Genomic DNA, 72,089 nt, shown 5'->3' with positions numbered 1-72,089 from the left:
GAATTTGTATTGCAGAGTGACATTGTAATTTGCTCAAAAACTGCATGCAGTCATGTAGAACTCTGAGCTCAAAAACTGCATGAATTTATGTATCACTCTGTTCTCTCACATTTTAGATTAGAATCAATCTAAACATCATGGCATAGACAGAGAACACAGGGGCTAACACCTTCACCATATCGTCTAGCTATCGCCATTGTTAACAGCTAACCCGTGAATGCATCTTGTAAAAATAGGGTTTTGTGATTTACACATGAAAGAAGTGAAACTATCACTGTATTCTAACAGATGAAAGGCTTAACAGACAATCAATTCTTCAATGTATAATTTCAGTTACATCACACTGCAAATTTTTGCTATAAATTCTGTGTTACGATTGAACCCTCCACCATCACCTGATGAAGGAGCATCGTTCCGAAAGCTAGTGTGCTTCCAATTAAACCTGTTGTACTTTCACCTGGTGTTGTGTGATTTTTAACTTTGTACACCCCAGTCCAATGCCGGCATCTCCAAATCATACTCACCCATTGACAGTGTCACACTGTCTCAATACTGACCCTTTGACAGTGCAGTGCTCCCTCAGCACTGACCCATTGACAGTGTCGTGTTCTCAGTACTGACCCTCCCTCAGTCCTAAACTCCTGACAGTGCGGCCCTCCCCCAATACTGAACACCTGACAGTGCGGCCCTCCCTCAGAACTAAATTCCTGACAGTACGGCCCTCCCTCAGTACTAAATTCCTGACAGTGCGGCCCTCCCTCAGAACTAAACTGCTGACAGTGCGGCGCTCCCTCAGTACTAAACTCCTGACAGTGCGCCCTCCCTCATTCCTAAACTCCTGACAGTGCAGCCCTCCCTTAGTACTAAACTCCTGAAAGTGCAGCCTAACCTCAGAACTAAATTCCTGACAGGGCGGCCCTCCCTCAGTACTAAACTCCGGACAGTGCGGCCCTCCCTCAGTACTAAACTCCTGACCGTGCGGCCCTCCCTCACTACTAAACTCCTGACAATGCGGCCCTCCCTCAGATCTAAACTCGTAAAAGTGTTGCCCTCCCTCAGTACTAAACTGCTGACAGTGCGGCCCTCCCTCAGATCTGCACTTCTGACAGGGCAGCCTTCCCTCAGAACTAATGTCCTGACAGTGCGTCCCTCCCTCAGTACTGAACACCTTGCATTTCGGCCCTCCCTCAGAACTAAACTCCTGACTGTGCAGCCCTCCCTCAGTACCAAACTCCTAACAGTGCGGCCCTCCCTCAGAACTAAACTCCTGACAGTGCAGCCCTCCCTCAGAACTAAACTCCTGACAGTGCGGCCCTCCCTTATTACTAAACACCTGACAGTGTGACCCTCCCTCAGTACTAAACTCCTGAAAGTGCGGCCCTCCCTCAGAACTAAACTCCTGTCAGTGCGGCCTACCCTCAGTACTAAACTCCTGACAGGGCTGCCCTCCCTCAGTATTAAACTCCTGACAGGATGGCCCTCCCACAGTATTAGACGCCTGACAGTGCAGCCCTCCCTCAGTACTAAACCCCTGACAGTGTGGCCTTCCCTCAGAACTAAACTCCTGACAGTGCGGACCTTGCTCAGAACTAAATTCCTCACAGTGCAGCCCTCCCTCAGCACTGAATCCTGACAGTTTGGCCCTCCCTCAGAACAAAACTCCTGACAGTGCGGCCCTCCCTGAGTACGAAACACTTGACAGTGCGGCCCTCCCTTATTACTAAACTCCTGACAATGTGACCCTCCCTCAGTGCTAAATTCCTGACAGTGTGGACCTCCCTTATTACTAAACTCCTGACAGTGTGACCCTCCCTCAGTACTAAACTCCTGAAAGTGCGGCCCTCCCTCAGAACTAAACTCCTGTCAGTGCGGCACTCCCTCAGTACTAAACTCCTGACAGGGCTGCCCTCCCTCAGTATTAAACTCCTGACAGGATGGCCCTCCCACAGTATTAAACGCCTGACAGTGCAGCCCACCCTCAGTACTAAACCCCTGACAGTGTGGCCTTCCCTCAGAACTAAACTCCTGACAGTTGGACCTTGCTCAGAACTAAATTTGTGGGCGGCACGGTGGCACAGTGGTTAGCACTGCTGCCTCACAGCGTCAGAGACCCGGGTTCAATTCTCGACTCAGGCGACTGATTGTGTGGAGTTTGCACATTCTCCCCGTGTCTGCGTGGGTTTCCTCTGGGTGCTCCGGTTTCCTCCCACAGTCACAAAGATGTGCGGGTTAGGTGAATTGGCCATGCTAAATTGCCCGTAGTGTTACGTTAATAAGGGGTAAATGTACGGGCATGGGTGGGTTGCGCTTCGGCGGGTCGGTGTGGACTTGTTGGGCCAAAGGGCCTGTTTCCACACTGTAAGTAATCTAATCTAATCTAATCTAATCTAAATTCATGCAGCCCTCCCTCAGCACTGAATCCTGACAGTGTGGCCCTCCCTCAGAATTAAACACTTGACAGTTTGGCCCTCCCTCAGAACAAAACTCCTGACAGTGCGGCCCTCCCTGAGTACGAAACACTTGACAGTGCGGCCCTCCCTCAGTACTACACTCCTTATAATGTGGCCCTCGCTCAATACTAAACTCCTGACAGTGAGGCTCTACCTCAGTACAAACCTCTGACAGTGTGGCCCTCCCTCAGAACTGACCACCTGACGGTGTGGCCCTCCCTCAGTACTAAACTCCTGACAATGTGGCCCTCCTTCAGAATTAAACTCCTGATAGTATAGCCCTCCCTCAGACCTAAAATCTTGACTGTGCGGCCCTCCCTCAGAACTAAACTCCTGACAGTGCGGCCCTCCCTCAGTACTAAACTCCTGACAGTGCGGCTCTCGCTCAGTACTAAACTCCTGACAGTGCGGCCCTCCCTCAGCACTAAACACCTGACAGTGGGGCCCTTCCCTAATACTGATCACCTGACAGTGCGGCCCTCCCTCAGCACTAAACACCTGACAGTGGGGCCCTTCCCTAATACTGATCACCTGACAGTGCGGCTCTCCCTCAGAACTGAACTCCTGACATTGCGGCCCTCCCTCAGAACTAAACTCCTGACAGTGCGGCTCTCGCTCAGTACTAAACTCCTGACAGTGCGGCCCTCCCTCAGCACTAAACCCCTGACAGTGGGGCCCACCCTCAGAACTAAACTCCTGACAGTTGGACCTTTCTCAGAACTAAATTTGTGGGCGGCACGGTGGCACAGTGGTTAGCACTGCTGTCTCACAGCGTCAGAGACCCAGGTTCAATTCTCGACTCAGGCGACTGATTGTGTGGAGTTTGCACATTCTCCCCGTGTCTGCGTGGGTTTCCTCTGGGTGCTCCGGTTTCCTCCCACAGTCACAAAGATGTGCGGGTTAGGTGAATTGGCCATGCTAAATTGCCCGTAGTGTTACGTTAATAAGGGATAAATGTACGGGCATGGGTGGGTTGCGCTTCGGCGGGTCGGTGTGGACTTGTTGGGCCAAAGGGCCTGTTTCCACACTGTAAGTAATCTAATCTAATCTAATCTAATCTAAATTCAGTGCAGCCCTCCCTCAGCACTGAATCCTGACAGTGCGGCCCTCCCTCAGAATTAAACACTTGACAGTTTGGCCCTCCCTCAGAACAAAACTCCTGACAGTGCGGCCCTCCCTGAGTACGAAACACTTGACAGTGCGGCCCTCCCTCAGTACTACACTCCTTATAATGTGGCCCTCGCTCAATACTAAACTCCTGACAGTGAGGCTCTACCTCAGTACAAACCTCTGACAGTGTGGCCCTCCCTCAGAACTGACCACCTGACGGTGTGGCCCTCCCTCAGTACTAAACTCCTGACAATGTGGCCCTCCTTCAGAATTAAACTCCTGATAGTATAGCCCTCCCTCAGACCTAAAATCCTGACTGTGCGGCCCTCCCTCAGAACTAAACTCCTGACAGTGCGGCCCTCCCACAGTACTAAACTCCTGACAGTGCGGCTCTCGCTCAGTACTAAACTCCTGACAGTGCGGCCCTCCCTCAGCACTAAACCCCTGACAGTGGGGCCCACCCTCATAACTAAACTCCTGACAGTGCGGCCCTCCCTCAGTACTAAACTCCTGACAGTGCGGCTCTCGCTGAGTACTAAACTCCTGACAGTGCGGCCCTCCCTCAGCACTAAACACCTGACAGTGGGGCCCTTCCCTAATACTGATTACCTGACAGTGCGGCCCTCCCTCAGCACTAAACACCTGACAGTGGGGCCCTTCCCTAATACTGATCACCTGACAGTGCGGCTCTCCCTCAGAACTGAACTCCTGACATTGCGGCCCTCCCTCAGAACTAAACTCCTGACAGTGCGGCCCTCTCTCAGAACTAAACTCCTGACAGTGCGGCCCTCCCTCAGAACTAAAATCCTGACAGTGCGGCCCTCCCTCAGTACTAAACTCCTGAAAGTGCAGCCCTCCCTCAGAACTAAACTCCTGACAGTGCGGCGCTCCCACAGTACTAAACACCTGACAGTGCGGTCCACCCTCAGAACTAAACTCCTGACAGGGCGGCCGTCCCTCAGTTTCAATCTCCTGACAGTGCAGCCCTCCCTCACTACTAAAGTCCCGATCGTGCTGTCCTCTCTCAGTACTTAACTCCTGACAGTGCGACCCTCCCTCAGTACTAAACTTCTCACAGGGCGGCCCTTACTTAGTACTAAACTCCTGACCGCCCTCCCTCAAAACTAACAACCTGAGAGTGCAACCCTTCCTCAGATCTAAACTCCTGACAATGCGGCCCTCTCTCAGAACTAAACACCTGACATTGCGGCCCTCCCTCAGTACTAAAGTCCTGACAGTGCGGCCCTCCCTCAGAAATAAACTCCTGATTGGCCGTCCGTTCCTCAGAACTAAACACCTGTCAGTGCGGCCCTCCCTCAGAACTAAACTCCTGACAGTTTGGCCCTCCCTCAGTACAAAACTCCTGACAGTGCGGCCCTCCCTCAGTACAAAACTCCTGACAGTGCGGCTCTCGCTCAGTACTAAACTCCTGACAGTGCGGCCCTCCCTCAGCACTAAACACCTGACAGTGGGGCCCTCCCCCAATACTGAAAACCTGATAGTGCGCCTCTCCCTCAGAACTGAACTCCTGACATTGCGGCCCTCCCTCAGAACTAAACTCCTGAGAGTGCGGCGCTCCCGTAGAACTAAACACTTGACAGTGCGGCCCTCCCTCAGAACTAAACTCCTAACAGTGTAGCCCTCCCTCAGAACTAAACTCCTAACAGTGTAGCCCTCCCTCAGAACTAAACTCCTGACAGTGTGGCACTCCCACAGTAATGTGGGCGGCACGGTGGCAGTGGGCGGCACGGTGGCACAGTGGTTAGCACTGCTGCCTCGCAGCGCCAGAGACCCGGGTTCAATTCCCGACTCAGGCGACTGACTGTGTGGAGTTTGCACGTTCTCCCCGTGTCTGCGTGGGTTTCCTCCGGGTGCTCCGATTTCCTCCCACAGTCCAAAGATGTGCAGGTCAGGTGAATTGGCCATGCTAAATTGCCCATAGTGTTAGGTATAGGGGTAAATGTAGGGGTATGGGGGGTTGCGCTATGGCGGGTCGGTGTGGACTTGTTGGGCCTGTTTCCATACTGTAATGTAATCTAATCTAATCTTAGTACTAAACACCTGACAGTGCGGTCCACCCTCAGTACTAAACTCTTGAAAGTGCGCCTTCCCTCATTCCTAAACCCGTGACAGTGCTGCCCTCCCTCACTACTAAAGTCCCGAACGTGCCGCCCTCCCTCAGTACTTAACTCCTGACAGTGAGACCCTCCCTCAGTACTAAACTTCTCACAGGGCGGCCCTTAGTACTAAACTCCTGACAATGTGGCGCTCCCTCAGTACTAAACTCCTGACAGTGCCGCCCTCCCTCAGTACTAAAGTCTGTATGGGCCTGTTTCCATACTGTAATGTAATCTAATCTAATCTTAGTACTAAACACCTGAGAGTGCAACTCTCCCTCAGAACTAAACTCCTGACAATGCGGCCCTCCCTCAGTACTAAAGTCCTGACAGTGCGGCCCTCCCTCAGAAGTAAACTCCTGACAGTGCGGCCCTCCCTCAGAAGTAAACTCCTGACAGTGCGGCCCTCCCTCAGAACTAAACTCCTGACAGTGCGGCCTCCCTCAGAACTAAACACCTGACAATGCAGGCCCTCCCTCAGTACTAAAGTCCTGACAGTGCGGCCCTCCCTCAGAAGTAAACTCCTGACAGTGCGGCCCTCCCTCAGAACTAAACTCCTGATAGTGCGGCCCTCCCTCAGAACTAATCTCCTGACCGGGCGGCCCTTCCTCAGTAATAAACTGCTGATAGTGTGGCCCTCAATCAGATATAAAATCCTGACAGTGCGGCCCTCCCACAGAACTAAAATCCTGACATTGCACCCTCCCTCAGTACAAACCTCCTGAAATTGCGGCCCTCCTTCAGTACTAAACTCCTGATCGTGCGGCCGTCCCTCAGAACTAAACCCCTGATCGTGCAGCCGTCCCTTAGTACTAAACTCCTGACAGTGCAGGCATCCCTCAGAACTAAACTCCTTACAGGGCAGCCCTCCCTCAATACTAAACTCCGGACAGTGCGGCCCTCCCTCAGTACTAAACACCTGACAGTGCGGTCCAGCCTCAGTACTAAACTCCTGACAATGCGCCCTCCCTCATTCCTAAACCCGTGACAGTGCGTCCCTCGCTCAGAACTAAACACCTGACATTGCGGCCCTCCCTCAGTACTAAAGTCCTGACAGTGCGGCCCTCCCTCAGAAATAAACTCCTGACAGGGCGGCCGTTCCTCAGAGTTGAAACTTTATTGCTGGAACAGCACAGCAGGTCAGGCAGCATCCAGGGAACAGGAGATTCGACGTTTCGGGCACAGGCCCTTCTTCAGGAATGAGCAGAGAGTGTTCAGCAGGAGAAGATAAAAGGTACGGAGGAGGGACTTGGAGGAGGGGAGTTGGAAATGTGATAGGTGGAAAGAGGTCAAGGTGAGGGTGATAGGTCGGAGTAGGGTGGAGGCGGAGAGGTCAAGAAGAAGACTGCAGGTCAGGAAGGCGGTGCCGGGCTGGAAGGATCCGGCTGAGACAAGGTGGGGGGAGGGGGGATGAAGAAACTGGTGAAGTCCAAGTTCATCCCCTGCGGTTGGAGGGTTCCCAGTCGGAAGATAAGATGCTCCTCCTCCGACCGTCGGGTTGTTGTGGTTTGGCGGTGGATGAGTCCAATGACCTGCATATCCTCGGTGGAGTGGGAGGGGGAGTTGAAATGCTGTGCCACAGGTTGGTTGGGTTGGTTCGTCCGGGTGGCCCAGAGGTGCTCTCTGAATCGCTCCGCAAGTAGGCGGCCTGTCTCCCCAATATAGAGGAGGCCACACCGGCTGCAGCGGATGCAGTAGATGATGTGGGTGGAGGTGCAGGTGAATCTGTGGCGGATATGGAAGTTTCCTTTGAGGTCTTGGAGAGAAGTGAGGGGGGAGGTGTGGGCGCAAGTGTTGCACCTCCTGCGGTTGCAAGGGAAGGTGCCGGGAGTGGTGGTTGGGTCGGTGGGGGGTGTGGATCTGACAAGGGAATCGCGGAGGGAGTGGTCTCTACGGAAAGCTGATAGGGGAGGGGAGGGAAATATATCCTTGGTGCTGGGGTCTGTTTGGAGGTGGCGGAAGTGACGGCGGATGATGGCCGTTCCTCAGAACTAAACACCTGTCAGTGAGGCCCTCCCTCAGAACTAAACTCCTGACTGTTGGGCCCTCCCTCAGTACAAAACTCCTGACAGTGCGGCCCTCCCTCAGAACTAAACTCCTGACAGTGCGGCCCTCCCTCAGAACTAAACTCCTGACAGTGCGGCCCTCTCTCAGTACTAAACTCCTGTCAGTGCGGCCCTCCCTCAGTACTCAACTCCTGACCATGCGGCACTCCCTCATTACTGCTCCTCTGTCAATGCAGAACTCCCTCAGCACTGACTCTCTGATAGTTCAGCGCTCCCGCAGTACTGACCATCTGACAGTGCAACACTCCCTCATTCTGCCCCATTTACCCATAGAGAGGGCCTCAACAGGGACCTTGGGTTCATGTCACATTACCGGTGACCACCCTTCCACTACACACACACAGATACTCCTACACACACACTCTCACATACGCACGGACACAGGTACACATAGATGCGCACACAGACACCCACACACACCCTTACAGACACACACACTCCCACACTCACATACATGCAGCCCCTCACAGACTTAAGACACTCTGCACTACACTACACACACACACACGCACACACTTTCTCACACTCACAACCTCCAACTCAGACATACACACACACACACACACACACACACACACACACACACACACACACACAGACAAAGACCCACATATACTCATATATTTTGTGGTGTGAATTTGTATTGCAGAGTGACATTGTAATTTGCTCAAAAACTGCATGCAGTCATGTAGAACTCTGAGCTCAAAAACTGCATGAATTTATGTATCACTCTGTTCTCTCACATTTTAGATTAGAATCAATCTAAACATCATGGCATAGACAGAGAACACAGGGGCTAACACCTTCACCATATCGTCTAGCTATCGCCATTGTTAACAGCTAACCCGTGAATGCATCTTGTAAAAATAGGGTTTTGTGATTTACATATGAAAGAAGTGAAACTATCACTGTATTCTAACAGATGAAAGGCTTAACAGACAATCAATTCTTCAATGTATAATTTCAGTTCCATCACACTGCAAATTTTTGCTATAAATTCTGTGTTAGGATTGAACCCTCCACCATCACCTGATGAAGGAGCATCGTTCCGAAAGCTAGTGTGCTTCCAATTAAACCTGTTGGACTTTCACCTGGTGTTGTGTGATTTTTAACTTTGTAAAAAAATGGATTTTGTGATTTACACACGAAAGAAGTGAAAATATCACTGTATTCTAACAAGTGTGCTTCCAATTAAACCTGTTGTACTTTCACCTGGTGTTGTGTGATTTTTAACTTTGTTCACCCTAGTCCAATGCCGGCATCTCCAAATCATACTCACCCATTGACAGTGTCACACTGTCTCAATACTGACCCTTTGACAGTGCAGTGCTCCCTCAGCACTGACCCATTGACAGTGTCGTGTTCTCAGTACTGACCCTCCCTCAGTCCTAAACTCCTGACAGTGCGGCCCTCCCCCAATACTGAACACCTGACAATGCGGCCCTCCCTCAGTACTAAATTCCTGACAGTGCGGCCCTCCCTCAGAACTAAATTCCTGACAGTGCGGCCCTCCCTCAGTACTAAATTCCTGACAGTGCGGCCCTCCCTCAGAACTAAATTCCTGACAGTGCGGCCCTCCCTCAGAACTAAACTGCTGACAGTGCGGCGCTCCCTCAGTACTAAACACCTGACAGTGCGGTCCACCCTCAGTACTAAACTCCTGACAGTGCGCCCTCCCTCATTCCTAAACTCCTGACAGTGCAGCCCTCCCTTAGTACTAAACTCCTGACAGTGCAGCCTAACCTCAGAACTAAATTCCTGACAGGGCGGCCCTCCCTCAGTACTAAACTCCGGACAGTGCGGCCCTCCCTCAGTACTAAACTCCTGACCGTGCGGCCCTCCCTCACTACTAAACTCCTGACAATGCGGCCCTCCCTCAGATCTAAACTCGTAAAAGTGTTGCCCTCCCTCAGTACTAAACTGCTGACAGTGCGGCCCTCCCTCAGATCTGCACTTCTGACAGGGCAGCCTTCCCTCAGAACTAATGTCCTGACAGTGCGTCCCTCCCTCAGTACTGAACACCTGACATTTCGGCCCTCCCTCAGAACTAAAGTCCTGACTGTGCAGCCCTCCCTCAGTACCAAACTCCTAACAGTGCGGCCCTCCCTCAGAACTAAACTCCTGACAGTGCAGCCCTCCCTCAGAACTAAACTCTTGACAGTGCGGCCCTCCCTTATTACTAAACACCTGACAGTGTGACCCTCCCTCAGTACTAAACTCCTGAAAGTGCGGCCCTCCCTCAGAACTAAACTCCTGTCAGTGCGGCACTCCCTCAGTACTAAACTCCTGACAGGGCTGCCCTCTCTCAGTATTAAACTCCTGACAGGATGGCCCTCCCACAGTATTAGACGCCTGACAGTGCAGCCCTCCCTCAGTACTAAACCCCTGACAGTGTGGCCTTCCCTCAGAACTAAACTCCTGACAGTGCGGACCTTGCTCAGAACTAAATTCCTCACAGTGCAGCCCTCCCTCAGCACTGAATCCTGACAGTTTGGCCCTCCATCAGAACAAAACTCCTGACAGTGCGGCCCTCCCTGAGTACGAAACACTTGACAGTGCGGCCCTCCCTTATTACTAAACTCCTGACAATGTGACCCTCCCTCAGTGCTAAATTCCTGACAGTGTGGACCTCCCTTATTACTAAACTCCTGACAGTGTGACCCTCCCTCAGTACTAAACTCCTGAAAGTGCGGCCCTCCCTCAGAAATAAACTCCTGTCAGTGCGGCACTCCCTCAGTACTAAACTCCTGACAGGGCTGCCCTCCCTCAGTATTAAACTCCTGACAGGATGGCCCTCCCACAGTATTAAACGCCTGACAGTGCAGCCCTCCCTCAGTACTAAACCCCTGACAGTGTGGCCTTCCCTCAGAACTAAACTCCTGACAGTTGGACCTTGCTCAGAACTAAATTTGTGGGCGGCACGGTGGCACAGTGGTTAGCACTGCTGCCTCACAGCGTCAGAGACCCAGGTTCAATTCTCGACTCAGGCGATTGTGTGGAGTTTGCACATTCTCCCCGTGTCTGCGTGGGTTTCCTCTGGGTGCTCCGGTTTCCTCCCACAGTCACAAAGATGTGCGGGTTAGGTGAATTGGCCATGCTAAATTGCCCGTAGTGTTACGTTAATAAGGGGTAAATGTACGGGCATGGGTGGGTTGCGCTTCGGCGGGTCGGTGTGGACTTGTTGGGCCAAAGGGCCTGTTTCCACACTGTAAGTAATCTAATCTAATCTAATCTAATCTAAATTCAGTGCAGCCCTCCCTCAGCACTGAATCCTGACAGTGTGGCCCTCCCTCAGAATTAAACACTTGACAGTTTGGCCCTCCCTCAGTACTAAACTCCTGACAATGTGGCCCTCCTTCAGAATTAAACTCCTGATAGTATAGCCCTCCCTCAGACCTAAAATCCTGACTGTGCGGCCCTCCCTCAGAACTAAACTCCTGACAGTGCGGCCCTCCCACAGTACTAAACTCCTGACAGTGCGGCTCTCGCTCAGTACTAAACTCCTGACAGTGCGGCCCTCCCTCAGCACTAAACCCCTGACAGTGGGGCCCACCCTCATAACTAAACTCCTGACAGTGCGGCCCTCCCTCAGTACTAAACTCCTGACAGTGCGGCTCTCGCTGAGTACTAAACTCCTGACAGTGCGGCCCTCCCTCAGCACTAAACACCTGACAGTGGGGCCCTTCCCTAATACTGATTACCTGACAGTGCGGCCCTCCCTCAGCACTAAACACCTGACAGTGGGGCCCTTCCCTAATACTGATCACCTGACAGTGCGGCTCTCCCTCAGAACTGAACTCCTGACATTGCGGCCCTCCCTCAGAACTAAACTCCTGACAGTGCGGCCCTCTCTCAGAACTAAACTCCTGACAGTGCGGCCCTCCCTCAGAACTAAAATCCTGACAGTGCGGCCCTCCCTCAGTACTAAACTCCTGAAAGTGCAGCCCTCCCTCAGAACTAAACTCCTGACAGTGCGGCGCTCCCACAGTACTAAACACCTGACAGTGCGGTCCACCCTCAGAACTAAACTCCTGACAGGGCGGCCGTCCCTCAGTTTCAATCTCCTGACAGTGCAGCCCTCCCTCACTACTAAAGTCCCGATCGTGCTGTCCTCTCTCAGTACTTAACTCCTGACAGTGCGACCCTCCCTCAGTACTAAACTTCTCACAGGGCGGCCCTTACTTAGTACTAAACTCCTGACCGCCCTCCCTCAAAACTAACAACCTGAGAGTGCAACCCTTCCTCAGATCTAAACTCCTGACAATGCGGCCCTCTCTCAGAACTAAACACCTGACATTGCGGCCCTCCCTCAGTACTAAAGTCCTGACAGTGCGGCCCTCCCTCAGAAATAAACTCCTGATTGGCCGTCCGTTCCTCAGAACTAAACACCTGTCAGTGCGGCCCTCCCTCAGAACTGAACTCCTGACAGTTTGGCCCTCCCTCAGTACAAAACTCCTGACAGTGCGGCCCTCCCTCAGTACAAAACTCCTGACAGTGCGGCTCTCGCTCAGTACTAAACTCCTGACAGTGCGGCCCTCCCTCAGCACTAAACACCTGACAGTGGGGCCCTCCCCCAATACTGAAAACCTGATAGTGCGCCTCTCCCTCAGAACTGAACTCCTGACATTGCGGCCCTCCCTCAGAACTAAACTCCTGAGAGTGCGGCGCTCCCGTAGAACTAAACACTTGACAGTGCGGCCCTCCCTCAGAACTAAACTCCTAACAGTGTAGCCCTCCCTCAGAACTAAACTCCTAACAGTGTAGCCCTCCCTCAGAACTAAACTCCTGACAGTGTGGCACTCCCACAGTAATGTGGGCGGCACGGTGGCAGTGGGCGGCACGGTGGCACAGTGGTTAGCACTGCTGCCTCGCAGCGCCAGAGACCCGGGTTCAATTCCCGACTCAGGCGACTGACTGTGTGGAGTTTGCACGTTCTCCCCGTGTCTGCGTGGGTTTCCTCCGGGTGCTCCGATTTCCTCCCACAGTCCAAAGATGTGCAGGTCAGGTGAATTGGCCATGCTAAATTGCCCATAGTGTTAGGTATAGGGGTAAATGTAGGGGTATGGGGGGTTGCGCTATGGCGGGTCGGTGTGGACTTGTTGGGCCTGTTTCCATACTGTAATGTAATCTAATCTAATCTTAGTACTAAACACCTGACAGTGCGGTCCACCCTCAGTACTAAACTCTTGAAAGTGCGCCTTCCCTCATTCCTAAACCCGTGACAGTGCTGCCCTCCCTCACTACTAAAGTCCCGAACGTGCCGTCCTCCCTCAGTACTTAACTCCTGACAGTGAGACCCTCCCTCAGTACTAAACTTCTCACAGGGCGGCCCTTAGTACTAAACTCCTGACAATGTGGCGCTCCCTCAGTACTAAACTCCTGACAGTGCCGCCCTCCCTCAGTACTAAAGTCTGTATGGGCCTGTTTCCATACTATAATGTAATCTAATCTAATCTTAGTACTAAACACCTGAGAGTGCAACTCTCCCTCAGAACTAAACTTCTGACAATGCGGCCCTCCCTCAGAACTAAACACCTGACATTGCGGCCCTCCCTCAGTACTAAAGTCCTGACAGTGCGGCCCTCCCTCAGAAGTAAACTCCTGACAGTGCGGCCCTCCCTCAGAACTAAACTCCTGATAGTGCGGCCCTCCCTCAGAACTAATCTCCTGACCGGGCGGCCCTTCCTCAGTAATAAACTGCTGATAGTGTGGCCCTCAATCAGATATAAAATCCTGACAGTGCGGCCCTCCCACAGAACTAAAATCCTGACATTGCACCCTCCCTCAGTACAAACCTCCTGAAATTGCGGCCCTCCTTCAGTACTAAACTCCTGATCGTGCGGCCGTCCCTCAGAACTAAACCCCTGATCGTGCAGCCGTCCCTTAGTACTAAACTCCTGACAGTGCAGGCATCCCTCAGAACTAAACTCCTTACAGGGCAGCCCTCCCTCAATACTAAACTCCGGACAGTGCGGCCCTCCCTCAGTACTAAACACCTGACAGTGCGGTCCAGCCTCAGTACTAAACTCCTGACAATGCGCCCTCCCTCATTCCTAAACCCGTGACAGTGCGTCCCTCGCTCAGAACTAAACACCTGACATTGCGGCCCTCCCTCAGTACTAAAGTCCTGACAGTGCGGCCCTCCCTCAGAAATAAACTCCTGACAGGGCGGCCGTTCCTCAGAGTTGAAACTTTATTGCTGGAACAGCACAGCAGGTCAGGCAGCATCCAGGGAACAGGAGATTCGACGTTTCGGGCACAGGCCCTTCTTCAGGAATGAGCAGAGAGTGTTCAGCAGGAGAAGATAAAAGGTACGGAGGAGGGACTTGGAGGAGGGGCGTTGGAAATGTGATAGGTGGAAAGAGGTCAAGGTGAGGGTGATAGGTCGGAGTAGGGTGGAGGCGGAGAGGTCAAGAAGAAGACTGCAGGTCAGGAAGGCGGTGCCGGGCTGGAAGGATCCGACTGAGACAAGGTGGGGGGAGGGGGGATGAAGAAACTGGTGAAGTCCAAGTTCATCCCCTGCGGTTGGAGGGTTCCCAGTCGGAAGATAAGATGCTCCTCCTCCGACCGTCGGGTTGTTGTGGTTTGGCGGTGGATGAGTCCAATGACCTGCATATCCTCGGTGGAGTGGGAGGGGGAGTTGAAATGCTGTGCCACAGGTTGGTTGGGTTGGTTCGTCCGGGTGGCCCAGAGGTGCTCTCTGAATCGCTCCGCAAGTAGGCGGCCTGTCTCCCCAATATAGAGGAGGCCACACCGGCTGCAGCGGATGCAGTAGATGATGTGGGTGGAGGTGCAGGTGAATCTGTGGCGGATATGGAAGTTTCCTTTGAGGTCTTGGAGAGAAGTGAGGGGGGAGGTGTGGGCGCAAGTGTTGCACCTCCTGCGGTTGCAAGGGAAGGTGCCGGGAGTGGTGGTTGGGTCGGTGGGGGGTGTGGATCTGACAAGGGAATCGCGGAGGGAGTGGTCTCTACGGAAAGCTGATAGGGGAGGGGAGGGAAATATATCCTTGGTGCTGGGGTCTGTTTGGAGGTGGCGGAAGTGACGGCGGATGATGGCCGTTCCTCAGAACTAAACACCTGTCAGTGAGGCCCTCCCTCAGAACTAAACTCCTGACTGTTGGGCCCTCCCTCAGTACAAAACTCCTGACAGTGCGGCCCTCCCTCAGAACTAAACTCCTGACAGTGCGGCCCTCCCTCAGAACTAAACTCCTGACAGTGCGGCCCTCTCTCAGTACTAAACTCCTGTCAGTGCGGCCCTCCCTCAGTACTCAACTCCTGACCATGCGGCACTCCCTCATTACTGCTCCTCTGTCAATGCAGAACTCCCTCAGCACTGACTCTCTGATAGTTCAGCGCTCCCGCAGTACTGACCATCTGACAGTGCAACACTCCCTCATTCTGCCCCATTTACCCATAGAGAGGGCCTCAACAGGGACCTTGGGTTCATGTCACATTACCGGTGACCACCCTTCCACTACACACACACAGATACTCCTACACACACACTCTCACATACGCACGGACACAGGTACACATAGATGCGCACACAGACACCCACACACACCCTTACAGACACACACACTCCCACACTCACATACATGCAGCCCCTCACAGACTTAAGACACTCTGCACTACACTACACACACACACACACGCACACACTTTCTCACACTCACAACCTCCAACTCAGACATACACACACACACACACACACACACACACACACACACACAGACAAAGACCCACATATACTCATATATTTTGTGGTGTGAATTTGTATTGCAGAGTGACATTGTAATTTGCTCAAAAACTGCATGCAGTCATGTAGAACTCTGAGCTCAAAAACTGCATGAATTTATGTATCACTCTGTTCTCTCACATTTTAGATTAGAATCAATCTAAACATCATGGCATAGACAGAGAACACAGGGGCTAACACCTTCACCATATCGTCTAGCTATCGCCATTGTTAACAGCTAACCCGTGAATGCATCTTGTAAAAATAGGGTTTTGTGATTTACATATGAAAGAAGTGAAACTATCACTGTATTCTAACAGATGAAAGGCTTAACAGACAATCAATTCTTCAATGTATAATTTCAGTTCCATCACACTGCAAATTTTTGCTATAAATTCTGTGTTAGGATTGAACCCTCCACCATCACCTGATGAAGGAGCATCGTTCCGAAAGCTAGTGTGCTTCCAATTAAACCTGTTGGACTTTCACCTGGTGTTGTGTGATTTTTAACTTTGTAAAAAAATGGATTTTGTGATTTACACACGAAAGAAGTGAAAATATCACTGTATTCTAACAAGTGTGCTTCCAATTAAACCTGTTGTACTTTCACCTGGTGTTGTGTGATTTTTAACTTTGTTCACCCTAGTCCAATGCCGGCATCTCCAAATCATACTCACCCATTGACAGTGTCACACTGTCTCAATACTGACCCTTTGACAGTGCAGTGCTCCCTCAGCACTGACCCATTGACAGTGTCGTGTTCTCAGTACTGACCCTCCCTCAGTCCTAAACTCCTGACAGTGCGGCCCTCCCCCAATACTGAACACCTGACAATGCGGCCCTCCCTCAGTACTAAATTCCTGACAGTGCGGCCCTCCCTCAGAACTAAATTCCTGACAGTGCGGCCCTCCCTCAGTACTAAATTCCTGACAGTGCGGCCCTCCCTCAGAACTAAATTCCTGACAGTGCGGCCCTCCCTCAGAACTAAACTGCTGACAGTGCGGCGCTCCCTCAGTACTAAACACCTGACAGTGCGGTCCACCCTCAGTACTAAACTCCTGACAGTGCGCCCTCCCTCATTCCTAAACTCCTGACAGTGCAGCCCTCCCTTAGTACTAAACTCCTGACAGTGCAGCCTAACCTCAGAACTAAATTCCTGACAGGGCGGCCCTCCCTCAGTACTAAACTCCGGACAGTGCGGCCCTCCCTCAGTACTAAACTCCTGACCGTGCGGCCCTCCCTCACTACTAAACTCCTGACAATGCGGCCCTCCCTCAGATCTAAACTCGTAAAAGTGTTGCCCTCCCTCAGTACTAAACTGCTGACAGTGCGGCCCTCCCTCAGATCTGCACTTCTGACAGGGCAGCCTTCCCTCAGAACTAATGTCCTGACAGTGCGTCCCTCCCTCAGTACTGAACACCTGACATTTCGGCCCTCCCTCAGAACTAAAGTCCTGACTGTGCAGCCCTCCCTCAGTACCAAACTCCTAACAGTGCGGCCCTCCCTCAGAACTAAACTCCTGACAGTGCAGCCCTCCCTCAGAACTAAACTCTTGACAGTGCGGCCCTCCCTTATTACTAAACACCTGACAGTGTGACCCTCCCTCAGTACTAAACTCCTGAAAGTGCGGCCCTCCCTCAGAACTAAACTCCTGTCAGTGCGGCACTCCCTCAGTACTAAACTCCTGACAGGGCTGCCCTCTCTCAGTATTAAACTCCTGACAGGATGGCCCTCCCACAGTATTAGACGCCTGACAGTGCAGCCCTCCCTCAGTACTAAACCCCTGACAGTGTGGCCTTCCCTCAGAACTAAACTCCTGACAGTGCGGACCTTGCTCAGAACTAAATTCCTCACAGTGCAGCCCTCCCTCAGCACTGAATCCTGACAGTTTGGCCCTCCATCAGAACAAAACTCCTGACAGTGCGGCCCTCCCTGAGTACGAAACACTTGACAGTGCGGCCCTCCCTTATTACTAAACTCCTGACAATGTGACCCTCCCTCAGTGCTAAATTCCTGACAGTGTGGACCTCCCTTATTACTAAACTCCTGACAGTGTGACCCTCCCTCAGTACTAAACTCCTGAAAGTGCGGCCCTCCCTCAGAACTAAACTCCTGTCAGTGCGGCACTCCCTCAGTACTAAACTCCTGACAGGGCTGCCCTCCCTCAGAAATAAACTCCTGTCAGTGCGGCACTCCCTCAGTACTAAACTCCTGACAGGGCTGCCCTCCCTCAGTATTAAACCCCTGACAGGATGGCCCTCCCACAGTATTAAACGCCTGACAGTGCAGCCCTCCCTCAGTACTAAACCCCTGACAGTGTGGCCTTCCCTCAGAACTAAACTCCTGACAGTTGGACCTTGCTCAGAACTAAATTTGTGGGCGGCACGGTGGCACAGTGGTTAGCACTGCTGCCTCACAGCGTCAGAGACCCAGGTTCAATTCTCGACTCAGGCGATTGTGTGGAGTTTGCACATTCTCCCCGTGTCTGCGTGGGTTTCCTCTGGGTGCTCCGGTTTCCTCCCACAGTCACAAAGATGTGCGGGTTAGGTGAATTGGCCATGCTAAATTGCCCGTAGTGTTACGTTAATAAGGGGTAAATGTACGGGCATGGGTGGGTTGCGCTTCGGCGGGTCGGTGTGGACTTGTTGGGCCAAAGGGCCTGTTTCCACACTGTAAGTAATCTAATCTAATCTAATCTAATCTAAATTCAGTGCAGCCCTCCCTCAGCACTGAATCCTGACAGTGTGGCCCTCCCTCAGAATTAAACACTTGACAGTTTGGCCCTCCCTCAGAACAAAACTCCTGACAGTGCGGCCCTCCCTGAGTACGAAACACTTGACAGTGCGGCCCTCCCTCAGTACTACACTCCTTATAATGTGGCCCTCGCTCAATACTAAACTCCTGACAGTGAGGCTCTACCTCAGTACAAACCTCTGACAGTGTGGCCCTCCCTCAGAACTGACCACCTGACGGTGTGGCCCTCCCTCAGTACTAAACTCCTGACAATGTGGCCCTCCTTCAGAATTAAACTCCTGATAGTATAGCCCTCCCTCAGACCTAAAATCCTGACTGTGCGGCCCTCCCTCAGAACTAAACTCCTGACAGTGCGGCCCTCCCACAGTACTAAACTCCTGACAGTGCGGCTCTCGCTCAGTACTAAACTCCTGACAGTGCGGCCCTCCCTCAGCACTAAACCCCTGACAGTGGGGCCCACCCTCATAACTAAACTCCTGACAGTGCGGCCCTCCCTCAGTACTAAACTCCTGACAGTGCGGCTCTCGCTGAGTACTAAACTCCTGACAGTGCGGCCCTCCCTCAGCACTAAACACCTGACAGTGGGGCCCTTCCCTAATACTGATTACCTGACAGTGCGGCCCTCCCTCAGCACTAAACACCTGACAGTGGGGCCCTTCCCTAATACTGATCACCTGACAGTGCGGCTCTCCCTCAGAACTGAACTCCTGACATTGCGGCCCTCCCTCAGAACTAAACTCCTGACAGTGCGGCCCTCTCTCAGAACTAAACTCCTGACAGTGCGGCCCTCCCTCAGAACTAAAATCCTGACAGTGCGGCCCTCCCTCAGTACTAAACTCCTGAAAGTGCAGCCCTCCCTCAGAACTAAACTCCTGACAGTGCGGCGCTCCCACAGTACTAAACACCTGACAGTGCGGTCCACCCTCAGAACTAAACTCCTGACAGGGCGGCCGTCCCTCAGTTTCAATCTCCTGACAGTGCAGCCCTCCCTCACTACTAAAGTCCCGATCGTGCTGTCCTCTCTCAGTACTTAACTCCTGACAGTGCGACCCTCCCTCAGTACTAAACTTCTCACAGGGCGGCCCTTACTTAGTACTAAACTCCTGACCGCCCTCCCTCAAAACTAACAACCTGAGAGTGCAACCCTTCCTCAGATCTAAACTCCTGACAATGCGGCCCTCTCTCAGAACTAAACACCTGACATTGCGGCCCTCCCTCAGTACTAAAGTCCTGACAGTGCGGCCCTCCCTCAGAAATAAACTCCTGATTGGCCGTCCGTTCCTCAGAACTAAACACCTGTCAGTGCGGCCCTCCCTCAGAACTAAACTCCTGACAGTTTGGCCCTCCCTCAGTACAAAACTCCTGACAGTGCGGCCCTCCCTCAGTACAAAACTCCTGACAGTGCGGCTCTCGCTCAGTACTAAACTCCTGACAGTGCGGCCCTCCCTCAGCACTAAACACCTGACAGTGGGGCCCTCCCCCAATACTGAAAACCTGATAGTGCGCCTCTCCCTCAGAACTGAACTCCTGACATTGCGGCCCTCCCTCAGAACTAAACTCCTGAGAGTGCGGCGCTCCCGTAGAACTAAACACTTGACAGTGCGGCCCTCCCTCAGAACTAAACTCCTAACAGTGTAGCCCTCCCTCAGAACTAAACTCCTAACAGTGTAGCCCTCCCTCAGAACTAAACTCCTGACAGTGTGGCACTCCCACAGTAATGTGGGCGGCACGGTGGCAGTGGGCGGCACGGTGGCACAGTGGTTAGCACTGCTGCCTCGCAGCGCCAGAGACCCGGGTTCAATTCCCGACTCAGGCGACTGACTGTGTGGAGTTTGCACGTTCTCCCCGTGTCTGCGTGGGTTTCCTCCGGGTGCTCCGATTTCCTCCCACAGTCCAAAGATGTGCAGGTCAGGTGAATTGGCCATGCTAAATTGCCCATAGTGTTAGGTATAGGGGTAAATGTAGGGGTATGGGGGGTTGCGCTATGGCGGGTCGGTGTGGACTTGTTGGGCCTGTTTCCATACTGTAATGTAATCTAATCTAATCTTAGTACTAAACACCTGACAGTGCGGTCCACCCTCAGTACTAAACTCTTGAAAGTGCGCCTTCCCTCATTCCTAAACCCGTGACAGTGCTGCCCTCCCTCACTACTAAAGTCCCGAACGTGCCGCCCTCCCTCAGTACTTAACTCCTGACAGTGAGACCCTCCCTCAGTACTAAACTTCTCACAGGGCGGCCCTTAGTACTAAACTCCTGACAATGTGGCGCTCCCTCAGTACTAAACTCCTGACAGTGCCGCCCTCCCTCAGTACTAAAGTCTGTATGGGCCTGTTTCCATACTGTAATGTAATCTAATCTAATCTTAGTACTAAACACCTGAGAGTGCAACTCTCCCTCAGAACTAAACTCCTGACAATGCGGCCCTCCCTCAGAACTAAACACCTGACATTGCGGCCCTCCCTCAGTACTAAAGTCCTGACAGTGCGGCCCTCCCTCAGAAATAAACTCCTGACAGTGCCGCCCTCCCTCAGAACTAAACTCCTGATAGTGCGGCCCTCCCTCAGAACTAATCTCCTGACCGGGCGGCCCTTCCTCAGTAATAAACTGCTGATAGTGTGGCCCTCAATCAGATATAAAATCCTGACAGTGCGGCCCTCCCACAGAACTAAAATCCTGACATTGCACCCTCCCTCAGTACAAACCTCCTGAAATTGCGGCCCTCCTTCAGTACTAAACTCCTGATCGTGCGGCCGTCCCTCAGAACTAAACCCCTGATCGTGCAGCCGTCCCTTAGTACTAAACTCCTGACAGTGCAGGCATCCCTCAGAACTAAACTCCTTACAGGGCAGCCCTCCCTCAGTACTAAACTCCGGACAGTGCGGCCCTCCCTCAGTACTAAACTCCTGACAATGCGCCCTCCCTCATTCCTAAACCCGTGACAGTGCGTCCCTCGCTCAGAACTAAACACCTGACATTGCGGCCCTCCCTCAGTACTAAAGTCCTGACAGTGCGGCCCTCCCTCAGAAATAAACTCCTGACAGGGCGGCCGTTCCTCAGAGTTGAAACTTTATTGCTGGAACAGCACAGCAGGTCAGGCAGCATCCAGGGAACAGGAGATTCGACGTTTCGGGCACAGGCCCTTCTTCAGGAATGAGCAGAGAGTGTTCAGCAGGAGAAGATAAAAGGTACGGAGGAGGGACTTGGAGGAGGGGAGTTGGAAATGTGATAGGTGGAAAGAGGTCAAGGTGAGGGTGATAGGTCGGAGTAGGGTGGAGGCGGAGAGGTCAAGAAGAAGACTGCAGGTCAGGAAGGCGGTGCCGGGCTGGAAGGATCCGGCTGAGACAAGGTGGGGGGAGGGAGGATGAAGAAACTGGTGAAGTCCAAGTTCATCCCCTGCGGTTGGAGGGTTCCCAGTCGGAAGATAAGATGCTCCTCCTCCGACCGTCGGGTTGTTGTGGTTTGGCGGTGGATGAGTCCAATGACCTGCATATCCTCGGTGGAGTGGGAGGGGGAGTTGAAATGCTGTGCCACAGGTTGGTTGGGTTGGTTCGTCCGGGTGGCCCAGAGGTGCTCTCTGAATCGCTCCGCAAGTAGGCGGCCTGTCTCCCCAATATAGAGGAGGCCACACCGGCTGCAGCGGATGCAGTAGATGATGTGGGTGGAGGTGCAGGTGAATCTGTGGCGGATATGGAAGTTTCCTTTGAGGCCTTGGAGAGAAGTGAGGGGGGAGGTGTGGGCGCAAGTGTTGCACCTCCTGCGGTTGCAAGGGAAGGTGCCGGGAGTGGTGGTTGGGTCGGTGGGGGGTGTGGATCTGACAAGGGAATCGCGGAGGGAGTGGTCTCTACGGAAAGCTGATAGGGGAGGGGAGGGAAATATATCCTTGGTGCTGGGGTCTGTTTGGAGGTGGCGGAAGTGACGGCGGATGATGGCCGTTCCTCAGAACTAAACATCTGTCAGTGAGGCCCTCCCTCAGAACTAAACTCCTGACTGTTGGGCCCTCCCTCAGTACAAAACTCCTGACAGTGCGGCCCTCCCTCAGAACTAAACTCCTGACAGTGGTGTTGTGTGATTTTCACCTGGTGTTGTGTGATTTTCACCTGACAGTGCGGCCCTCCCTCAGAACTAAACTCCTGACAGTGCGGCCCTCCCTCAGAACTAAACTCCTGTCAGTGCGGCCCTCCCTCAGTACTCAACTCCTGACCATGCGGCACTCCCTCATTACTGCTCCTCTGTCAATGCAGAACTCCCTCAGCACTGACTCTCTGATAGTTCAGCGCTCCCGCAGTACTGACCATCTGACAGTGCAACACTCCCTCATTCTGCCCCATTTACCCATAGAGAGGGCCTCAACCGGGACCTTGGGTTCATGTCACATTACCGGTGACCACCCTTCCACTACACACACACAGATACTCCTACACACACACTCTCACATACGCACGGACACAGGTACACATAGATGCGCACACAGACACCCACACACACCCTTACAGACACACACACTCCCACACTCACATACATGCAGCCCCTCACAGACTTAAGACACTCTGCACTACACTACACACACACACACGCACACACTTTCTCACACTCACAACCTCCAACTCAGACATACACACACACACACACACACACACACACACACACACACACACACAGACAAAGACCCACATATACTCATATATTTTGTGGTGTGAATTTGTATTGCAGAGTGACATTGTAATTTGCTCAAAAACTGCATGCAGTCATGTAGAACTCTGAGCTCAAAAACTGCATGAATTTATGTATCACTCTGTTCTCTCACATTTTAGATTAGAATCAATCTAAACATCATGGCATAGACAGAGAACACAGGGGCTAACACCTTCACCATATCGTCTAGCTATCGCCATTGTTAACAGCTAACCCGTGAATGCATCTTGTAAAAATAGGGTTTTGTGATTTACACATGAAAGAAGTGAAACTATCACTGTATTCTAACAGATGAAAGGCTTAACAGACAATCAATTCTTCAATGTATAATTTAAGTTACATCACACTGCAAATTTTTGCCATAAATTCTGTGTTACGATTGAACCCTCCACCATCACCTGATGAAGGAGCATCGTTCCGAAAGCTAGTGTGCTTCCAATTAAACCTGTTGTACTTTCACCTGGTGTTGTGTGATTTTTAACTTTGTACACCCCAGTCCAATGCCGGCATCTCCAAATCATACTCACCCATTGACAGTGTCACACTGTCTCAATACTGACCCTTTGACAGTGCAGTGCTCCCTCAGCACTGACCCATTGACAGTGTCGTGTTCTCAGTACTGACCCTCCCTCAGTCCTAAACTCCTGACAGTGCGGCCCTCCCCCAATACTGAACACCTGACAGTGCGGCCCTCCCTCAGAACTAAATTCCTGACAGTACGGCCCTCCCTCAGTACTAAATTCCTGACAGTGCGGCCCTCCCTCAGAACTAAACTGCTGACAGTGCGGCGCTCCCTCAGTACTAAACTCCTGACAGTGCGCCCTCCCTCATTCCTAAACTCCTGACAGTGCAGCCCTCCCTTAGTACTAAACTCCTGAAAGTGCAGCCTAACCTCAGAACTAAATTCCTGACAGGGCGGCCCTCCCTCAGTACTAAACTCCGGACAGTGCGGCCCTCCCTCAGTACTAAACTCCTGACCGTGCGGCCCTCCCTCACTACTAAACTCCTGACAATGCGGCCCTCCCTCAGATCTAAACTCGTAAAAGTGTTGCCCTCCCTCAGTACTAAACTGCTGACAGTGCGGCCCTCCCTCAGATCTGCACTTCTGACAGGGCAGCCTTCCCTCAGAACTAATGTCCTGACAGTGCGTCCCTCCCTCAGTACTGAACACCTTGCATTTCGGCCCTCCCTCAGAACTAAACTCCTGACTGTGCAGCCCTCCCTCAGTACCAAACTCCTAACAGTGCGGCCATCCCTCAGAACTAAACTCCTGACAGTGCAGCCCTCCCTCAGAACTAAACTCCTGACAGTGCGGCCCTCCCTTATTACTAAACACCTGACAGTGTGACCCTCCCTCAGTACTAAACTCCTGAAAGTGCGGCCCTCCCTCAGAACTAAACTCCTGTCAGTGCGGCCTACCCTCAGTACTAAACTCCTGACAGGGCTGCCCTCTCTCAGTATTAAACTCCTGACAGGATGGCCCTCCCACAGTATTAGACGCCTGACAGTGCAGCCCTCCCTCAGTACTAAACCCCTGACAGTGTGGCCTTCCCTCAGAACTAAACTCCTGACAGTGCGGACCTTGCTCAGAACTAAATTCCTCACAGTGCAGCCCTCCCTCAGCACTGAATCCTGACAGTTTGGCCCTCCCTCAGAACAAAACTCCTGACAGTGCGGCCCTCCCTGAGTACGAAACACTTGACAGTGCGGCCCTCCCTTATTACTAAACTCCTGACAATGTGACCCTCCCTCAGTGCTAAATTCCTGACAGTGTGGACCTCCCTTATTACTAAACTCCTGACAGTGTGACCCTCCCTCAGTACTAAACTCCTGAAAGTGCGGCCCTCCCTCAGAACTAAACTCCTGTCAGTGCGGCACTCCCTCAGTACTAAACTCCTGACAGGGCTGCCCTCCCTCAGTATTAAACTCCTGACAGGATGGCCCTCCCACAGTATTAAACGCCTGACAGTGCAGCCCACCCTCAGTACTAAACCCCTGACAGTGTGGCCTTCCCTCAGAACTAAACTCCTGACAGTTGGACCTTGCTCAGAACTAAATTTGTGGGCGGCACGGTGGCACAGTGGTTAGCACTGCTGCCTCACAGCGTCAGAGACCCGGGTTCAATTCTCGACTCAGGCGACTGATTGTGTGGAGTTTGCACATTCTCCCCGTGTCTGCGTGGGTTTCCTCTGGGTGCTCCGGTTTCCTCCCACAGTCACAAAGATGTGCGGGTTAGGTGAATTGGCCATGCTAAATTGCCCGTAGTGTTACGTTAATAAGGGGTAAATGTACGGGCATGGGTGGGTTGCGCTTCGGCGGGTCGGTGTGGACTTGTTGGGCCAAAGGGCCTGTTTCCACACTGTAAGTAATCTAATCTAATCTAATCTAATCTAAATTCAGTGCAGCCCTCCCTCAGCACTGAATCCTGACAGTGTGGCCCTCCCTCAGAATTAAACACTTGACAGTTTGGCCCTCCCTCAGAACAAAACTCCTGACAGTGCGGCCCTCCCTGAGTACGAAACACTTGACAGTGCGGCCCTCCCTCAGTACTACACTCCTTATAATGTGGCCCTCGCTCAATACTAAACTCCTGACAGTGAGGGTCTACCTCAGTACAAACCTCTGACAGTGTGGCCCTCCCTCAGAACTGACCACCTGACGGTGTGGCCCTCCCTCAGTACTAAACTCCTGACAATGTGGCCCTCCTTCAGAATTAAACTCCTGATAGTATAGCCCTCCCTCAGACCTAAAATCTTGACTGTGCGGCCCTCCCTCAGAACTAAACTCCTGACAGTGCGGCCCTCCCTCAGTACTAAACTCCTGACAGTGCGGCTCTCGCTCAGTACTAAACTCCTGACAGTGCGGCCCTCCCTCAGCACTAAACACCTGACAGTGGGGCCCTTCCCTAATACTGATCACCTGACAGTGCGGCCCTCCCTCAGCACTAAACACCTGACAGTGGGGCCCTTCCCTAATACTGATCACCTGACAGTGCGGCTCTCCCTCAGAACTGAACTCCTGACATTGCGGCCCTCCCTCAGAACTAAACTCCTGACAGTGCGGCTCTCGCTCAGTACTAAACTCCTGACAGTGCGGCCCTCCCTCAGCACTAAACCCCTGACAGTGGGGCCCACCCTCAGAACTAAACTCCTGACAGTTGGACCTTTCTCAGAACTAAATTTGTGGGCGGCACGGTGGCACAGTGGTTAGCACTGCTGTCTCACAGCGTCAGAGACCCAGGTTCAATTCTCGACTCAGGCGACTGATTGTGTGGAGTTTGCACATTCTCCCCGTGTCTGCGTGGGTTTCCTCTGGGTGCTCCGGTTTCCTCCCACAGTCACAAAGATGTGCGGGTTAGGTGAATTGGCCATGCTAAATTGCCCGTAGTGTTACGTTAATAAGGGGTAAATGTACGGGCATGGGTGGGTTGCGCTTCGGCGGGTCGGTGTGGACTTGTTGGGCCAAAGGGCCTGTTTCCACACTGTAAGTAATCTAATCTAATCTAATCTAATCTAAATTCAGTGCAGCCCTCCCTCAGCACTGAATCCTGACAGTGCGGCCCTCCCTCAGAATTAAACACTTGACAGTTTGGCCCTCCCTCAGAACAAAACTCCTGACAGTGCGGCCCTCCCTGAGTACGAAACACTTGACAGTGCGGCCCTCCCTCAGTACTACACTCCTTATAATGTGGCCCTCGCTCAATACTAAACTCCTGACAGTGAGGCTCTACCTCAGTACAAACCTCTGACAGTGTGGCCCTCCCTCAGAACTGACCACCTGACGGTGTGGCCCTCCCTCAGTACTAAACTCCTGACAATGTGGCCCTCCTTCAGAATTAAACTCCTGATAGTATAGCCCTCCCTCAGACCTAAAATCCTGACTGTGCGGCCCTCCCTCAGAACTAAACTCCTGACAGTGCGGCCCTCCCACAGTACTAAACTCCTGACAGTGCCGCTCTCGCTCAGTACTAAACTCCTGACAGTGCGGCCCTCCCTCAGCACTAAACCCCTGACAGTGGGGCCCACCCTCAGAACTAAACTCCTGACAGTGCGGCCCTCCCTCAGTACTAAACTCCTGACAGTGCGGCTCTCGCTGAGTACTAAACTCCTGACAGTGCGGCCCTCCCTCAGCACTAAACATCTGACAGTGGGGCCCTTCCCTAATACTGATTACCTGACAGTGCGGCCCTCCCTCAGCACTAAACACCTGACAGTGGGGCCCTTCCCTAATACTGATCACCTGACAGTGCGGCTCTCCCTCAGAACTGAACTCCTGACATTGCGGCCCTCCCTCAGAACTAAACTCCTGACAGTGCGGCCCTCCCTCAGAACTAAACTCCTGACAGTGCGGCCCTCCCTCAGAACTAAAATCCTGACAGTGCGGCCCTCCCTCAGTACTAAACTCCTGAAAGTGCAGCCCTCCCTCAGAACTAAACTCCTGACAGTGCGGCGCTCCCACAGTACTAAACACCTGACAGTGCGGTCCACCCTCAGAACTAAACTCCTGACAGGGCGGCCGTCCCTCAGTTTCAATCTCCTGACAGTGCAGCCCTCCCTCACTACTAAAGTCCCGATCGTGCTGTCCTCTCTCAGTACTTAACTCCTGACAGTGCGACCCTCCCTCAGTACTAAACTTCTCACAGGGCGGCCCTTACTTAGTACTAAACTCCTGACCGCCCTCCCTCAAAACTAACAACCTGAGAGTGCAACCCTTCCTCAGATCTAAACTCCTGACAATGCGGCCCTCTCTCAGAACTAAACACCTGACATTGCGGCCCTCCCTCAGTACTAAAGTCCTGACAGTGCGGCCCTCCCTCAGAAATAAACTCCTGATTGGCCGTCCGTTCCTCAGAACTAAACACCTGTCAGTGCGGCCCTCCCTCAGAACTGAACTCCTGACAGTTTGGCCCTCCCTCAGTACAAAACTCCTGACAGTGCGGCCCTCCCTCAGTACAAAACTCCTGACAGTGCGGCTCTCGCTCAGTACTAAACTCCTGACAGTGCGGCCCTCCCTCAGCACTAAACACCTGACAGTGGGGCCCTCCCCCAATACTGAAAACCTGATAGTGCGCCTCTCCCTCAGAACTGAACTCCTGACATTGCGGCCCTCCCTCAGAACTAAACTCCTGAGAGTGCGGCGCTCCCGTAGAACTAAACACTTGACAGTGCGGCCCTCCCTCAGAACTAAACTCCTAACAGTGTAGCCCTCCCTCAGAACTAAACTCCTAACAGTGTAGCCCTCCCTCAGAACTAAACTCCTGACAGTGTGGCACTCCCACAGTAATGTGGGCGGCACGGTGGCAGTGGGCGGCACGGTGGCACAGTGGTTAGCACTGCTGCCTCGCAGCGCCAGAGACCCGGGTTCAATTCCCGACTCAGGCGACTGACTGTGTGGAGTTTGCACGTTCTCCCCGTGTCTGCGTGGGTTTCCTCCGGGTGCTCCGATTTCCTCCCACAGTCCAAAGATGTGCAGGTCAGGTGAATTGGCCATGCTAAATTGCCCATAGTGTTAGGTATAGGGGTAAATGTAGGGGTATGGGGGGTTGCGCTATGGCGGGTCGGTGTGGACTTGTTGGGCCTGTTTCCATACTGTAATGTAATCTAATCTAATCTTAGTACTAAACACCTGACAGTGCGGTCCACCCTCAGTACTAAACTCTTGAAAGTGCGCCTTCCCTCATTCCTAAACCCGTGACAGTGCTGCCCTCCCTCACTACTAAAGTCCCGAACGTGCCGCCCTCCCTCAGTACTTAACTCCTGACAGTGAGACCCTCCCTCAGTACTAAACTTCTCACAGGGCGGCCCTTAGTACTAAACTCCTGACAATGTTGCGCTCCCTCAGTACTAAACTCCTGACAGTGCCGCCCTCCCTCAGTACTAAAGTCTGTATGGGCCTGTTTCCATACTGTAATGTAATCTAATCTAATCTTAGTACTAAACACCTGAGAGTGCAACTCTCCCTCAGAACTAAACTCCTGACAATGCGGCCCTCCCTCAGAACTAAACACCTGACATTGCGGCCCTCCCTCAGTACTAAAGTCCTGACAGTGCGGCCCTCCCTCAGAAGTAAACTCCTGACAGTGCGGCCCTCCCTCAGAACTAAACTCCTGATAGTGCGGCCCTCCCTCAGAACTAATCTCCTGACCGGGCGGCCCTTCCTCAGTAATAAACTGCTGATAGTGTGGCCCTCAATCAGATATAAAATCCTGACAGTGCGGCCCTCCCACAGAACTAAAATCCTGACATTGCACCCTCCCTCAGTACAAACCTCCTGAAATTGCGGCCCTCCTTCAGTACTAAACTCCTGATCGTGCGGCCGTCCCTCAGAACTAAACCCCTGATCGTGCAGCCGTCCCTTAGTACTAAACTCCTGACAGTGCAGGCATCCCTCAGAACTAAACTCCTTACAGGGCAGCCCTCCCTCAGTACTAAACTCCGGACAGTGCGGCCCTCCCTCAGTACTAAACACCTGACAGTGCGGTCCAGCCTCAGTACTAAACTCCTGACAATGCGCCCTCCCTCATTCCTAAACCCGTGACAGTGCGTCCCTCGCTCAGAACTAAACACCTGACATTGCGGCCCTCCCTCAGTACTAAAGTCCTGACAGTGCGGCCCTCCCTCAGAAATAAACTCCTGACAGGGCGGCCGTTCCTCAGAGTTGAAACTTTATTGCTGGAACAGCACAGCAGGTCAGGCAGCATCCAGGGAACAGGAGATTCGACGTTTCGGGCACAGGCCCTTCTTCAGGAATGAGCAGAGAGTGTTCAGCAGGAGAAGATAAAAGGTACGGAGGAGGGACTTGGAGGAGGGGAGTTGGAAATGTGATAGGTGGAAAGAGGTCAAGGTGAGGGTGATAGGTCGGAGTAGGGTGGAGGCGGAGAGGTCAAGAAGAAGACTGCAGGTCAGGAAGGCGGTGCCGGGCTGGAAGGATCCGGCTGAGACAAGGTGGGGGGAGGGGGGATGAAGAAACTGGTGAAGTCCAAGTTCATCCCCTGCGGTTGGAGGGTTCCCAGTCGGAAGATAAGATGCTCCTCCTCCGACCGTCGGGTTGTTGTGGTTTGGCGGTGGATGAGTCCAATGACCTGCATATCCTCGGTGGAGTGGGAGGGGGAGTTGAAATGCTGTGCCACAGGTTGGTTGGGTTGGTTTGTCCGGGTGGCCCAGAGGTGCTCTCTGAATCGCTCCGCAAGTAGGCGGCCTGTCTCCCCAATATAGAGGAGGCCACACCGGCTGCAGCGGATGCAGTAGATGATGTGGGTGGAGGTGCAGGTGAATCTGTGGCGGATATGGAAGTTTCCTTTGAGGTCTTGGAGAGAAGTGAGGGGGGAGGTGTGGGCGCAAGTGTTGCACCTCCTGCGGTTGCAAGTGAAGGTGCCGGGAGTGGTGGTTGGGTCGGTGGGGGGTGTGGATCTGACAAGGGAATCGCGGAGGGAGTGGTCTCTACGGAAAGCTGATAGGGGAGGGGAGGGAAATATATCCTTGGTGCTGGGGTCTGTTTGGAGGTGGCGGAAGTGACGGCGGATGATGGCCGTTCCTCAGAACTAAACACCTGTCAGTGAGGCCCTCCCTCAGAACTAAACTCCTGACTGTTGGGCCCTCCCTCAGTACAAAACTCCTGACAGTGCGGCCCTCCCTCAGAACTAAACTCCTGACAGTGGTGTTGTGTGATTTTCACCTGGTGTTGTGTGATTTTCACCTGACAGTGCGGCCCTCCCTCAGAACTAAACTCCTGACAGTGCGGCCCTCCCTCAGAACTAAACTCCTGACAGTGCGGCCCTCTCTCAGTACTAAACTCCTGTCAGTGCGGCCCTCCCTCAGTACTCAACTCCTGACCATGCGGCACTCCCTCATTACTGCTCCTCTGTCAATGCAGAACTCCCTCAGCACTGACTCTCTGATAGTTCAGCGCTCCCGCAGTACTGACCATCTGACAGTGCAACACTCCCTCATTCTGCCCCATTTACCCATAGAGAGGGCCTCAACCGGGACCTTGGGTTCATGTCACATTACCGGTGACCACCCTTCCACTACACACACACAGATACTCCTACACACACACTCTCACATACGCACGGACACAGGTACACATAGATGCGCACACAGACACCCACACACACCCTTACAGACACACACACTCCCACACTCACATACATGCAGCCCCTCACAGACTTAAGACACTCTGCACTACACTACACACACACACACGCACACACTTTCTCACACTCACAACCTCCAACTCAGACATACACACACACACACACACACACACACACACACACACACAGACAAAGACCCACATATACTCATATATTTTGTGGTGTGAATTTGTATTGCAGAGTGACATTGTAATTTGCTCAAAAACTGCATGCAGTCATGTAGAACTCTGAGCTCAAAAACTGCATGAATTTATGTATCACTCTGTTCTCTCACATTTTAGATTAGAATCAATCTAAACATCATGGCATAGACAGAGAACACAGGGGCTAACACCTTCACCATATCGTCTAGCTATCGCCATTGTTAACAGCTAACCCGTGAATGCATCTTGTAAAAATAGGGTTTTGTGATTTACATATGAAAGAAGTGAAACTATCACTGTATTCTAACAGATGAAAGGCTTAACAGACAATCAATTCTTCAATGTATAATTTCAGTTCCATCACACTGCAAATTTTTGCTATAAATTCTGTGTTAGGATTGAACCCTCCACCATCACCTGATGAAGGAGCATCGTTCCGAAAGCTAGTGTGCTTCCAATTAAACCTGTTGGACTTTCACCTGGTGTTGTGTGATTTTTAACTTTGTAAAAAAATGGATTTTGTGATTTACACACGAAAGAAGTGAAAATATCACTGTATTCTAACAAGTGTGCTTCCAATTAAACCTGTTGTACTTTCACCTGGTGTTGTGTGATTTTTAACTTTGTTCACCCTAGTCCAATGCCGGCATCTCCAAATCATACTCACCCATTGACAGTGTCACACTGTCTCAATACTGACCCTTTGACAGTGCAGTGCTCCCTCAGCACTGACCCATTGACAGTGTCGTGTTCTCAGTACTGACCCTCCCTCAGTCCTAAACTCCTGACAGTGCGGCCCTCCCCCAATACTGAACACCTGACAATGCGGCCCTCCCTCAGTACTAAATTCCTGACAGTGCGGCCCTCCCTCAGAACTAAATTCCTGACAGTGCGGCCCTCCCTCAGTACTAAATTCCTGACAGTGCGGCCCTCCCTCAGAACTAAATTCCTGACAGTGCGGCCCTCCCTCAGAACTAAACTGCTGACAGTGCGGCGCTCCCTCAGTACTAAACACCTGACAGTGCGGTCCACCCTCAGTACTAAACTCCTGACAGTGCGCCCTCCCTCATTCCTAAACTCCTGACAGTGCAGCCCTCCCTTAGTACTAAACTCCTGACAGTGCAGCCTAACCTCAGAACTAAATTCCTGACAGGGCGGCCCTCCCTCAGTACTAAACTCCGGACAGTGCGGCCCTCCCTCAGTACTAAACTCCTGACCGTGCGGCCCTCCCTCACTACTAAACTCCTGACAATGCGGCCCTCCCTCAGATCTAAACTCGTAAAAGTGTTGCCCTCCCTCAGTACTAAACTGCTGACAGTGCGGCCCTCCCTCAGATCTGCACTTCTGACAGGGCAGCCTTCCCTCAGAACTAATGTCCTGACAGTGCGTCCCTCCCTCAGTACTGAACACCTGACATTTCGGCCCTCCCTCAGAACTAAAGTCCTGACTGTGCAGCCCTCCCTCAGTACCAAACTCCTAACAGTGCGGCCCTCCCTCAGAACTAAACTCCTGACAGTGCAGCCCTCCCTCAGAACTAAACTCTTGACAGTGCGGCCCTCCCTTATTACTAAACACCTGACAGTGTGACCCTCCCTCAGTACTAAACTCCTGAAAGTGCGGCCCTCCCTCAGAACTAAACTCCTGTCAGTGCGGCACTCCCTCAGTACTAAACTCCTGACAGGGCTGCCCTCTCTCAGTATTAAACTCCTGACAGGATGGCCCTCCCACAGTATTAGACGCCTGACAGTGCAGCCCTCCCTCAGTACTAAACCCCTGACAGTGTGGCCTTCCCTCAGAACTAAACTCCTGACAGTGCGGACCTTGCTCAGAACTAAATTCCTCACAGTGCAGCCCTCCCTCAGCACTGAATCCTGACAGTTTGGCCCTCCATCAGAACAAAACTCCTGACAGTGCGGCCCTCCCTGAGTACGAAACACTTGACAGTGCGGCCCTCCCTTATTACTAAACTCCTGACAATGTGACCCTCCCTCAGTGCTAAATTCCTGACAGTGTGGACCTCCCTTATTACTAAACTCCTGACAGTGTGACCCTCCCTCAGTACTAAACTCCTGAAAGTGCGGCCCTCCCTCAGAACTAAACTCCTGTCAGTGCGGCACTCCCTCAGTACTAAACTCCTGACAGGGCTGCCCTCCCTCAGTATTAAACTCCTGACAGGATGGCCCTCCCACAGTATTAAACGCCTGACAGTGCAGCCCTCCCTCAGTACTAAACCCCTGACAGTGTGGCCTTCCCTCAGAACTAAACTCCTGACAGTTGGACCTTGCTCAGAACTAAATTTGTGGGCGGCACGGTGGCACAGTGGTTAGCACTGCTGCCTCACAGCGTCAGAGACCCAGGTTCAATTCTCGACTCAGGCGATTGTGTGGAGTTTGCACATTCTCCCCGTGTCTGCGTGGGTTTCCTCTGGGTGCTCCGGTTTCCTCCCACAGTCACAAAGATGTGCGGGTTAGGTGAATTGGCCATGCTAAATTGCCCGTAGTGTTACGTTAATAAGGGGTAAATGTACGGGCATGGGTGGGTTGCGCTTCGGCGGGTCGGTGTGGACTTGTTGGGCCAAAGGGCCTGTTTCCACACTGTAAGTAATCTAATCTAATCTAATCTAATCTAAATTCAGTGCAGCCCTCCCTCAGCACTGAATCCTGACAGTGTGGCCCTCCCTCAGAATTAAACACTTGACAGTTTGGCCCTCCCTCAGTACTAAACTCCTGACAATGTGGCCCTCCTTCAGAATTAAACTCCTGATAGTATAGCCCTCCCTCAGACCTAAAATCCTGACTGTGCGGCCCTCCCTCAGAACTAAACTCCTGACAGTGCGGCCCTCCCACAGTACTAAACTCCTGACAGTGCGGCTCTCGCTCAGTACTAAACTCCTGACAGTGCGGCCCTCCCTCAGCACTAAACCCCTGACAGTGGGGCCCACCCTCATAACTAAACTCCTGACAGTGCGGCCCTCCCTCAGTACTAAACTCCTGACAGTGCGGCTCTCGCTGAGTACTAAACTCCTGACAGTGCGGCCCTCCCTCAGCACTAAACACCTGACAGTGGGGCCCTTCCCTAATACTGATTACCTGACAGTGCGGCCCTCCCTCAGCACTAAACACCTGACAGTGGGGCCCTTCCCTAATACTGATCACCTGACAGTGCGGCTCTCCCTCAGAACTGAACTCCTGACATTGCGGCCCTCCCTCAGAACTAAACTCCTGACAGTGCGGCCCTCTCTCAGAACTAAACTCCTGACAGTGCGGCCCTCCCTCAGAACTAAAATCCTGACAGTGCGGCCCTCCCTCAGTACTAAACTCCTGAAAGTGCAGCCCTCCCTCAGAACTAAACTCCTGACAGTGCGGCGCTCCCACAGTACTAAACACCTGACAGTGCGGTCCACCCTCAGAACTAAACTCCTGACAGGGCGGCCGTCCCTCAGTTTCAATCTCCTGACAGTGCAGCCCTCCCTCACTACTAAAGTCCCGATCGTGCTGTCCTCTCTCAGTACTTAACTCCTGACAGTGCGACCCTCCCTCAGTACTAAACTTCTCACAGGGCGGCCCTTACTTAGTACTAAACTCCTGACCGCCCTCCCTCAAAACTAACAACCTGAGAGTGCAACCCTTCCTCAGATCTAAACTCCTGACAATGCGGCCCTCTCTCAGAACTAAACACCTGACATTGCGGCCCTCCCTCAGTACTAAAGTCCTGACAGTGCGGCCCTCCCTCAGAAATAAACTCCTGATTGGCCGTCCGTTCCTCAGAACTAAACACCTGTCAGTGCGGCCCTCCCTCAGAACTGAACTCCTGACAGTTTGGCCCTCCCTCAGTACAAAACTCCTGACAGTGCGGCCCTCCCTCAGTACAAAACTCCTGACAGTGCGGCTCTCGCTCAGTACTAAACTCCTGACAGTGCGGCCCTCCCTCAGCACTAAACACCTGACAGTGCGGACCTTGCTCAGAACTAAATTCCTCACAGTGCAGCCCTCCCTCAGCACTGAATCCTGACAGTTTGGCCCTCCATCAGAACAAAACTCCTGACAGTGCGGCCCTCCCTGAGTACGAAACACTTGACAGTGCGGCCCTCCCTTATTACTAAACTCCTGACAATGTGACCCTCCCTCAGTGCTAAATTCCTGACAGTGTGGACCTCCCTTATTACTAAACTCCTGACAGTGTGACCCTCCCTCAGTACTAAACTCCTGAAAGTGCGGCCCTCCCTCAGAAATAAACTCCTGTCAGTGCGGCACTCCCTCAGTACTAAACTCCTGACAGGGCTGCCCTCCCTCAGTATTAAACTCCTGACAGGATGGCCCTCCCACAGTATTAAACGCCTGACAGTGCAGCCCTCCCTCAGTACTAAACCCCTGACAGTGTGGCCTTCCCTCAGAACTAAACTCCTGACAGTTGGACCTTGCTCAGAACTAAATTTGTGGGCGGCACGGTGGCACAGTGGTTAGCACTGCTGCCTCACAGCGTCAGAGACCCAGGTTCAATTCTCGACTCAGGCGATTGTGTGGAGTTTGCACATTCTCCCCGTGTCTGCGTGGGTTTCCTCTGGGTGCTCCGGTTTCCTCCCACAGTCACAAAGATGTGCGGGTTAGGTGAATTGGCCATGCTAAATTGCCCGTAGTGTTACGTTAATAAGGGGTAAATGTACGGGCATGGGTGGGTTGCGCTTCGGCGGGTCGGTGTGGACTTGTTGGGCCAAAGGGCCTGTTTCCACACTGTAAGTAATCTAATCTAATCTAATCTAATCTAAATTCAGTGCAGCCCTCCCTCAGCACTGAATCACTGACAGTGTGGCCCTCCCTCAGAATTAAACACTTGACAGTTTGGCCCTCCCTCAGAACAAAACTCCTGACAGTGCGGCCCTCCCTGAGTACGAAACACTTGACAGTGCGGCCCTCCCTCAGTACTACACTCCTTATAATGTGGCCCTCGCTCAATACTAAACTCCTGACAGTGAGGCTCTACCTCAGTACAAACCTCTGACAGTGTGGCCCTCCCTCAGAACTGACCACCTGACGGTGTGGCTCTCCCTCAGTACTAAACTCCTGACAATGTGGCCCTCCTTCAGAATTAAACTCCTGATAGTATAGCCCTCCCTCAGACCTAAAATCCTGACTGTGCGGCCCTCCCTCAGAACTAAACTCCTGACAGTGCGGCCCTCCCTCAGTACTAAACTCCTGACAGTGCGGCTCTCGCTCAGTACTAAACTCCTGACAGTGCGGCCCTCCCTCAGCACTAAACCCCTGACAGTGGGGCCCACCCTCAGAACTAAACTCCTGACAGTGCGGCCCTCCCTCAGTACTAAACTCCTGACAGTGCGGCTCTCGCTGAGTACTAAACTCCTGACAGTGCGGCCCTCCCTCAGCACTAAACACCTGACAGTGGGGCCCTTCCCTAATACTGATCACCTGACAGTGCGGCCCTCCCTCAGCACTAAACACCTGACAGTGGGGCCCTTCCCTAATACTGATCACCTGACAGTGCGGCTCTCCCTCAGAACTGAACTCCTGACATTGCGGCCCTCCCTCAGAACTAAACTCCTGACAGTGCGGCCCTCCCTCAGAACTAAAATCCTGACAGTGCGGCCCTCCCTCAGTACTAAACTCCTGAAAGTGCAGCCCTCCCTCAGAACTAAACTCCTGACAGTGCGGCGCTCCCACAGTACTAAACACCTGACAGTGCGGTCCACCCTCAGAACTAAACTCCTGACAGGGCGGCCGTCCCTCAGTTTCAATCTCCTGACAGTGCGACCCTCCCTCAGTACTAAACTTCTCACAGGGCGGCCCTTACTTAGTACTAAACTCCTGACCGCCCTCCCTCAAAACTAACAACCTGAGAGTGCAACCCTTCCTCAGATCTAAACTCCTGACAATGCGGCCCTCTCTCAGAACTAAACACCTGACATTGCGGCCCTCCCTCAGTACTAAAGTCCTGACAGTGCGGCCCTCCCTCAGAAATAAACTCCTGATTTGCCGTCCGTTCCTCAGAACTAAACACCTGTCAGTGCGGCCCTCCCTCAGAACTGAACTCCTGACAGTTTGGCCCTCCCTCAGTACAAAACTCCTGACAGTGCGGCCCTCCCTCAGTACAAAACTCCTGACAGTGCGGCTCTCGCTCAGTACTAAACTCCTGACAGTGCGGCCCTCCCTCAGCACTAAACACCTGACAGTGGGGCCCTCCCCCAATACTGAAAACCTGATAGTGCGCCTCTCCCTCAGAACTGAACTCCTGACATTGCGGCCCTCCCTCAGAACTAAACTCCTGAGAGTGCGGCGCTCCCGTAGAACTAAACACTTGACAGTGCGGCCCTCCCTCAGAACTAAACTCCTAACAGTGTAGCCCTCCCTCAGAACTAAACTCCTAACAGTGTAGCCCTCCCTCAGAACTAAACTCCTGACAGTGTGGCACTCCCACAGTAATGTGGGCGGCACGGTGGCAGTGGGCGGCACGGTGGCACAGTGGTTAGCACTGCTGCCTCGCAGCGCCAGAGACCCGGGTTCAATTCCCGACTCAGGCGACTGACTGTGTGGAGTTTGCACTCCCCGTGTCTGCGTGGGTTTCCTCCGGGTGCTCCGATTTCCTCCCACAGTCCAAAGATGTGCAGGTCAGGTGAATTGGCCATGCTAAATTGCCCATAGTGTTAGGTATAGGGGTAAATGTAGGGGTATGGGGGGTTGCGCTATGGCGGGTCGGTGTGGACTTGTTGGGCCTGTTTCCATACTGTAATGTAATCTAATCTAATCTTAGTACTAAACACCTGACAGTGCGGTCCACCCTCAGTACTAAACTCTTGAAAGTGCGCCTTCCCTCATTCCTAAACCCGTGACAGTGCTGCCCTCCCTCACTACTAAAGTCCCGAACGTGCCGCCCTCCCTCAGTACTTAACTCCTGACAGTGAGACCCTCCCTCAGTACTAAACTTCTCACAGGGCGGCCCTTAGTACTAAACTCCTGACAATGTGGCGCTCCCTCAGTACTAAACTCCTGACAGTGCCGCCCTCCCTCAGTACTAAAGTCTGTATGGGCCTGTTTCCATACTGTAATGTAATCTAATCTAATCTTAGTACTAAACACCTGAGAGTGCAACTCTCCCTCAGAACTAAACTCCTGACAATGCGGCCCTCCCTCAGAACTAAACACCTGACATTGCGGCCCTCCCTCAGTACTAAAGTCCTGACAGTGCGGCCCTCCCTCAGAAATAAACTCCTGACAGTGCGGCCCTCCCTCAGAACTAAACTCCTGACATTGCGGCCCTCCCTCAGTACTAAAGTCCTGACAGTGCGGCCCTCCCTCAGAAATAAACTCCTGACAGTGCCGCCCTCCCTCAGAACTAAACTCCTGATAGTGCGGCCCTCCCTCAGAACTAATCTCCTGACCGGGCGGCCCTTCCTCAGTAATAAACTGCTGATAGTGTGGCCCTCAATCAGATATAAAATCCTGACAGTGCGGCCCTCCCACAGAACTAAAATCCTGACATTGCACCCTCCCTCAGTACAAACCTCCTGAAATTGCGGCCCTCCTTCAGTACTAAACTCCTGATCGTGCGGCCGTCCCTCAGAACTAAACCCCTGATCGTGCAGCCGTCCCTCAGTACTAAACTCCTGACAGTGCAGGCATCCCTCAGAACTAAACTCCTGACAGTGCGGCCCTCCCACAGTACTAAACTCCTGACAGTGCGGCCCATCCTCAGAACTAAACTCCTTACAGGGCAGCCCTCCCTCAGTACTAAACTCCGGACAGTGCGGCCCTCCCTCAGTACTAAACACCTGACAGTGCGATCCAGCCTCAGTACTAAACTCCTGACAATGCGCCCTCCCTCATTCCTAAACCCGTGACAGTGCGTCCCTCGCTCAGAACTAAACACCTGACATTGCGGCCCTCCCTCAGTACTAAAGTCCTGACAGTGCGGCCCTCCCTCAGAAATAAACTCCTGACAGTGCGGCCGTTCCTCAGAGTTGAAACTTTATTGCTGGAACAGCACAGCAGGTCAGGCAGCATCCAGGGAACAGGAGATTCGACGTTTCGGGCACAGGCCCTTCTTCAGGAATGAGCAGAGAGTGTTCAGCAGGAGAAGATAAAAGGTACGGAGGAGGGACTTGGAGGAGGGGAGTTGGAAATGTGATAGGTGGAAAGAGGTCAAGGTGAGGGTGATAGGTCGGAGTAGGGTGGAGGCGGAGAGGTCAAGAAGAAGACTGCAGGTCAGGAAGGCGGTGCCGGGCTGGAAGGATCCGGCTGAGACAAGGTGGGGGGAGGGGGGATGAAGAAACTGGTGAAGTCCAAGTTCATCCCCTGCGGTTGGAGGGTTCCCAGTCGGAAGATAAGATGCTCCTCCTCCGACCGTCGGGTTGTTGTGGTTTGGCGGTGGATGAGTCCAATGACCTGCATATCCTCGGTGGAGTGGGAGGGGGAGTTGAAATGCTGTGCCACAGGTTGGTTGGGTTGGTTCGTCCGGGTGGCCCAGAGGTGCTCTCTGAATCGCTCCGCAAGTAGGCGGCCTGTCTCCCCAATATAGAGGAGGCCACACTGGCTGCAGCGGATGCAGTAGATGATGTGGGTGGAGGTGCAGGTGAATCTGTGGCGGATATGGAAGTTTCCTTTGAGGCCTTGGAGAGAAGTGAGGGGGGAGGTGTGGGCGCAAGTGTTGCACCTCCTGCGGTTGCAAGGGAAGGTGCCGGGAGTGGTGGTTGGGTCGGTGGGGGGTGTGGATCTGACAAGGGAATCGCGGAGGGAGTGGTCTCTACGGAAAGCTGATAGGGGAGGGTAGGGAAATATATCCTTGGTGCTGGGGTCTGTTTGGAGGTGGCGGAAGTGACGGCGGATGATGGCCGTTCCTCAGAACTAAACACCTGTCAGTGAGGCCCTCCCTCAGAACTAAACTCCTGACTGTTGGGCCCTCCCTCAGTACAAAACTCCTGACAGTGCGGCCCTCCCTCAGAACTAAACTCCTGACAGTGGTGTTGTGTGATTTTCACCTGGTGTTGTGTGATTTTCACCTGACAGTGCGGCCCTCCCTCAGAACTAAACTCCTGACAGTGCGGCCCTCCCTCAGAACTAAACTCCTGACAGTGCGGCCCTCTCTCAGTACTAAACTCCTGTCAGTGCGGCCCTCCCTCAGTACTCAACTCCTGACCATGCGGCACTCCCTCATTACTGCTCCTCTGTCAATGCAGAACTCCCTCAGCACTGACTCTCTGATAGTTCAGCGCTACCGCAGTACTGACCATCTGACAGTGCAACACTCCCTCATTCTGCCCCATTTACCCATAGAGAGGGCCTCAACCGGGACCTTGGGTTCATGTCACATTACCGGTGACCACCCTTCCACTACACACACACAGATACTCCTACACACACACTCTCACATACGCACGGACACAGGTACACATAGATGCGCACACAGACACCCACACACACCCTTACAGACACACACACTCCCACACTCACATACATGCAGCCCCTCACAGACTTAAGACACTCTGCACTACACTACACACACACACACGCACACACTTTCTCACACTCACAACCTCCAACTCAGACATACACACACACACACACACACACACACACACACACACAGACAAAGACCCACATATACTCATATATTTTGTGGTGTGAATTTGTATTGCAGAGTGACATTGTAATTTGCTCAAAAACTGCATGCAGTCATGTAGAACTCTGAGCTCAAAAACTGCATGAATTTATGTATCACTCTGTTCTCTCACATTTTAGATTAGAATCAATCTAAACATCATGGCATAGACAGAGAACACAGGGGCTAACACCTTCACCATATCGTCTAGCTATCGCCATTGTTAACAGCTAACCCGTGAATGCATCTTGTAAAAATAGGGTTTTGTGATTTACATATGAAAGAAGTGAAACTATCACTGTATTCTAACAGATGAAAGGCTTAACAGACAATCAATTTTTCAATGTATAATTTCAGTTACATCACACTGCAAATTTTTGCTATAAATTCTGTGTTACGATTGAACCCTCCACCATCACCCGATGAAGGAGCATCGTTCCGAAAGCTAGTGTGCTTCCAATTAAACCTGTTGGACTTTCACCTGGTGTTGTGTGATTTTTAACTTTGTACACCCCAGTCCAATGCCGGCATCTCCAAATCATACTCACCCATTGACAGTGTCACACTGTCTCAATACTGACCCTTTGACAGTGCAGTGCTCCCTCAGCACTGACCCATTGACAGTGTCGTGTTCTCAGTACTGACCCTCCCTCATTCCTAAACCCGTGACAGTGCGGCCCTCGCTCAGAACTAAACACCTGACATTGCGGCCCTCCCTCAGTACTAAAGTCCTGACAGTGCGGCCCTCCCTCAGAAATAAACTCCTGACAGGGCGGTCGTTCCTCAGAACTAAACACCTGTCAGTGAGGCCCTCCCTCAGAACTAAACTCCTGACTGTTGGGCCCTCCCTCAGTACAAAACTCCTGACAGTGCGGCCTTCCCTCAGAACTAAACTCCTGATAGTGCGGCCCTCCCTCAGAACTAAACTCCTAACAGTGAGGCCCTCCCTCAGTAATAAACTGCTGATAGTGCAGCCCTCCATCAGATATAAAATCCTGACAGTGCGGCCCTCCCTCAGAACTAAAATCCTGAAATTGCACCCTCCCTCAGTACAAACCTCCTGAAATTGCTGCCCTCCTTCAGTACTAAACTCCTGATTGTGCGGCCGTCCCTCAGAACTAAACCCCTGATCGTGCGGCCGTCCCTCAGTACTAAACTCCTAACAGTGCAGCCATCCCTCAGAACTAAACTCCTGACAGTGCGTCCCTCCCTCAGTACTAAACTCCTGACAGTGGGGCCCTTCCCTAATACTGATTACCTGACAGTGCGGCCCTCCCTCAGCACTAAACACCTGACAGTGGGGCCCTTCCCTAATACTGATCACCTGACAGTGCGGCTCTCCCTCAGAACTGAACTCCTGACATTGCGGCCCTCCCTCAGAACTAAACTCCTGACAGTGCGGCCCTCCCTCAGAACTAAAATCCTGACAGTGCGGCCCTCCCTCAGTACTAAACTCCTGAAAGTGCAGCCCTCCCTCAGAACTAAACTCCTGACAGTGCGGCGCTCCCACAGTACTAAACACCTGACAGTGCGGTCCACCCTCAGAACTAAACTCCTGACAGGGCGGCCGTCCCTCAGTTTCAATCTCCTGACAGTGCGACCCTCCCTCAGTACTAAACTTCTCACAGGGCGGCCCTTACTTAGTACTAAACTCCTGACCGCCCTCCCTCAAAACTAACAACCTGAGAGTGCAACCCTTCCTCAGATCTAAACTCCTGACAATGCGGCCCTCTCTCAGAACTAAACACCTGACATTGCGACCCTCCCTCAGTACTAAAGTCCTGACAGTGCGGCCCTCCCTCAGAAATAAACTCCTGATTTGCCGTCCGTTCCTCAGAACTAAACACCTGTCAGTGCGGCCCTCCCTCAGAACTGAACTCCTGACAGTTTGGCCCTCCCTCAGTACAAAACTCCTGACAGTGCAGCCCTCCCTCAGTACAAAACTCCTGACAGTGCGGCTCTCGCTCAGTACTAAACTCCTGACAGTGCGGCCCTCCCTCAGCACTAAACACCTGACAGTGGGGCCCTCCCCCAATACTGAAAACCTGATAGTGCGCCTCTCCCTCAGAACTGAACTCCTGACATTGCGGCCCTCCCTCAGAACTAAACTCCTGAGAGTGCGGCGCTCCCGTAGAACTAAACACTTGACAGTGCGGCCCTCCCTCAGAACTAAACTCCTAACAGTGTGGCCCTCCCTCAGAACTAAACTCCTAACAGTGTAGCCCTCCCTCAGAACTAAACTCCTGACAGTGTGGCACTCCCACAGTAATGTGGGCGGCACGGTGGCAGTGGGCGGCACGGTGGCACAGTGGTTAGCACTGCTGCCTCGCAGCGCCAGAGACCCGGGTTCAATTCCCGACTCAGGCGACTGACTGTGTGGAGTTTGCACTCCCCGTGTCTGCGTGGGTTTCCTCCGGGTGCTCCGATTTCCTCCCACAGTCCAAAGATGTGCAGGTCAGGTGAATTGGCCATGCTAAATTGCCCATAGTGTTAGGTATAGGGGTAAATGTAGGGGTATGGGTGGGTTGCGCTATGGCGGGTCGGTGTGGACTTGTTGGGCCTGTTTCCATACTGTAATGTAATCTAATCTAATCTTAGTACTAAACACCTGACAGTGCGGTCCACCCTCAGTACTAAACTCTTGAAAGTGCGCCTTCCCTCATTCCTAAACCCGTGACAGTGCTGCCCTCCCTCACTACTAAAGTCCCGAACGTGCCGCCCTCCCTCAGTACTTAACTCCTGACAGTGAGACCCTCCCTCAGTACTAAACTTCTCACAGGGCGGCCCTTAGTACTAAACTCCTGACAATGTGGCGCTCCCTCAGTACTAAACTCCTGACAGTGCCGCCCTCCTTCAGTACTAAAGTCTGTATGGGCCTGTTTCCATACTGTAATGTAATCTAATCTAATCTTAGTACTAAACACCTGAGAGTGCAACTCTCCCTCAGAACTAAACTCCTGACAATGCGGCCCTCCCTCAGAACTAAACACCTGACATTGCGGCCCTCCCTCAGTACTAAAGTCCTGACAGTGCGGCCCTCCCTCAGAAATAAACTCCTGACAGTGCGGCCCTCCCTCAGAACTAAACTCCTGACATTGCGGCCCTCCCTCAGTACTAAAGTCCTGACAGTGCGGCCCTCCCTCAGAAATAAACTCCTGACAGTGCCGCCCTCCCTCAGAACTAAACTCCTGATAGTGCGGCCCTCCCTCAGAACTAATCTCCTGACCGGGCGGCCCTTCCTCAGTAATAAACTGCTGATAGTGTGGCCCTCAATCAGATATAAAATCCTGACAGTGCGGCCCTCCCACAGAACTAAAATCCTGACATTGCACCCTCCCTCAGTACAAACCTCCTGAAATTGCGGCCCTCCTTCAGTACTAAACTCCTGATCGTGCGGCCGTCCCTCAGAACTAAACCCCTGATCGTGCAGCCGTCCCTCAGTACTAAACTCCTGACAGTGCAGGCATCCCTCAGAACTAAACTCCTGACAGTGCGGCCCTCCCACAGTACTAAACTCCTGACAGTGCGGCCCATCCTCAGAACTAAACTCCTTACAGGGCAGCCCTCCCTCAGTACTAAACTCCGGACAGTGCGGCCCTCCCTCAGTACTAAACACCTGACAGTGCGATCCAGCCTCAGTACTAAACTCCTGACAATGCGCCCTCCCTCATTCCTAAACCCGTGACAGTGCGTCCCTCGCTCAGAACTAAACACCTGACATTGCGGCCCTCCCTCAGTACTAAAGTCCTGACAGTGCGGCCCTCCCTCAGAAATAAACTCCTGACAGTGCGGCCGTTCCTCAGAGTTGAAACTTTATTGCTGGAACAGCACAGCAGGTCAGGCAGCATCCAGGGAACAGGAGATTCGACGTTTCGGGCACAGGCCCTTCTTCAGGAATGAGCAGAGAGTGTTCAGCAGGAGAAGATAAAAGGTACGGAGGAGGGACTTGGAGGAGGGGAGTTGGAAATGTGATAGGTGGAAAGAGGTCAAGGTGAGGGTGATAGGTCGGAGTAGGGTGGAGGCGGAGAGGTCAAGAAGAAGACTGCAGGTCAGGAAGGCGGTGCCGGGCTGGAAGGATCCGGCTGAGACAAGGTGGGGGGAGGGGGGATGAAGAAACTGGTGAAGTCCAAGTTCATCCCCTGCGGTTGGAGGGTTCCCAGTCGGAAGATAAGATGCTCCTCCTCCGACCGTCGGGTTGTTGTGGTTTGGCGGTGGATGAGTCCAATGACCTGCATATCCTCGGTGGAGTGGGAGGGGGAGTTGAAATGCTGTGCCACAGGTTGGTTGGGTTGGTTCGTCCGGGTGGCCCAGAGGTGCTCTCTGAATCGCTCCGCAAGTAGGCGGCCTGTCTCCCCAATATAGAGGAGGCCACACTGGCTGCAGCGGATGCAGTAGATGATGTGGGTGGAGGTGCAGGAGAATCTGTGGCGGATATGGAAGTTTCCTTTGAGGCCTTGGAGAGAAGTGAGGGGGGAGGTGTGGGCGCAAGTGTTGCACCTCCTGCGGTTGCAAGGGAAGGTGCCGGGAGTGGTGGTTGGGTCGGTGGGGGGTGTGGATCTGACAAGGGAATCGCGGAGGGAGTGGTCTCTACGGAAAGCTGATAGGGGAGGGTAGGGAAATATATCCTTGGTGCTGGGGTCTGTTTGGAGGTGGCGGAAGTGACGGCGGATGATGGCCGTTCCTCAGAACTAAACACCTGTCAGTGAGGCCCTCCCTCAGAACTAAACTCCTGACTGTTGGGCCCTCCCTCAGTACAAAACTCCTGACAGTGCGGCCCTCCCTCAGAACTAAACTCCTGACAGTGGTGTTGTGTGATTTTCACCTGGTGTTGTGTGATTTTCACCTGACAGTGCGGCCCTCCCTCAGAACTAAACTCCTGACAGTGCGGCCCTCCCTCAGAACTAAACTCCTGACAGTGCGGCCCTCTCTCAGTACTAAACTCCTGTCAGTGCGGCCCTCCCTCAGTACTCAACTCCTGACCATGCGGCACTCCCTCATTACTGCTCCTCTGTCAATGCAGAACTCCCTCAGCACTGACTCTCTGATAGTTCAGCGCTACCGCAGTACTGACCATCTGACAGTGCAACACTCCCTCATTCTGCCCCATTTACCCATAGAGAGGGCCTCAACCGGGACCTTGGGTTCATGTCACATTACCGGTGACCACCCTTCCACTACACACACACAGATACTCCTACACACACACTCTCACATACGCACGGACACAGGTACACATAGATGCGCACACAGACACCCACACACACCCTTACAGACACACACACTCCCACACTCACATACATGCAGCCCCTCACAGACTTAAGACACTCTGCACTACACTACACACACACACACGCACACACTTTCTCACACTCACAACCTCCAACTCAGACATACACACACACACACACACACACACACACACACACACACACAGACAAAGACCCACATATACTCATATATTTTGTGGTGTGAATTTGTATTGCAGAGTGACATTGTAATTTGCTCAAAAACTGCATGCAGTCATGTAGAACTCTGAGCTCAAAAACTGCATGAATTTATGTATCACTCTGTTCTCTCACATTTTAGATTAGAATCAATCTAAACATCATGGCATAGACAGAGAACACAGGGGCTAACACCTTCACCATATCGTCTAGCTATCGCCATTGTTAACAGCTAACCCGTGAATGCATCTTGTAAAAATAGGGTTTTGTGATTTACATATGAAAGAAGTGAAACTATCACTGTATTCTAACAGATGAAAGGCTTAACAGACAATCAATTTTTCAATGTATAATTTCAGTTACATCACACTGCAAATTTTTGCTATAAATTCTGTGTTACGATTGAACCCTCCACCATCACCCGATGAAGGAGCATCGTTCCGAAAGCTAGTGTGCTTCCAATTAAACCTGTTGGACTTTCACCTGGTGTTGTGTGATTTTTAACTTTGTACACCCCAGTCCAATGCCGGCATCTCCAAATCATACTCACCCATTGACAGTGTCACACTGTCTCAATACTGACCCTTTGACAGTGCAGTGCTCCCTCAGCACTGACCCATTGACAGTGTCGTGTTCTCAGTACTGACCCTCCCTCATTCCTAAACCCGTGACAGTGCGGCCCTCGCTCAGAACTAAACACCTGACATTGCGGCCCTCCCTCAGTACTAAAGTCCTGACAGTGCGGCCCTCCCTCAGAAATAAACTCCTGACAGGGCGGTCGTTCCTCAGAACTAAACACCTGTCAGTGAGGCCCTCCCTCAGAACTAAACTCCTGACTGTTGGGCCCTCCCTCAGTACAAAACTCCTGACAGTGCGGCCTTCCCTCAGAACTAAACTCCTGATAGTGCGGCCCTCCCTCAGAACTAAACTCCTAACAGTGAGGCCCTCCCTCAGTAATAAACTGCTGATAGTGCAGCCCTCCATCAGATATAAAATCCTGACAGTGCGGCCCTCCCTCAGAACTAAAATCCTGAAATTGCACCCTCCCTCAGTACAAACCTCCTGAAATTGCTGCCCTCCTTCAGTACTAAACTCCTGATTGTGCGGCCGTCCCTCAGAACTAAACCCCTGATCGTGCGGCCGTCCCTCAGTACTAAACTCCTAACAGTGCAGCCATCCCTCAGAACTAAACTCCTGACAGTGCGTCCCTCCCTCAGTACTAAACTCCTGACAGTGCGGCCCAACCTCAGAACTAAACTCCTTACAGGGCGGCCCTCCCTCAGTACTAAACTCCAGACAGTGTGGCCCTCCCTCAGTACTAAACTCCTGACTGTGCGGCCCTTCGTCAGTATTAAACTCCTGACAATGCGGCCCTCCTCAGTACTAAACTCCTGGCAGTGCGGACCTTGCTCTGAACTAAACTCCTGCCAGTGCGGCCCTCGCTCAGAACTAAACCCCTGACAGTGGGGCCCACCCTCAGATCTAAACTCCTGACAGTGCGGCCCTCCCTCAGTTCTAAACTCCTGACAGTGCGGCCCTCCCTCAGCACTAAAACCTGACAGTGCGGCCCTTCCTCAATAATGAACACCTGACAGTGCGGCCCTCTTTCAGCACTAAACACCTGACAGTGCGGCCCTCCCTCAATACTGTAGACCTGACAGTGCGGCACTCCCTCAGAACTGAACTCCTGACATTGCGGCCCTTCCGCAGAACTAAACTCCTGACAGTGCGGCCCTCCCTCAGCACTAAACACCTGACAGTGTGGCCCTCCCTCAGAACTGAACACCTGACAGTGCGGCCCTCCCTCAGTTCTGAACTCCTGACATTGCGGTACTCCCTCAGTACCATACACCTAACAGTGCGGCCCTCCCTCAGAACTAAACTCCTGACAGTGCGGCCCTCCATCAGAACTAAACACCTGGCAGTGCAGCCCTCCCTCAGAACTAAACTCCTGACAGTGCGGCCCTCCCTCAGAACTAAACTCCTGACAGTGCGGCCCTCCCTCAGAACTAAACTCCTGACAGTGCGGCCCTCTCTCAGTACTAAACTCCTGTCAGTGCGGCCCTCCCTCAGTACTCAACTCCTGACCATGCGGCACTCCCTCATTACTGCTCCTCTGTCAATGCAGAACTCCCTCAGCACTGACTCTCTGATAGTTCAGCGCTCCCGCAGTATTGACCATCTGACAGTGCAACACTCCCTCATTCTGCCCCATTTACCCATAGAGAGGGCCTCAACCGGGACCTTGGGTTCATGTCACATTACCGGTGACCACCCTTCCACTACACACACACAGATACTCCTACACACACACTCTCACATACGCACGGACACAGGTACACATAGATGCGCACACAGACACCCACACACACCCTTACAGACACACACACTCCCACACTCACATACATGCAGCCCCTCACAGACTTAAGACACTCTGCACTACACTACACACACACACACGCACACACTTTCTCACACTCACAACCTCCAACTCAGACATACACACACACACACACACACACACACACACAGACAAAGACCCACATATACTCATATATTTTGTGGTGTGAATTTGTATTGCAGAGTGACATTGTAATTTGCTCAAAAACTGCATGCAGTCATGTAGAACTCTGAGCTCAAAAACTGCATGAATTTATGTATCACTCTGTTCTCTCACATTTTAGATTTGAATCAATCTAAACATCATGGCATAGACAGAGAACACAGGGGCTAACACCTTCACCATATTGTCTAGCTATCGCCATTGTTAACAGCTAACCCGTGAATGCATCTTGTAAAAATAGGGTTTTGTGATTTACATATGAAAGAAGTGAAACTATCACTGTATTCTAACAGATGAAAGGCTTAACAGACAATCAATTCTTCAATGTATAATTTCAGTTACATCACACTGCAAATTTTTGCTATAAATTCTGTGTTACGATTGAACCCTCCACCATCACCTGATGAAGGAGCATCGTTCCGAAAGCTAGTGTGCTTCCAATTAAACCTGTTGGACTATAACCTGGTGTTGTGTGATTTTTAACTTTGTAAAAAAATGGATTTTGTGATTTACACACAAAAGAAGTGAAACTATCACTATTCTAACAAGTGTGCTTCCAATTAAACCTGTTGTACTTTCACTTGGTGTTGTGTGATTTTTAACTTTGTACACCCCAGTCCAATGCCGGCATCTCCAAATCATACTCACCCATTGACAGTGTCACACTGTCTCAATACTGACCCTTTGACAGTGCAGTGCTCCCTCAGCACTGACCCATTGACAGTGTCGTGTTCTCAGTACTGACCCTCCCTCAGTCCTAAACTCCTGACAGTGCGGCCCTCCCCCAATACTGAACACCTGACAGTGCGGCCCTCCCTCAGAACTAAACTGCTGACAGTGCAGCCCTCCCTCAGTACTAAACTCCTGACAGTGCGGTCCACCCTCAGTACTAAACTCCTGACAGTGCGCCCTCCCTCATTCCTAAACTCCTGACAGTGCAGACCTCCCTTAGTACTAAACTCCTGACAGTGCAGCCTAACCTCAGAACTAAATTCCTGACAGGGCGGCCCTCCCTCAGTACTAAACTCCGGACAGTGCGGCCCTCCCTCAGTACTAAACTCCTGACCGTGCGGCCCTCCCTCACTACTAAACTCCTGACAATGCGGCCCTCCCTCAGATCTAAACTCGTAAAAGTGTTGCCCTCCCTCAGTACTAAACTGCTGACAGTGCGGCCCTCCCTCAGATCTGCACTTCTGACAGGGCAGCCTTCCCTCAGAACTAATGTCCTGACAGTGCGTCCCTCCCTCAGTACTGAACACCTGACATTTCGGCCCTCCCTCAGAACTAAACTCCTGACTGTGCAGCCCTCCCTCAGTACCAAACTCCTAACAGTGCGGCCCTCCCTCAGAACTAAACTCCTGACAGTGCAGCCCTCCCTCAGAACTAAACTCCTGACAGTGCGGCCCTCCCTTATTACTAAACACCTGACAATGTGACCCTCCCTCAGTGCTAAATTCCTGACAGTGCGGACCTCCCTTATTACTAAACTCCTGACAGTGTGACCCTCCCTCAGTACTAAACTCCTGAAAGTGCGGCCCTCCCTCAGAACTAAACTTCTGTCAGTGCGGCACTCCCTCAGTACTAAACTCCTGACAGGGCTGCCCTCCCTCAGTATTAACTCCTGACAGGATGGCCCTCCCACAGTATTAAACGCCTGACAGTGCAGCCCTCCCTCAGTACTAAACCCCTGACAGTGTGGCCTTCCCTCAGAACTAAACTCCTGACAGTGCGGACCTTCCTCAGAACTAAATTCCTCACAGTGCAGCCCTCCCTCAGCACTGAATCCTGACAGTTTGGCCCTCCCTCAGAACAAAACTCCTGACAGTGCGGCCCTCCCTGAGTACGAAACACTTGACAGTGCGGCCCTCCCTTATTACTAAACTCCTGACAGTGCGCCCTCCCTCATTCCTAAACTCCTGACAGTGCAGCCCTCCCTCAGTACTAAACCCCTGGCAGTGTGGCCTTCCCTCAGAACTAAACTCCTGACAGTTGGACCTTGCTCAGAACTAAATTTGTGGGCGGCACGGTGGCACAGTGGTTAGCACTGCTGCCTCACAGCGTCAGAGACCCGGGTTCAATTCTCGACTCAGGCGACTGATTGTGTGGAGTTTGCACATTCTCCCCGTGTCTGCGTGGGTTTCCTCTGGGTGCTCCAGTTTCCTCCCACAGTCACAAAGATGTGCGGGTTAGGTGAATTGGCCATGCTAAATTGCCCGTAGTGTTACGTTAATAAGGGGTAAATGTACGGGCATGGGTGGGTTGCGCTTCGGCGGGTCGGTGTGGACTTGTTGGGCCAAAGGGCCTGTTTCCACACTGTAAGTAATCTAATCTAATCTAATCTAATCTAAATTCAGTGCAGCCCTCCCTCAGCACTGAATCCTGACAGTGCGGCCCTCCCTCAGAATTAAACACTTGACAGTTTGGCCCTCCCACAGAACAAAACTCCTGACAGTGCGGCCCTCCCTGAGTACGAAACACTTGACAGTGCGGCCCTCCCTCAGTACTAAACTCCTTATAATGTGGCCCTCGCTCAATACTAAACTCCTGACAGTGAGGCTCTACCTCAGTACAAACCTCTGACAGTGTGGCCCTCCCTCAGAACTGACCACCTGACGGTGTGGCCCTCCCTCAGTACTAAACTCCTGACAATGTGGCCCTCCTTCAGAATTAAACTCCTGATAGTATAGCCCTCCCTCAGACCTAAAATCCTGACTGTGCGGCCCTCCCTCAGAACTAAACTCCTGACAGTGCGGCCCTCCCTCAGTACTAAACTCCTGACAGTGCGGCGCTCGCTCAGTACTAAACTCCTGACAGTGCGGCCCTCCCTCAGCACTAAACCCCTGACAGTGGGGCCCACCCTCAGAACTAAACTCCTGACAGTGCGGCCCTCCCTCAGTACTAAACTCCTGACAGTGCGGCTCTCGCTGAGTACTAAACTCCTGACAGTGCGGCCCTCCCTCAGCACTAAACACCTGACAGTGGGGCCCTTCCCTAATACTGATCACCTGACAGTGCGGCCCTCCCTCAGCACTAAACACCTGACAGTGGGGCGCTTCCCTAATACTGATCACCTGACAGTGCGGCTCTCCCTCAGAACTGAACTCCTGACATTGCGGCCCTCCCTCAGAACTAAACTCCTGACAGTGCGGCCCTCCCTCAGAACTAAACACCTGACAGTGCGGCCCTCCCTCAGAACTAAAATCCTGACAGTGCGGCCCTCCCTCAGTACTAAACTCCTGAAAGTGCAGCCCTCCCTCAGAACTAAACTCCTGACAGAGCGGCGCTCCCACAGTACTAAACACCTGACAGTGCGGTCCACCCTCAGAACTAAACTCCTGACAGGGCGGCCGTCCCTCAGTTCCAATCTCCTGACAGTGCAGCCCTCCCTCACTACTAAAGTCACGATCGTGCTGTCCTCTCTCAGTACTTAACTCCTGACAGTGCGACCCTCCCTCAGTAATAAACTTCTCACAGGGCGGCCCTTACTTAGTACTAAACTCCTGACCGCCCTCCCTCAAAACTAACAACCTGAGAGTGCAACCCTTCCTCAGATCTAAACTCCTGACAATGCGGCCCTCTCTCAGAACTAAACACCTGACATTGCGGCCCTCCCTCAGTACTAAAGTCCTGACAGTGCGGCCCTCCCTCAGAAATAAACTCCTGATTGGCCGTTCGTTCCTCAGAACTAAAAACCTGTCAGTGCGGCCCTCCCTCAGAACTGAACTCCTGACAGTTTGGCCCTCCCTCAGTACAAAACTCCTGACAGTGCGGCCCTCCCTCAGTACAAAACTCCTGACAGTGCGGCTCTCGCTCAGTACTAAACTCCTGACAGTGCGGCCCTCCCTCAGCACTAAACACCTGACAGTGGGGCCCTCCCCCAATACTGAAAACCTGATAGTGCGCCTCTCCCTCAGAACTGAACTCCTGACATTGCGGCCCTCCCTCAGAACTAAACTCCTGACAGTGCGGCCCTCCCTCAGAACTAAACTCCTGAGAGTGCGGCGCTCCCGTAGAACTAAACACTTGACAGTGCGGCCCTCCCTCAGAACTAAACTCCTAACAGTGTAGCCCTCCCTCAGAACTAAACTCCTGACAGTGCGGCCCTCCCTCAGAACTAAACTCCTAACAGTGTAGCCCTCCCTCAGAACTAAACTCCTGACAGTGTGGCACTCCCACAGTAATGTGGGCGGCACGGTGGCAGTGGGCGGCACAGTGGCACAGTGGTTAGCACTGCTGCCTCGCAGCGCCAGAGACCCGGGTTCAATTCCCGACTCAGGCGACTGACTGTGTGGAGTTTGCACGTTCTCCCCGTGTCTGCGTGGGTTTCCTCCGGGTGCTCCGATTTCCTCCCACAGTCCAAAGATGTGCAGGTCAGGTGAATTGGCCATGCTAAATTGCCCATAGTATTAGGTATAGGGGTAAATGTATGGGTATGGGGGGTTGCGCTTTGGCGGGTCGGTGTGGACCTGTTGGGCCTGTTTCCATACTGTAATGTAATCTAATCTAATCTTAGTACTAAACACCTGACAGTGCGGTCCACCCTCAGTACTAAACTCTTGAAAGTGCGCCTTCCCTCATTCCTAAACCCGTGACAGTGCTGCCCTCCCTCACTACTAAAGTCCCGAACGTGCCGCCCTCCCTCAGTACTTAACTCCTGACAGTGAGACCCTCCCTCAGTACTAAACTTCTCACAGGGCGGCCCTTAGTACTAAACTCCTGACAATGTGGCGCTCCCTCAGTACTAAACTCCTGACAGTGCCGCCCTCCCTCAAAACTAAACACCTGAGAGTGCAACTCTCCCTCAGAACTAAACTCCTGACAATGCGGCCCTCCCTCAGAACTAAACACCTGACAATGCGGCCCTCCCTCAGTACTAAAGTCCTGACAGTGCGGCCCTCCCTCAGAAATAAACTCCTGACAGTGCCACCCTCCCTCAGAAATAAACTCCTGATAGTGCGGCCCTCCCTCAGAACTAATCTCCTGACCGGGCGGCCCTTCCTCAGTAATAAACTGCTGATAGTGCGGCCCTCAATCAGATATAAAATCCTGACAGTGCGGCCCTCCCACAGAACTAAAATCCTGACATTGCACCCTCCCTCAGTACAAACCTCCTGAAATTGCGGCCCTTCTTCAGTACTAAACTCCTGATCGTGCGGCCGTCCCTCAGAACTAAACCCCTGATCGTGCAGCCGTCCCTCAGTACTAAACTCCTGACAGTGCAGGCATCCCTCAGAACTAAACTCATGACAGTGCGGCCCTCCCTCAGTACTAAACTCCTGACAGTGCGGCCCAACCTCAGAACTAAACTCCTTACAGGGCAGCCCTCCCTCAGTACTAAACTCCGGACAGTGCGGCCCTCCCTCAGTACTAAACTCCTGACTGTGCGGCCCTCCCTCAGTATTAAACTCCTGACAATGCGGCCCTCCTCAGTACTAAACTCCTAACAATGTGACGCTCCCTCAGTACTAAACTCGTAACAGTGTGGCTCTCCTTCAGTACGAAACTCCTGACAGTGCGGCCCTCTCTCAGTATTAAACTCCTGATAGTGCGGCCCTCCCTCAGTACTAAACTCCTGACAGTGCGGCCCTCACTCAGAACTAAACTCCTGACTGTGCAGTCCTCCCTCAGTACCATACACCTGACAGAGCGGCCCTCCCTCAGAACTAAACTCCTGACAGTGCGGCCCTCCCTCAGAACTAAACTCCTGACAGTGCGGCCCTCCCTCAGTACTAAACTCCTGACAGTGCGGCCCTCCCTCAGAACTAAACTCCTAACAGTGTAGCCCTCCCTCAGAACTAAACTCCTGACAGTGTGGCACTCCCACAGTAATGTGGGCGGCACGGTGGCAGTGGGCGGCACTGTGGCACAGTGGTTAGCACTGCTGCCTCGCAGCGCCAGAGACCCGGGTTCAATTCCCGACTCAGGCGACTGACTGTGTGGAGTTTGCACGTTCTCCCCGTGTCTGCGTGGGTTTCCTCCGGGTGCTCCGATTTCCTCCCACAGTCCAAAGATGTGCAGGTCAGGTGAATTGGCCATGCTAAATTGCCCATAGTGTTAGGTATAGGGGTAAATGTAGGGGTATGGGTGGGTTGCGCTATGGCGGGTCGGTGTGGACTTGTTGGGCCTGTTTCCATACTGTAATGTAATCTAATCTAATCTTAGTACTAAACACCTGACAGTGCGGTCCACCCTCAGTACTAAACTCTTGAAAGTGCGCCTTCCCTCATTCCTAAACCCGTGACAGTGCGGCCCTCCCTCACTACTAAAGTCCCGAACGTGCCGCCCTCCCTCAGTACTTAACTCCTGACAGTGAGACCCTCCCTCAGTACTAAACTTCTCACAGGGCGTCCCTTAGTACTAAACTCCTGACAATGTGGCGCTCCCTCAGTACTAAACTCCTGACAGTGCCGCCCTCCCTCAAAACTAAACACCTGAGAGTGCAACTCTCCCTGAGAACTAAACTCCTGACAATGCGGCCCTCCCTCAGTACTAAAGTCCTGACAGTGCGGCCCTCCCTCAGAAATAAACTCCTGACAGTGCGGCCCTCCCTCAGAACTAATCTCCTGACCGGGCGGCCCTTCCTCAGTAATAAACTGCTGATAGTGCGGCCCTCAATCAGATATAAAATCCTGACAGTGCGGCCCTCCCACAGAACTAAAATCCTGACATTGCACCCTCCCTCAGTACAAACCTCCTGAAATTGCGGCCCACCTTCAGTACCAAACTCCTGATCGTGCGGCCGTCCCTCAGAACTAAACCCCTGATCGTGCGGCCCTCCCTCAGTATTAAACTCCTGACAATGCGGCCCTCCTCAGTACTAAACTCCTAACAATGTGACGCTCCCTCAGTACTAAACTCGTAACAGTGTGGCTCTCCTTCAGTACGAAACTCCTGACAGTGCGGCCCTCTCTCAGTATTAAACTCCTGATAGTGCGGCCCTCCCTCAGTACTAAACTCCTGACAGTGCGGCCCTCACTCAGAACTAAACTCCTGACTGTGCAGTCCTCCCTCAGTACCATACACCTGACAGAGCGGCCCTCCCTCAGAACTAAACTCCTGACAGTGCGGCCCTCCCTCAGAACTAAACTCCTGACAGTGCGGCCCTCCCTCAGTACTAAACTCCTGACAGTGCCACCCTCCCTCAGAAATAAACTCCTGATAGTGCGGCCCTCCCTCAGAACTAATCTCCTGACCGGGCGGCCCTTCCTCAGTAATAAACTGCTGATAGTGCGGCCCTCAATCAGATATAAAATCCTGACAGTGCGGCCCTCCCACAGAACTAAAATCCTGACATTGCACCCTCCCTCAGTACAAACCTCCTGAAATTGCGGCCCTTCTTCAGTACTAAACTCCTGATCGTGCGGCCGTCCCTCAGAACTAAACCCCTGATCGTGCAGCCGTCCCTCAGTACTAAACTCCTGACAGTGCAGGCATCCCTCAGAACTAAACTCCTGACAGTGCGGCCCTCCCTCAGTACTAAACTCCTGACAGTGCGGCCCAACCTCAGAACTAAACTCCTTACAGGGCAGCCCTCCCTCAGTACTAAACTCCGGACAGTGCGGCCCTCCCTCAGTACTAAACTCCTGACTGTGCGGCCCTCCCTCAGTATTAAACTCCTGACAATGCGGCCCTCCTCAGTACTAAACTCCTAACAATGTGACGCTCCCTCAGTACTAAACTCGTAACAGTGTGGCTCTCCTTCAGTACGAAACTCCTGACAGTGCGGCCCTCTCTCAGTATTAAACTCCTGATAGTGCGGCCCTCCCTCAGTACTAAACTCCTGACAGTGCGGCCCTCACTCAGAACTAAACTCCTGACTGTGCAGTCCTCCCTCAGTACCATACACCTGACAGAGCGGCCCTCCCTCAGAACTAAACTCCTGACAGTGCGGCCCTCCCTCAGAACTAAACTCCTGACAGTGCGGCCCTCCCTCAGTACTAAACTCCTGACAGTGCGGCCCTCCCTCAGAACTAAACTCCTAACAGTGTAGCCCTCCCTCAGAACTAAACTCCTGACAGTGTGGCACTCCCACAGTAATGTGGGCGGCACGGTGGCAGTGGGCGGCACTGTGGCACAGTGGTTAGCACTGCTGCCTCGCAGCGCCAGAGACCCGGGTTCAATTCCCGACTCAGGCGACTGACTGTGTGGAGTTTGCACGTTCTCCCCGTGTCTGCGTGGGTTTCCTCCGGGTGCTCCGATTTCCTCCCACAGTCCAAAGATGTGCAGGTCAGGTGAATTGGCCATGCTAAATTGCCCATAGTGTTAGGTATAGGGGTAAATGTAGGGGTATGGGTGGGTTGCGCTATGGCGGGTCGGTGTGGACTTGTTGGGCCTGTTTCCATACTGTAATGTAATCTAATCTAATCTTAGTACTAAACACCTGACAGTGCGGTCCACCCTCAGTACTAAACTCTTGAAAGTGCGCCTTCCCTCATTCCTAAACCCGTGACAGTGCGGCCCTCCCTCACTACTAAAGTCCCGAACGTGCCGCCCTCCCTCAGTACTTAACTCCTGACAGTGAGACCCTCCCTCAGTACTAAACTTCTCACAGGGCGTCCCTTAGTACTAAACTCCTGACAATGTGGCGCTCCCTCAGTACTAAACTCCTGACAGTGCCGCCCTCCCTCAAAACTAAACACCTGAGAGTGCAACTCTCCCTGAGAACTAAACTCCTGACAATGCGGCCCTCCCTCAGTACTAAAGTCCTGACAGTGCGGCCCTCCCTCAGAAATAAACTCCTGACAGTGCGGCCCTCCCTCAGAACTAATCTCCTGACCGGGCGGCCCTTCCTCAGTAATAAACTGCTGATAGTGCGGCCCTCAATCAGATATAAAATCCTGACAGTGCGGCCCTCCCACAGAACTAAAATCCTGACATTGCACCCTCCCTCAGTACAAACCTCCTGAAATTGCGGCCCACCTTCAGTACCAAACTCCTGATCGTGCGGCCGTCCCTCAGAACTAAACCCCTGATCGTGCAGCCGTCCCTCAGTACTAAACTCCTGACAGTGCAGGCATCCCTCAGAACTAAACTCCTGACAGTGCGGCCCTCCCTCAGTACTAAACTCCTGACAGTGCGGCCCAACCTCAGAACTAAACTCCTTACAGGGCAGCCCTCCCTCAGTACTAAACTCCGGACAGTGCGGCCCTCCCTCAGTACTAAACTCCTGACTGTGCGGCCCTCCCTCAGTATTAAACTCCTGACAATGCGGCCCTCCTCAGTACTAAACTCCTAACAATGTGACGCTCCCTCAGTACTAAACTCGTAACAGTGTGGCTCTCCTTCAGTACGAAACTCCTGACAGTGCGGCCCTCTCTCAGTATTAAACTCCTGACAGTGCGGCCCTCCCTCAGTACTAAACTCCTGACAGTGCGGCCTTCCCTCAGAACTAAACTCCTGACTGTGCAGTCCTCCCTCAGTACTAAACACCTGACAGTGCGGCCCTCCCTCAGTACCATACACCTGACAGTGCGGCCCTCCCTCAGAACTAAACTCCTGACATTGCGGCCCTCCCTCAGTACCATACACCTGACAGTGCGGCCCTCCCTCAGAACTAAACTCCTTACAGGGCGGCCCTCCCTCAGTACTAAACTCCTGACATTGCGGCCCTCCCTCAGTACCATACACCTGACAGTGCGGCCCTCCCTCAGAACTAAACTCCTTACAGGGCGGCCCTCCCTCAGTACTAAACTCCGGACAGTGCGGCGCTCCCTCAGTACTAAACTGCTGACAGTGCGGCCCTCCCTCAAAACTAAACACCTGAGGGTCCAACCCTTCCTCAGATCTAAACTCCTGACAGTGCGGCCCTTCTACAGTATTAAACTCCTGACAATGCGGCCCTCCTCAGTACTAAACTCCTAACAGTGTGGCACTCCCTCAGATCTAAACTCATGACAGTGCGGCGCTCCCTCAGTACTAAACTGCTGACAGTGCGTCCTCCCTCAAAAGTAAACACCTGAGGGTCCAACCCTTCCTCAAATCTAAACTCCTGACAGTGCGGCCCTCCCTCAGTATTAAACTCCTGACAATGCGGCCCTCCTCAGTACTAAACTCCTAACAGTGTGGCCCTATCTCAGTACTACACTCCTGACAGTGCAGCACTCCCTCAGAACTAAACACCTGACATTGCGGCCCTCCCTCAGTACTAAAGTCCTGACAGTGCGGCCCTCCCTCAGAAATAAACTCCTGACAGTGCGGCCCTCCCTCAGAACTAAACTCCTGATAGTGCGGCCCTCCCTCAGAACTAATCTCCTGACCGGGCGGCCCTTCCTCAGTAATAAACTGCTGATAGTGCGGCCCTCCATCAGATATAAAATCCTGACAGTGCGGCCCTCCCACAGAACTAAAATCCTGACATTGCACCCTCCCTCAGTACAAACCTCCTGAAATTGCGGCCCTCCTTCAGTACTAAACTCCTGATCGTGCGGCCGTCCCTCAGAACTAAACCCCTGATCGTGCAGCCGTCCCTCAGTACTAAACTCCTGACAGTGCAGGCATCCCTCAGAACTAAACTCCTGACAGTGCGGCCCTCCCTCAGTACTAAACTCCTGACAGTGCGGCCCAACCTCAGAACTAAACTCCTTACAGGGCAGCCCTCCCTCAGTACTAAACTCCGGACAGTGCGGCCCTCCCTCAGTACTAAACTCCTGACTGTGCGGCCCTCCCTCAGTATTAAACTCCTGACAATGCGGCCCTCCTCAGTACTAAACTCCAAACAATGTGACGCTCCCTCAGTACTAAACTCGTAACAGTGTGGCTCTCCTTCAGTACTAAACTCCTGACAGTGCGGCCCTCTCTCAGTATTAAACTCCTGACAGTGCGGCCCTCCCTCAGAACTAAACTCCTGACTGTGCAGTCCTCCCTCAGTACTAAACACCTGACAGTGCGGCCCTCCCTCAGTACTGAACTCCTGACATTGCGGCCCTCCCTCAGAACTAAACTCCTTACAGGGCGGCCCTCCCTCAGTACTAAACTCCGGACAGTGTGGCGCTCCCTCAGTACTAAACTGCTGACAGTGCGGCCCTCCCTCAAAACTAAACACCTGAGGGTCCAACCCTTCCTCAGATCTAAACTCCTGACAGTGCGGCACTTCCTCAGTATTAAACTCCTGACAATGCGGCCCTCCTCAGTACTAAACTCCTAACAGTGTGGCGCTCCCTCAGATCTAAACCCATGACAGTGCGGCGCTCCCTCATTACTAAACTGCTGACAGTGCGGCCCTCCCTCAAAAGTAAACACCTGAGGGTCCAACCCTTCCTCAAATCTAAACTCCTGACAGTGCGGCCCTCCTCAGTACTAAACTCCTAACAGTGTGGCCCTATCTCAGTACTACACTCCTGACAGTGCAGCCCTCCCTCAGAACTAAACTCCTGACAGTGCGGCCCTCACTCAGAACTAAACTCCTGACAGTGCGGCCCAACCTCAGAACTAAACTCCTGACAGGGCTGCCTTCCCTCAAAACTAATGTCCTGACAGTGCGGCCCTCCCTCAGTACTAAACTCCTGACAGGACGACCCTCCCTCAGTACTAACTCCTGACTGTGCAGCCCTCCCTCAGTACTAAATTCCTGACAGGGCGGCCCTCCCTCAGTACTAAACTCCTGACAGTGAGGCCCTCCCTCAGTACTAAACTCCTGACTGTGCGGACCTCCCTCAGTACTAAACTCCTGACAGTACGGCCCTCCCTCAGTACTAAACACCTGACAGTGCGGCCCTCCCTCAGTACTGAACTCCTGACATTGTGGCCCTCCCTCAGAACTAAACGCCTGACTGTGCAGCACTCCCTCAGCACTAAACAACTGACAGTGCGGCCCTCCCTCAATTCTGAACTCCTGACATTGCGTCCCTCCCTCAGTACCATACACCTGACAGTGCGGCCCTCCCTCAGAACTAAACTCCTGACAGTGCGGCCCTCCATCAGAACTAAACTCCTGACAGTGCGGCCCTCCATCAGAACTAAACATCTGACAGTGCGGCCCTCCCTTATTACTCAACTCCTGACAGTGTGACCTTCCCTCAGTACTAAACTCCTGACAGTGCGGCTCTCCCTCAGAACTAAACTCCTGTCAGTGCGGCCCTCCCTCAGTACTCAACTCCTGTCAATGCGGCACTCCCTCAGTACTGCCCCTCTGTCAATGCAGAACTCCCTCAGCACTGACTTTCTGACAGTGCAGCGCTCCCGCAGTACTGACCATTTGACAGTGCAACACTCCCTCATACTGCCCCATTTATCCATAGAGAGGGCCTCAACCGGGACCTTGGGTTCATGTCACATTACCGGTGACCACCCTTCCACTACACACACACAGATACTCCTACACACACACTCTCACATACGCACGGACACAGGTACACATAGATGCGCACACAGACACCCACACACACCCTTACAGACACACACACTCCCACACTCACATACATGCAGCCCCTCACAGACTTAAGACACTCTGCACTACACTACACACACACACACACACACACTTTCTCACACTCACAACCTCCAACTCAGACATATACACACACACACACACACATACACACACACACACACACACACACAGACAAAGACCCACATACACTCATATATTTTGTGGTGTGAATTTGTATTGCAGAGTGACATTGTAATTTGCTCAAAAACTGCATGCAGTCATGTAGAACTCTGAGCTCAAAAACTGCATGAATTTATGTATCACTCTGTTCTCTCACATTTTAGATTTGAATCAATCTAAACATCATGGCATAGACAGAGAACACAGGGGCTAACACCTTCACCATATCGTCTAGCTATCGCCATTGTTAACAGCTAACCCGAGAATGCAACATGTTATAAAAAGGGTTTTGTGATTTACACATGAAAGAAGTGAAACTATCACTGTATTCTAACAGATGAAAGGCTTAACAGACAATCAATTCTTCAATGTATAATTTCAGTTCCATCACACTGCAAATTTTTGCTATAAATTCTGTGTTACGATTGAACCCTCCACCATCACCTGATGAAGGAGCGTCGCTCCGAAAGCTAGTGTGCTTCCAATTAAACCTGTTGGACTATAACCTGGTGTTCTGTAATTTTTAACTTTGTAAAAAAATGGATTTTGTGATTTACACACGAAAGAAGTGTGTGATTATCTGACAGTATAACGTTATCTCAGTTCGGATCCTCTGACAGTGCAGCACTCCCTTAGTACTAACCCTCTGACAGTGCAGAACTCCCTCAGTACTGACCCTCTGACAGTGCAGCATTCCATCAGTACTGACCCTCTGGTAGTGCAGCACTCCCTAGTACTGACCATCTGATAGTGCAGCACTCCCTCAGTATTTGCTCTTTGACAGTGCAGCACTCCCTCAGTACTGACCCTGGGACAGTGCAGCACTCCCTCAGTACTGACCCACTGACAGTGCAGGTCTCTCTCAGTATTGACCCACTGACAGTGCAGCACTCCCTCAGTACTGACCCTCTGACAATGCAGCACTTCCTCAGTACTGACCCTCTGACAGTGTAGCGCTCACTCAGTACCGACCCTCTGGTAGTGCAGCACTCCCTAGTACTGACCATTTGATAGTGCAGCACTCCCTCAGTATTTGCCCTTTGACAGTGCAGCACTCCCTCAGTACTGACCCTGGGACAGTGCAGCACTCCCTCAGTACTGACCCTCTGACAGTGCAGGTCTCTCTCAGTATTGACCCACTGACAGTGCAGCACTCCCTCAGTACTGACCCTCTGACAATGCAGCACTTCCTCAGTACTGACCCTCTGACAGTCCAGCGCTCACTCAGTACTGACCCTCTGACAGTGCAGCACTCCCTCAGTACTGATCCTCTGACAGTGCTGCACTCCCTCAGTACTGACCCTCTGACAGTGCAGCACTCCCTCAGTCCTGACCACCTGACAGTGCAGCACTCCCTCACTACTGACTCTCTGACACTGCAGCACTCCCTCAGTACTGAACCACTAACAGTGCTGCACTCCCTCAGTACTAACCCACTGACTGTGCAGCACTCCCTCAGTCCTGACCCTCTGAGAGTGGAGAACTCCCTCAGTAATGACCCACTGACGGTGCAGCGTTCCATCAGTACTGACCCTCTGATAGTGCAGCACTCCCTCAGTACTGACCCTCTGACAGTGCAGCACTCCCTCAGAACTGACCATCTGACAGTGCATCACTCCCTCAGTACTGACCCATTGACCGTGCAGCACTCCCTCTCTACTGACCATCTGACAGTGCAGCACTACCTCAGGACTGACCCTCTGAGAGTGCAGGACTCCCTCAGTACTGACCCACTGACAATGCAGCCCTCCCTCAGTACTGACACTCTGACAGTGCAGCACTCCCTCAGTACTGACCCTTTGACGGTGCAGCGCTCAATCAGTACTGACCCTATGACAGCGCAGCACTCCCTCACTACTGACTCTCTGACAGTGCAGCACTACTTCAGTACTGACCCTCTGACAAAGCAGCACTCCCTCAGCACTGACCCTCTGACAGTGCAGCACTCCCTCATTACTGACCCACTGACAATGCAGCACTCCCTCAGTACTGACCCATTGACCGTGCAGCACTGCCTCTCTACTGACCATCTGACAGTGCAGCACTCCCTAAGGACTGACCCTCTGACAGTGCAGCACTCCCTCACTACTGACCGTCTCACAGTGCAGCACTCCCTCAGTACTGACCCTCTGACAGTGCAGCCCTCCTTCAGTACTGACCGTCTGTCAGTGCAGCACTCCCTCAGTACTGACCCTCTGACAGTGCAGCACTCCCTGAGTACTGACCCACTGACAGTGCAGTACTCCCTCAGTACTGACCCTCCGACAATGCAACACCCCCTCAGTACTGACCCTCAGATAGTGCAGCACTCCCTCAGTACTGACCCACTGACAGTGTGCATTCCCTCAGTTCTCACCCTCTGACAGTGTGGTGCTCCCTCTGTACTCAACCTCCAATAGTTCAGCACATCTTTTGTACTGACTCTTTGGCAGTGCAGCACTTCCTCAGTACTGTCTTTCCAAAGGTATTGCTCTCTTTCAGCACTGAGTGTATGGTCAACTGTGGGAGGATCAGTACTGAGGGTGTGCCGCATTTTGGAAAGTCAGTGACAGTGCGGCACTGCTCCATACTGACCCTCTGAGAGTGAGGCATTCTCTCAGTACTGACACTCCGATATTGAGGCACTCCCTCAGTACTGACCCTCTGATTGAGTGGCTTTCTCTAAGTATTGACTCGCCAACAGTATGCCACACTCTCAGAACTGCCCCTCTGACAGTATGCCACTCCCACACTACTAACCCTCCGAGAGTGCAGCACTTCCATAGTACTGACCCTCCAACAGTGCAGCACTCCCTCAGTATTGATCCTCCAACAATGCGGCACTCCCTCAGTACTGACCGTATGACAGTAAACCGCTCCCTCAGTACAAAATCTCTGACATTGGAGTGCTCCCTCAGCACTGACCCTCTGACAGTGCTGAATTTCCTCAGTCCTAATGCTCTCACGTTGCAACATTCCCCCAGAACTGACCGTCTGACATTGCAGTACTCCCTCGGAACTGACCATTTGACAGTGCAGTAATCTTCTAGTGAAGACCATCTGACAGTGTAGGTTTCCTTTAGTACTGACCCTCTGGCAATGCAGTACACTCTCAGTACTGACCCTCTCACAGTGTAGCTCTCCCTCAGTACTGACTCTCAGACAATGCGACACTCCCTCATTACCGAGCCTCAGACAGTGCAGCATTCACTCAGCACTGACACCCTGACAGTGTGGTGCTCCCTCAGTATTTACCCATTGACAGTGTGGTGCTGCATCAGGACTGACCCTCTGAGAGTTTAACACTCCCTCAGGACTGACCCTCTGATAGTGCAGCACTCCCTGAGTTCTGAATCACCGACAATAAGGCATTTCATCAGTACTCTCCCTCGGGCAAAGCAGCACACCCTCAGTCTGACCCTCTGACAGTGTAGCACTCCCTCAGTACTGCCGTCTGACAATGCAGCACTCCCTCAGCACTGACCATCTGACAGTGCAGCACTCCCTCAATACTGACCCACTGACAATGCAGCGCTCTCTCAGTACTGACCCACTGACAGTGAAGCACTACCTCAGCACTGACCTTCTGACAGTAAAGCACTCCCTCAGTACTGACCCTCTGACAGTGCAGCACTCCCTCAGTACTGACCCACTGACAGTGCAGCACTCCTTCAGCACTGACCCTCTGACAGTGCAACACTCCCTCAGTACTGTCCCTCTGACAGTGCAGAACTGCCTCACTAGTGACCCTCTGACAGTGCAGCACCCCCTCAGTACTGACCCACTGTCAGTGCAGCACTCCCTCAGTACTGACCCTCTGACAATGCAGCACTCCCTCAGTACTGACCCACTAACAGTGCAGCACTCCCTCAGTACTGACCCACTGACAATGTGCATTCCCTCAGTTCTCACCCTCTGAAAGTGCAGTGCTCCCTCAGTACACAACCTCCGAGAGTTCAGAACCTCTGTTGTACTGACCTTCTGGCAGTGCAATACTTCCTCAGTACTGTCTTTCCAAAGGTATTGCACTCTTTCAGCACTGAGTATATGGCGAACTGTGGGAGGATCAGTACTGAGGGTGTGCACATTTTGGAAAGTCAGTGACAGTGCGGCACTGCCCCATACTGACCCTCTGACAGTGCAGCACCCTCTCAGTACTGACTGGCCAACAGTGCAGCACGTCCCCCGTACTGATTATCTGACAGTATAGCGCTATCTCAGTTCTGATCCTCTGACAGTGTAGCACTCCCTCAGTACTGACCGTCTGACAGTGCAGAACTCCCTCAGTACTGACCCTCTGACAGTGCAGCACTCCCTCAGTGCGGACCCACTTACAGTGCAGCACTCCCTCAGTACTGACCCTCTGACAGTGCAGCATTCCATCAGTACTGACCATCTGACAGTGCAGCACTCCCTCAGTACTGACCCTTTGACAGTGCAGCACTCCCACAGTACTTACCCTCTGACAGTGCAGCACTCCCTTAGTACAGACCCATTGATGGTGCAGCACTTCATCAATACTGACCCTCTAACAGTGCAGCACTTCCTCAGTACTAACCCTTTGACGGTGCAGCACTCCCTCAGTACTGACCCATTAACCGTGCAGCACTCCCTCACTACTGACCATCTGACAGTGCAGCACTCCCTTAGTACTGACCCTCTGACAATGTAGCGCTCACTCAGCACTGACTCTCTGACAGTGCAGCACTCCCTCACTACTGGCCATCTGACAGTGCAAAACTCCCTTAGTACTGACCCTTTGAGAGTGCAGCACTCACTCAGTACTGACCCTCTGACAGTGCAGCACGTCCTCAGAACTGACCCTCTGACAGTGTAGCACTCCCTCAGTACTGACCTCTGACAGTGCAGAAATCCCTCAGTACTGACCCTCTGAGAGTGCCGCACACCCTCAGTACTGACCCTTTGACTGTGCAGCGCTCACTCAGTACTGATCCACTGACAGTACAACACTCCCTCACTACTGACCCTCTGAGAGTGCAGCACTCCTTCAGTACTGACCCTCTGATAGTGTAGCACTCCCTTAGTACCGACCCTCTTACAGTGCAGCATTCCCTCAGTACTGACATACTGACAGTGCAGCACTCCCACAGTACTGACCCTCTCACAGTGCAGCATTCCCTCAGTACTGACCCACTGACCGTGCAGCACACCCTCAGCACTGACCCTCTGACAGTGCAGCATTCCCTCAGTACTGACCCACTGACCGTGCAGCACTCCCTCAGTGCTGGCCCTTTTACGGTGCAGCGCTCACTCAGTACTGATCCTTTGACAGTGTAGTACTCCCTCAGTGCCGATCCTCTGACAGTGCAGCATTCCCTCAGTATTGACATACTGACAGTGCAGCACTCCCTCAGTACCGACCCTCTTACAGTGCAGCATTCCCTCAGTACTGACATACTGACAGTACAGCACTCCCTCAGTACTGACCCTCTGACAGTGCAGCATTCCCTCAGTACTGACCCACTGACCGTGCAGCACTCCCTCAGTGCTGGCCCTTTTACGGTGCAGCGCTCACTCAGTACTGATCCTTTGACAGTGTAGTACTCCCTCAGTGCCGATCCTCTGACAGTGCAGCATTCCCTCAGTATTGACATACTGACAGTGCAGCACTCCCTCAGTACCGACCCTCTTACAGTGCAGCATTCCCTCAGTACTGACATACTGACAGTACAGCACTCCCTCAGTACTGACCCACTGACCGTGCAGCACTCCCTCAGTGCTGGCCCTTTTACGGTGCAGCGCTCTCTCAGTACTGATCCTTTGACAGTGTAGCACTCCCTCAGTGCCGACCCTCTGACAGTGCAGCATTCCCTCAGTACTGACATACTGACAGTGCAGCACTCCCTCAGTACTGACCCTCTCACAGTGCAGCATTCCCTCAGTACTCACCCACTGACCGTGCAGCGCTCCCTCAGCGCTGGCCCTTTTACGGTGCAGCGCTCACTCAGTACTGATCCTCTGACAGTGCAGCACTCCCTCAGTACTGACCCTCTGACAGTGCAGCACTCCCTCAATACTGATGCTCTGACAGTGCAGCACTCCCTCAGTAATGACGCTCTGACAGTGCAGCACTCCCTCAGTACTGACGCTCTGACAGTGTAGCACTCCTTCAGCATTGACCCTCTGACATTGTTCTCCCTCAGTAATGATCCTTCAACAGTGCAGTGCTCGTTTTGTACTGACCCTCTCTCAGTGTAACACGCCCTCAGGACTGAACCTCTGACAATTACGTATTCCTTCACTACTGACCCACCGACAGCGTGGTACTCCCACATTACTGACGTTCTGACAGTGTGGCCTTCCCCTAGGACTGACATTCAGACAGTGCAGCACTCCCTCAGTACTGACCCTCTGACAGTGCAACATTAACTCAGTAATCACTCTCCACAGTGGTCCCTCAGTAATGACCCTGTCAGTGTAGCGCTCGCTTAGTACTGACCCTCTGACAATATAGCGCACCCTCAGTATTGATCTTCTGCGAGTGCAGCACTCCCTCCAAACTGAACTTCGGACAGTGTGGCGTTTCCTCAGTACTGACAGTGTGTCGCTCCCTCATGTTTGCTCTCGCAGAGTGAGCACTCCCTCAGTTCTGAACCTCCGATGGTGCGGTGTGCCTTTGGCACTGACCCTCTGGCAATGCAGCCCTCCCTCAGTACAGACCCTCTGACAGTGCAGCACTCCCTCGGTACTGACCCTCCAACATTGCAGCACACACTCAGTACTGACCCTCTGACAGTGCAGCACTCCATCAATGCTGACACTATGACAGTATGGCACTCCCGCAGTCCTGCACCCGACGGTAAAGCACTTGCTCAGTACTGACCCTTTAACAATGCAACACTCCCTCAATACTGAACCTCTGACAGTGCAGCACCCCCTCAACACTGACTCGTTGACAGTGTTGCACTCCTGCAGTACTGGCCCTCTGACAATGCAGAACTTCCTCACTACAGAATCTCTAACAGAGTGGCATTCCCTCAATACTATTCCTCTGTCAATGCAGTGCTTCCTTAGTACTGACCCTCTGACAATGAGGCACTCCCTCAGTACTGATTCCTTAACAGTGTAACACTCACTCAGTACTGACCCACTGGCAGTGCAGCACTTCCTCCACGAATCTCTGCTCTACACACAAAGGCAGTACTTTTTCTGGGAATAATACAAAAGGTCTCTCAGCCACATGGCTGATTATTGTTACATTGTTTAAGATGAGCAATTATAATTTTACAATTCCCGGTGAATGTCGATGTCCTGCGACAATGAGTGAATGGATTACAGCAACTGATCATCGTATTCTTCATGATCATGTGTCAATGGGAAGAGATTAAAACTGAAGGGTTTTGCCTGTTTTCAAGGGGGAATTCACATCCTTAAGCTAATACGGAGAGGAAGCAAGATAATGGGAGCAGGAGGTAGTTTAACAGGGTTGCGGCCAAGGCTATCAGTCTTGGCTGGGGAGGACAAATACCTTTACCTGAGGCTGCAGAGGAATCCACATGTATGGCGGCAATGGATTACTTCTCTAAGATTCAGTTATCCTACTGAGATGTTCTGTCTATTCAGTAATTAATAATGTAGTGAGTCTGTTTCACAGTGGAATGTTTAACTCTTGAGTGCCCAGTATGCCTTGAAAGAGAATTAAAACATGGAACTGATCCCTTTCTGGCTTTATAACGTCCTCACCACAGCCAGTGACAGCAAACTCCCCCTGTCAGATATAAACCAGCCCCTCACTCACTGACACCAATCACCCCCTGTCGATATAAACCAGACCCACAGTCCCTGACACCAATCTACCCCTGTCTGATATAAACCAGACCCACAGTCCCTGACATCAATCTACCCCTGTCTGATATAAACCAGACCCACAGTCCCTGACATCAATCTACCCCTGTCTGATATAAACCAGACCCACAGTCCTTGACACCAATCTACCCCTGTCTGATATAAACCAGACCCACAGTCACTGACACCAATCTACCCCTGTCTGATATAAACCAGACCCACAGTCCCTGACACCAATCTCCCCCTGTCTGATATAAACTAGCCTCACAGACCCTGACACCAATCTCCCCCTGTCTGATATAAACCAGACCCACAGTCACTGACACCAGTCTCCCCCTGTCTGATATAAACCGGACCCACAGTCCCTGACACCAATCTCCCCCTGTCTGATATAAACTAGCCTCACAGACCCTGACACCAATCTCCCCCTGTCTGATATAAACCAGACCCACAGTCCTTGACACCAATCTACCCCTGTCTGATATAAACCAGACCCACAGTCCCTGACACCAATCTCCCCCTGTCTGATATAAACCGGACCCACGGTCCCTGACACCAATCTCCCCCTGTCTGATATAAACTAGCCTCACAGTCACTGACACCAATCTCCCCCTGTCTGATATAAACATGCCACACAATCACTGACACAATCTCCTCCTGTCTGATATAAACCAGCCCCACAGTCACTGACACCAATATCCCCCTGTCCGATATAAACCAGCCCCACAGTCACTGACACCAATCTCCCCCTGTCTGATATAAACCAGCCCCACAGTCCCTGACACCAATCTCCTCAGTCTGATATAAACCAGCCCCACAGTCACTGACGCCAATCTCCTCCTATCTGACATAAACCAGCCCCTTATTCACTGACTGAATATGGACTGAACTGGTCCTCACCCTGAACAACTTTTCTTTCCAATCCTCCCACTTTCTCCAAACTGACTGAACTGGTCCTCACCCTGAACAACTTTTCTTTCCAATCCTCCCACTTTCTCCAAATTGACTGAACTGGTCCTCACCCTGAACAACTTTTCTTTCCAATCCTCCCACTTTCTCCAAACAAAAGGAGTAGCCATGGGCACCCGCATGGGCCCCAGCTATGCCTGCCTCTTCGTAGGATATGTGGAACAATCCATCTTCCGCAACTACACTGGCCCCACCCCCCATCTTTTCCTCCGCTACATTGATGACTATATCGGCGCTACCTCGTGCTCCCACGAGGAGGTTGAACAGTTCATCCACTACACTAACACCTTCCACCCCGACCTCAAATTCACCTGGACAGTCTCGGACTCCTCCCTCCCCTTCCTAGACCTTTCTGTTTCTATCTCAGACGACCGAATCAACACGGACATCTACTACAAACCGACCGACTCCCACAGCTACCTGGACTACACCTCCTCCCATCCTGCCCCCTGTAAAAACGCCATCCCATTCTCCCAATTCCTTCGTCTCCGCCGCATCTGCTCCCAGGAGGACCAGTTCAAAATACGTACAACACAGATGGCCTCCTTCTTCAAGGACCGCAATTTCCCCCCAGACGTGGTCGACGGTGCCCTACACCGCATCTCCTCCACTTCCCGCTCCTCCGCCCTTGAGCCACGCCCCTCCAACCGCCACCAGGACAGAACCCCACTGGTCCTCACCTACCACCCCACCAATCTCCATGTACAACGCATCATCCGCCGTCACTTCCGCCACCTCCAAACAGACCCCACCACCAAGGATATATTTCCCTCCCCTCCCCTATCAGCTTTCCGTAGAGACCACTCCCTCCGCGACTCCCTTGTCAGATCCATACCCCCCACCAACCCAACCTCCACTCCCGGCACCTTCCCTTGCAACCGCAGGAGGTGCAACACTTGCGCCCACACCTCCCCCCTCACTTCTCTCCAAGGCCCCAAAGGAAACTTCCATATCCGCCACAGATTCACCTGCACCTCCACCCACATTATCTACTGCATCCGCTGCAGCCGGTGTGGCCTCCTCTATATTGGGGAGACAGGCCTACTTGTGGAGCGATTCAGAGAGCACCTCTGGGCCACCCGGACGAACCAACCCAATCACCCTGTAGCACAGCATTTCAACTCCCCCTCCCACTCCACCGAGGATATGCAGGTCATTGGACTCATCCACCGCCAAACCACAACAAGGCGACGGTCGGAGGAGGAGCGTCTTATCTTCCGACTGGGAACCCTCCAACCACAGGGGATGAACTTGGACTTCACCAATTTCTTCATCCCCCCTCCCCCCACCTTGTCTCAGCCGAATCTCTCCAGCCCGGCACCGCCTTCCTGACCTGCAGTCTTCTTCTTGACCTCTCCGCCTCCACCCTACTCCGACCTATCACCCTCACCTTGACCTCTTTCCACCTATCACATTTCCAACGCCCCTCCTCCAAGTCCCTCCTCCCTGCCTTTTATCTTCTCCTGCTGAACACTCTCTGCTCATTCCTGAAGAAGGGCATGTGCCCGAAACGTCGAATCTTCTGTTCCCTAGATGCTGCCTGACCTGCTGTGCTGTTCCAGCAATAAAGTTTCAGCTTTGATCTCCAGCGTCTGCAGACCTCACTTTCTCCTTATTCACTGACACCAATCTCTGCCTGCCTGCTGTAAACTAGGAGGAGAAAGTGAGGTCTGCAGATGCTGGAGATCAGAGCTGAAAATGTGTTGCTGGAAAAGCGCAGCAGGTCAGGCAGCATCCAGGGAACAGGAGAATCGAGCTTATGCCCGAAACGTCGATTCTCCTGTTCCCTGCAGTCACTGACACCAATCTCTGCCTGTCTGATATAAAACAACCCACAGTCACTGACGCCAATCTCCCCTTGTCTGATATAAACCAGACCCACAGTCACTGACGCCAATCTCCTCCTGTCTGACATAAACCAGCCCCTTATTCACTGACACCAATCTCTGCC

The sequence above is a fragment of the Chiloscyllium plagiosum genome, unplaced genomic scaffold (genome assembly GCF_037043375.1).
Source record: "Chiloscyllium plagiosum isolate Xiang-an unplaced genomic scaffold, Cpla_swu_hap1 HiC_scaffold_53Y, whole genome shotgun sequence".
Taxonomy (NCBI): Eukaryota; Metazoa; Chordata; class Chondrichthyes; order Orectolobiformes; family Hemiscylliidae; genus Chiloscyllium; species Chiloscyllium plagiosum.
This window is presented reverse-complemented; position numbering follows the sequence as displayed.